Here is a 72,089-nt window from a genome sequence, read left to right as displayed (position 1 = left end):
AGACACATCTTACATGTCTCCTGTGGCCTCTGTTATCACACTTTGGTGATACTTTTTTCAATACTTGTGAGGGAGCTTTATAAGTTCAGTGTTATACAAATTCAATGGGCTCTCATCATTTTTTACCTGGGCAGAGCAGTTGCTGTAACTACCTAGAAAACAAGGGAACAATGACAGCAGAGTGGCTTTCCCAGGGGAGATTTCTCTGCTCTTGAAGTTTGTCTGTATATCAGGAACAGCCTCTTGAACCTGTTACCCCGTTGTCTCAGGACTTTATAGTTTCCAGGATGCTCTGATAGTACCTCCAGTGCGAGATGGTGGATTAGAAGAATGTAGGGAATTGGAGCGAGAGTGCGCTTGACTCTTAACAAGACCTGTCTGAGTTTTTATTATTGTTCTCCTAATGATCAGAAAACAGGAATTAGTCCAGAAGCGTCCTGTCCATGGTTCTGACAATCGCTTCTCCTGCAAAGTGGGGGTGGGAGAGATAATGTCATTTCAGAGCCTCATCTGTGCGTGCCTTCCCTGCCAGCCTGTGGGCCTAAGGCTGTGTCTTCTTGATAAGAGGTCCAGACAGCTGCTTCATACTTTAAATTGGTGGTTCTTTGTCCTGTGTGCTATGACAAAAGGATTGGGAGTAGGCATAAAAGGAGATGCCATCATGTGTGTGCATGTGTGTCTGTGTGTGTATGTGCACATGTGTGTATGTGCACATGCATTGCTGGTCCTGGGGCTTGAACTCAGGGCCTGGGTACTGTCTCAGAACTTTTTTTTTAATAGGACCTGAGGCTTGAACTCTGGGCCTGGGTATTGTCCCTGAGCTCTTCAGCTCAAGGCTACTGCACTACCCCTTGAGCCACAGACCAGCTTTGAACTGCAATCCTCACGCTCAACCTCATAAGTAGCTAGGATTATGCCACACCTGTCTATCTCTGAACTTTTTGCTCAATACTAGTGCCCTATTACTTGAGTCACTTCTGGCTTTTTGGTGTGAAATTGGAGATGAGAGTCTCCGGGAGACAGGTGCCCGTGGCTCACGCCTGTAATTCCTAGCTACTCAGGAGGCTGAGATCTGAGGATCAAGGTTCAAAGCCAGCCCAGGCACAAAAGGATCTGAGGCTCTTCCCTCCAATTAATCTCTTGAAAATGGGAAATGGGGCTGAGCTCAAGGGTAGGGTGGTAGCCTTGAGCTGAAGAGCTCAGGGATAGCACCCAGGCCAAGTTCAAGCCCCATGACCCACAAAAAAAAAAGAGTCCTATGGGCTTGGAACTGATAATCATACCTCATTTTCCTGAGTAGCTAAGATTATATAAGTGAGTCACCAGTGCCTGGTCTTATTATTTAGAATGAAATCCTGTCTTAATTGAGATGTGTAACTCTAGGACAGTTCTCCATAATCCCTGTTTCCCCGTCTGTGTGATCACAGCTCTGAGCACAATGGCTCTTTGCTCTCAGTGTGAGAATTCAATGGAGCAATGGTGAGATCTTAGAACAGCGCAAGACGCACGGACAATGCTGGTCCATCTGCTAATTATAAAACGTATCAATGCTCTACTGTCTCTTCAGGCCTTCTGTCCTCTGAATGGAAAGTCTATTCTCTTCATCCTCAATAGCAACCCTGCTGTTCACCTGTTTAGGTCCAGAATGAACCTTGCCTTTCTCTTTACCTCTCATACGAAGTCAGTGGTGTCACATTCCTCTGCCTCTAGGATATCATCAGGCCCTGGACCGCGGGTATTATTAACATGGAGAACAAGAGCTGTACCCTACATGCTGAGAATTGATTTTAAGTGATGGGGGATCAGCACGAGAGATGATACTTCCAAGCAAGGAATTGCTTTATCTCCATCAGTCTACTCTCCCTGCAGCTTTTATTATAAGATCGGCCTAGACTAGGTTAATATGGCTTTCAAGATAATAAAGAGGAAGAATCAGAATCCGTCTAGTCTCATTACACCGAAACCCTCGCTCGCCTGATATTCAGATACATAGAAATCACCCTGAAGGTGGACAAGTCAAGCAAGGTGAAAGGAGCAGGAATGAGGCTTCCCCTGACTGGTTCCGGAAGCAAATGGGGTGGATGTCAGGAATAATGCAGTTTTGCTAAGGTGTCTACAGATGACCAAATCCCAGGGAAGGGGGCTGGCTGGCTGGGGAGGGGGGAGAAGGAAAGAGTGATGGAGGACAAATAATATCATGATGCCTATGTGTGCAGAGAGCATAAGGAAACTTACCGGAAGAGCTGTTTACTCGATTGGTGGAGGAGAGGGGAATGGGAAGGAGCGAGAGCAAGAGATGAGGTTAATCTGGCTACATTGCCATGTGTGCCCTTAAAAGTCAACCTGGGGAGAGCCCTTTGCCCGATTAAAACATGCTGAAGAAAAACAATCACCATAAAGCAAAGCAGGCCAGGTTTGGGAGCAGATAAGCACTAGCCGTGGAGGGGTAAAAATGGGTGAGTCACTGATTCCATAAGAGGGAGTTATTGCTCGAGCTTCTTATTTATTTGTAAAATCTTTTATGCACCTATCTGATAGATAGAAGCTTCCACTAAGGAAGATTTGTTTGGGTTTTGGGGACAAGTGATATTTTAGTGACTCCTCTTAATGGTTATAGGAGAAAGTCTGCTAAAGGTAAAATGTTAACATACAGAATGCTGAAGAGCTAAATGGCAAAGGATTGTATACACCAAACTCGGTGCCAGGCCTGTGCTATTATGAAACACTCACACGAATACCAAACCACCACCAAATGCTACTACCACAACCCTGAGGGCTCTCCCAGAGATCGGCAAGATACTTGGTAGTTTTTCAACTTCCGTAGGTGATTTCACTGTGAGGTCATTGTAGAGAGCCCCTGAAGGGGGCAGACTTCATCCCCTCAGGAAGGTGAAGAGAAGCCAGGAGCCAGTGACTCATGCCTGTAATCCCAGCTACTCAGGAGGCTGAGATCTGAGGGCCACAGTTCAAAGCCACCCTCGCTAGAAAAGTCTGTGACACTCTCTCCAAGGAATGAGCCCAAAGCCAGAAGTGAAAGAGTGGGTCAGGTGGTAGAGTGTCAGCCTTGAGCAATGAAACTAAAGGAGAACTCAAAGCCCTAAGTTCTACCTAAGTGTGACCCAGGGTGTTCGATAGACCCACAGAGAGAGAGATGGGTGTGGTGCAGGGGGTTTAGAGAGTGTAGAACTCCATCATCCTTCCGAAGATGAAGGACTGGTTTGTAGGGATGTCAAAATCATTTGGAAAAAGTTGGGATCTGCGCAGGTTTTCTTTTTAAACACCAACATGGCCACTGAAGTAGATAATTTGAGGGAGAAGGAAATTAGCATGCTGTGTGCTTTCTCAGAGAAAGGTCTAGAAGATGCTAGAAATTTCGTATGTAGTGACGACTGGATACGAGCACCCTGTGTACAGGAAGGTCAACCTCCCCTGACCTAACCTGCTGTGGTTAACCTAACTGTGCCTGACTGATGAGAACGAGTCCTTATTCTAATCTCTGTTGGCTAGCTATTTGGAGAAGTCTTGGGTTCTTTTCTGCCACTTATGTCCCACTGTTGGGACCCTTCAAAGACTTGACTTGCATTTGTGATGTGTTCTTTGTAAGAAAGATAACATTTTGAGAAACTGCAAAGGGAAACTGAGCCCCCACCCCCACCCGTTTGTTTGGTGCAAAGCGTATTTGCTTTGATAGAAATATATCACCCCGAAAGAATGTGTTTGGAACCTTAATCTCTTAGGCAACAGAGGCAGAAGGAAGGGTCTGGGGTGTGTGTGTGTGGGGGGCTCAGTTCCCAAGAGACAATGGGGGATCTCAGTATCTTCCTGCCACCCACGGTGAGCTCCCTAGGAAAGGATGACATGTCTGGAGTTCATCCATCTTTCCTTACCCATTCCCCCCTCTCCTTCTGCCATCCCACCTTCTGCCATGAGATCCTGCAGGGTGAAGACCCCTGATCCTTACTCTTCCCTGGGGGAGTTTGCAAGCTCCAGAACCGCAAGAAGTAAATTCATGCTCACCATACATCACCCAGTCTGTGGTATTCCCTTAAGGCTGTGCGAAACAGACCCACGGTGGTGTTCTGGGGTGCCGCTCATAGAATGAGGGATGAAAGATGCCACTGTGGAAATGCAAAGGGTGCAGAGTGGGGGCCGTGAAGCAGCTAAGTCCCTGTTTCTGCCATGATAGGTGAGGTGAGCTGGGCAGGAAGATATTAGCAGCTCAGCTGGCCTGGCAGGTGATGGAAGCGGATGAGTCTCAGTCAACTGCTCTGGGCTGAAATGCAGGGAGGGGAAACCAGCTAGACTGATGGAGAGGGAAGAGAGCCAAAAGCAGAATAGGGGATTTTCTTTTCCTACCTCATTTGGGGTCCAGAGGCACACTGTAGGTAGGTCAAGTTACTGTAACACAGAGGGCATCTTGAGCCAGCTTTGTGGCTGGTGAGGGATGGAAAGAGCTGGGGTGTTGTGGAGTCCTGGAGATTTGGGTGTTGTCTAAAACTGAGGAGGATTACTGTTGCAGAGGCAACAGCTGCCTATGGTGGATGGACTGCAGGCAGCGGGAGGGGTTCTAGAATCATCATTGGTCTAGTTACGAAAAGCAGCCATGGTAATAATGCCATTTCTGTAGAGAGAGAAGCAGGACCTGGCTATCTTACTCAGCCTCTCCCAGTTAGGGCAGGAGAAAATGAAAGCAGGCATCAAATCCAGGCTGTCCACTTCCAGAGATCTGGCCTAGATAGCTAGCCTGTGTTGGAACACATGTTTTGCACCTCTTTGTTTTTGTTTGTTTGTTTGGAAGGGATGATGCTGGGATTTGAACCCAGGGACTTGTGCATGCAAAATAACACACTCTACCACTGGGCTATACCTGCAGCTTCCTCTGCCCCCTTTTTATTCTTTCATGGCTGACTGGAGAGGCTAGCTTTGAGCTTTGATGCCAAGGTCGTTGTCATCATCCAGACGATGCTGTCTCATACATGGGTTTCTTGTTCAAGGTCACATCCTCAAGTTCAAGGCAGGTTCTGCAAATATTTGCATGCACTTTGCATGGTATGCTTACCCTGCCACCCTGGTCCGATCTCAAATTCCTGCTCGCTGCAGCTGATTCGGTGCCAGGGAGGGTCAAATGCACGAAATTCTGGAGATCCTAGGAGAAATCCCACGTTTCCTCTCGGCTTTTACATCAATTACGTCCTCCATAATGAATTGCTCATCAGCTTCTGCCGAAGCTGGAAGTGATTGCCTCAGCAGGTAGCAATCATTTTATGCCAATTGCCACAATTATCAATCCCGTCAGGATGATTGGGACACAGCAATAGGGACCAGATGAGTGCAAGAGTTAGTGAGTTTGTTTTGGTTTTGTTTTTTAAGACATGGACTAATCTTAAAAACTTGGCCAATGAGAAATTATGGCTTTCCCAAGATGAAGATTTCTTAGCATCGGGGGAGTGATTAGAAAGTGCATCCATTTCTGAGTCTCTCATATAAGGAATTGAATGTATTCTATACATAGAAAAGGTTGGATGGCTCTGAAACATCCTATGGGTTCAATCTTTCTTCTTCCCATCCACAAACATACTGACACATGCACTTCTCTGACTGGTGTGTTGAATTTGAAATAACTATTCATTAGATGGCATTAGAAATATATATTTCCCCACCCCCAAGAAAATAATTTGACACCAGATGCATAAAAACATTGAAGATTCATGTACTGTTTTTCTGTGTCATTTCTGTTTTGGAAGTTTATCCTAAGGGGGAATAAAAAAGATGTCAAGAAAGATTTGAGTATGCAGTGTTATCTCGCATAGCAAAATATTAGAAAACACTTCAAAGTTCAATAAGAGCAGAATAGTTAAATAAATTATGGCTCATTAAATGATGGCATATTATGCAGTCATTAAAAGTCATGTTTTTGAAGAGTAGTTAATGACACATGAAAAATGTTCATTATAGAATGTCAAGTGGATGAAAAACAAACAGAGTAAGTAATTAAGCATCCATTATGTAACCCTGAAAGGTGAATATTTTTATCTCCATATTATAGAAAAGAAAAAAGAGGCTCAGAGAGTCTAGGTGAGTGTGTGTGTGTTTATGTACGTGTACGTGAACGTGTGTGTGTGTGTGTGTGTGTGTGTGTGTGTGTGTGTGTGTACATACATGGAAGGGGCAGATTTATATTGGATTGAAAAGCACAGAATTACTAAGCATGAATGTAATACTGAGTATGATGGGGCATACCTGTAATCCCAGCACTAGAGAAGCTAGAACAAGAGGATCACAAGTTCAAGGACAGCCAGGGATATAGAACACGTACAAACAAACAGAAAAGACTATTTTTCTATTTATTTGTAATGGTAATTTCCACCATCAGTATGCATTATATTTGCAATTATTAAAAAAGAATAAATATCATTAAAAGAAATACTGCAACAGAATCTTTCCTATATGAAATGAGATAAATCCCTTCAGTCCTAGCCTAATGATATCCTATCTTGAACACAACCTGCTTGGTTACTCCTGCTTCTGTTCAGGGCTGATTTGGGCACGGTCTCAGACCTGCCCTGAACTGGGGCCCAAACTCCCTCCAACTGTCTCTTCCCACTATGACTCCTTGTCGCACAAGGAATCACCTGGAAGACAGCCACACCTACCGGGCACTGGTGGCTCACACCTGTGATCCTAGCTACTCAGGAGGCAGAGATCTGTGGATCGTGGTTCAAAGGCAGCCCAGGTAGAAAAGCCCCTATGAGACTCATATCTCCAACTAACCACTCAAAAACTAGAAGTGGTGCTGTGGCTGGAGGGGTAGAATGCTAGTTTTGAGCACAAAGAGGCTTAGGGACAGCTCCCAGACCCTGAATCAGGATGAGACTGGGGACTCTGTACCTGCAACTTCAACTACAAGAAAGAAAACAAGCAGAACAATGCTTAACCCAGCAAGAGGTTATACAGCACAGATATCTGGAGACAGAAAAATCTCTCTAATCATCTCAGGTCGACAACCTTCTAATGGGATCCTGACTGTGTTCCTTCCCATTTTGGTGACCTTGACCTTGGGGAAATTACTTTCTCTGCTTGCTTCATTGTTCTCGAGTCTCCAATGGAACAACAATAACAGTGGTTTCGATGATAAATACTGTTATTATGGTTGAATCTACTTGATAGACCAACAGTGTGTGTGTGGGGGGGGAGAGCTTGGCTGAAATGTGAATATGAAATGATTGCTCAAGCTTCATGTTTGAAATGGCTATAGGTCCTACATAATCTATTCTATCCCCAGCAGCTCCCTGGCCTTAGTTTATAGGCCCTCCTCTCTTCTTACCTGGCCACCCTCCTCTTCGCTTTTTCCAATACAGGGAGCACAAGGGCCTTGAATTGGTCCCTCTCTAGACCTGGTTATTCATACGTCTATTTCTGTCATGTCCTTTCCTATGAGAGCATCCAATTGAAAATTTCTGCCATTCCTCCCTTCTCATCACACTGGTTAATAAACAACTGTTGGGTAAGTGCATAGATAGATGGGTGGGTGGATGATGGACAGATGCGTGTGTGGATAGATGGGTTGCTGCATGGATGGATCCATGCATGCATGTATTGATGATACATGGATGGATGGTTGAATGGCTAAATGAATGATGGATACATCAATGGATGTGTGAGTGCATGGATGAGTGGTTCTACAGAGCATGAGTTAAATGCCTTTTGCTAAGACACATGGGTCGAGGCTCTCTGGACAGTACAGAGACTAGAGGGTGGTAGATGGGTAACAACAGACTGAACAGACGGTATTTACTACTTTCACCAGAAGTGCCCCTTCATCTCCTGGTCTAGTAAAGTTCCTGAAGAAGTAAAGCCACAGGCTTGCCTCTCTGTCTTTTCTAGGTTTCCTAGTGTTCCTCAGGAAACAGCAGTACTGGTTAGGAAGTATGGTGTTGAGTGCTTTGTAACACTCCTCTATAACCCCAGGTTGCTGTGGATGGGATCAGTAAGAAAGGAGAAAGCACAGAGAAAGGTATGGTTCTCAAAAGAGAGAGGACCAGGCAGCAGACAAAGAAGTGGAGACAACCTGCTTGAGTATCACCTTATGAAAAGCAAAAATCTTACTATATGAATGTGCAAACTTTACAAACCTCAGTCGCTTTCCACCACCAAGGCAGAGTTACAGTCACGGCAGAGTAAACTATCATTGCATGGCGAAATGGCCATTTCTAGTTCCCAGAGAATTGGTGGCCCATAGGTTTTTTTTTTCATAACCCAGTTCAAATCCCTGTTTCTTACTTCTCCTGTTTTACTGGTTATTTTTCCCCCTCATGGGCAAAGATCTCCCTCGGTGGCAATAATTTCCATAATCTTGTCACCTTAATTGCTGCTGTCACTGTAAAGAATTGAAATTAATTTTGATTTCTTTTTGTTTCTGCTTAGCACTTCGAATGTGACTAATAGGATTATTTTTGGCATTGGCTTGGAGCAGGGTTTCCAGAAGTTTGAAGAGCAACGTTGGCCTGCACTTTTCCTCAGGGACCACTTTCTGTTCAGAGTCCCTCCAGTCTCTGGAAAAATCTCAGGGAAGAGGGTCATTTGGTTTGTGATCATGTTGGCCATGGCATATACATGGAGCAAGCTTTGCACCATGATGTCTGTAGTGGATATTGTTTAAATGGCTACTTTTTAATTTCCTACACATCAACTCCATTCCTGTTCTGGTATGAAACTACCAGATTCTCACAGACTGTCCTTGACCTGACCTTGTGTGCTTGTATGATAGGGTTCTAGCCAGTTTCCTTCTTCGTTATTTATCTATATTCTGATTATGTAATTATATTGCTTGTCACCATTTATCATTGCATATGTCTCTGTTGACCCATTTATTCTCTGCCTCTTCCCATTGATTTTAAAGACCATAGCAGTAAAGACTACCTTTGCTGCATCTTTTTAACCAATGGATCTTTTGTATCTGCCACTGTGCCAGGCACATGGTAGGCTGACACCATACATATATTTGATAAATAAACAACTAGTAGGCTACACAGACAAGACACTGCCTTGAAGTCATTCTAGTAGCTTGTCTCTGCCTTCCTGGGACAGAGCACTTCCTGCACAGGCCTATTTGAGCACCCTGTGCAGGTCAGAATGTGACAGCCACATACCATGTGGCTCAGCCAGGACCTGGAAAGTCCAAGAATTATGGGGCTTAGTCAGCTGGAGTCTTCTGCTGTGTGCTCAAATGCTAGCTTGCTTCGCAGTGGTTTGGAGAGAAGAATCTGACAGACCACCTGTAAGAATATAACCTACAACTCTTCCCTTGTGCACGAAGTATTGCTAAGTGTACCCTTAGTTCATTTATTCCTCTCCCATCTTTCTACATTCTCTGTCAACATCAACCTATCATTTACCAATCAATCTACATCCAGGACTCTAACTATATCTAATCTGTCCATTCTGTCAGCAAGTACTTTGAAGATCCTGTATTATGTGCCAGACATCTTTCCAGGTATTTGAATGCAATGATAAAGAAAACAGATGAGTCCTATCCCTAAGGAAGCTGCTGATAAGTAGCAGGCAAGGAATTGGTAAGGAGTCTAAAGCCATATAATTACAAAGGCAGTGCCATGGATACGAACACACTCACACTTGCCCCGCCCATCAGTTCTCTTCCATGACCTTCATCATCCTCAAACACCTGAACCTCCCTCACCATCTCATTTCCCCTCCTCCTTATCATCTCATGGTTTGTTCCGTCCTTCCATCCATTTTTTTTTACCTGATGGACTTCTGTTGTTTCTGTCTCTCTGTCGAGCTCAGGGGGTTTTGTTGTTGTTGTTGTTTTTCCTCCTTCAAATCCAAAATGATTTCTCACCTCCTGCGCTGAATCACGGGTTCTGGGGCTAGCCTGAGCATTGCAGGATATGGAGGAGTGTCCTGGCCTATGCCCAGTAGATGACAGTAGCACCTCTCTTCACTGCTACTTTTTAGAAAGTAAAAGTCATTTGAAAGAATTTCCGAATATTTCCTGGGTGGGAAAAATGCGCGCTTGGTTGAGAACCACAGCTTGGAAGGAAGGGGGTGGGGCTTGACTTGTCATTGGAAGGTGAAGTTGCCCCACTTAGACAGCCTCCACTGTCAGTCAACCTTCACCCCTTCCTCCAGCCAATGGTTGGCTGCCATTAAAATTCCCCCTCCGAGGAACACTGGACTGATTGCAGGAGTTCCACCCTGTTGCAGGTTTCCCATGAGACCAACCTAGCTTTCCACAAGCTTCCTAAAGCTGCATTTCCTGAGCCTAATTCTTTCACTTCTTTGGTTCTTGTAAGAGCTGTCCTACATTCTTCCAGTGAGCTCCCCAATTTTTGTGATTTATCACCAAAGGATCCTAACTTGCACATCCTCCTACTCACTTTCCAATTTTTAGGGTTCCAGTAGTAACATTGCCACCTCATCTTCATTTGTCTCTCCTTCCTTCCTCTCTCCCTGTCTCTGTCTGTCTCTGTCTCTCTCTCTGTTTCTCTGTCTCTCTGTCTCTCTCTTTCTCTGTGTGCTGCACCGTGAATATCTTCTCCACCTCGCCCACCCACCTGGTTCTCTATCCTTCAAGACCCAGGGCTAATAATACTGTATGAATATTCCAGACACCCTTCTTTTTCTTCCACATGGCTGCATGCCTTGACTGTCCTATGTATTCTAATTCACACGGGGCTGTGTTTGTTTGCATGTTTGTCTTGCTGCTGTGGCGTGATCTGCTTTGGGGGTGCTCAGAGCACCTGGCTCCTTCTCTAGTCATTTCTCTTTGCATGGATGAGTAGGTGGATGGACGCACTGACCCCGAGCAAGGACAGAAGGTTTGAGAATTGTCCGTCTTCAGGACTGAGAGCAATTGTGCTGACTTGTCCCAGAATAAACCTTTCGTAGGTCTTGTGCTCATATGTTCAAAGTGCCTAGGGCCAAAATCAAAGAGTTATTTCTCCAGATGCACAGAGGACAAATAGCATAAAGTCACTGTGACCTCTGAGATCCTGCTTTCTTCAAAAATAACATGGCTTTTTCCCCCCTGCTTGATTATAAAAGCAGTACAAATAAATTGTGGAAAAGTTATATAATAAGAGCAGGCCAAGAAGGAGAAAATAAGGATGGTGTATAACCCCAGCTTGTAGAGTTACTTTCATACACTTTTTGTTACAAATTATCTCCCATTTGATCCTAAATAATGCTCCTTTTCAGCCAGGCAGGGTATGATCTTTGCTACTTAGGAGTGAGAAATAGGAGGATTGTGGTTTGAGGCCAGCCCTGGGGAGGAGGAGGGGAGAGTCTGAGCCTTTATCTCAAGTGGCTGAATTCAATGGTACATGCCAATTATCCTGGCCACAGGGGAAGCACAGATAGAAAGATCACAGTCCAGGCTGCTACAAGGCAGAAAGCAGGCCTTTATCTTCAAAGATAACCCATGCAAAAAGGGCTGGTGGCCTGACTCAAGTGCAATGCTTTCACATAGCAAGTGTGAACCCTGTGTGTGTGTTGCCCATTCACTTGTGGATGTTTTTGTTTCAATGTTGTTACTGCTCCCGTGAAAGAATTTTTTTTTTAGGTGTCCTAATCATTCCCTTTCAAATGCATAGACACATGTCGCCCCAGTGGTTTTGTAACTTCTCACTTTTGGAATATACTTAGGATTTCCAATCTTCCTTTGCTCTCTAAGGAGGCAGTTACATCTCAGAGAAGCAAGGGTCATTTTCTTCTTAGTCCCTTATTTAGCAGAACCCTTCAAGTTGAGCAAAATAGCCATACTGTGCATGATAACAGGGGCTAAGACCATCTATTCCTATGCTGATAGCCACTGTTTGGAGATATTATAAAGTTATACTGAGGCAAGTGGGTTTTGTGCTGATTTAATCAGTAATGAGCAGTGGTGTTATTTAATAAATTTTACTGCTGGTTATCGAGGTGGCTGGGTCGAGGTGGTTGTCATGAGCCACTTAGAAATGCAGTGGGTGAGAAGAAAAATAAACCCTCCCTCCTCAAACTTAATGCTGTAGGAGAAAAGTGTGAGCCCAGTGTGGCATTTTAGTCTTTCTAGGTAAGCCATCTTGTTGTGTGCTGTCTTGTTGTAGCTTGCTACACCCAGCTATGTGGAACAAACTTTTGAATTTGCCCTTGAAATTCTAGAACAGTTATGGGATTATTTCTAACGAGTGGCATTCATGGTCTCTATTCAAATGATGAATTTGGGTCATCCAGAAATGTGGAAGGTATTTTTCCATTTTATCTCTCTGATTTTGTCCTATTTTTTTTAAAGGGTTGCTTTTTAGAAACACCAGTTGGCGGCATGCTGAATCTCTAAATTTGGTTCCCCACATCTTCTGTTTTATTGATGATGATTTTGTGTCATTGTTCTTTGACTGTCTTCTGAGCAAGGTTTTTGCATTGGTCCTGCACAGCATTGGTTTTAGACCCCATGGTTTCCCATTGTGTTTAACGGATAATTCCATTTTGCTCTTAAATTTTTGTATTTCCAGTGTTTTTTCTTCTCTGCCTTTTATACATTTTTAGTCAGTCTCTTTTTAAACAAATAATAGTTATATGTTTTTATTGCCTGGCATGTATTTATTTTCCTCCATCAAATATTCCTCAATCCCTCTGGGATTCCCACAGTGATATATATTTACCCTAGAAAATTAGAAAAGAAAATATGGGTAAGAAAGAATATGTAAATGACCATTATTCCATTAACTCTCAAAAAAATCCCCATCACAGTTAATATAATGAAATGTTTCCTTTCAGCTAAAATTTGCATTTCTTTTTCTTTAATCTTTTAAAGCAAAACTGAGGTGTCTTTAGCATGTACTGCTACCCTTAACTTTTAACTTTGAAACAATTATAGGCTTGTAAGAAGTTTGAAAAAAAGAAAAAAAAAGACGTCTCTCGTGCCCTTGGCTCAGTTTTTTCACTGTGCCATTGAATATAACCTTGACACAACCTCAACACCAAGAAATTTACATTGGTTGTGTAAAATAAGGTTTCCCTGGTCACAGATTTGATTGATTGAGCATTGACCATCATTTAGCATGAGCTCCTTGGTGCATGGAAGTGTGTGTGTGTGTGTGTGTGTGTGTGTGTGTGTGTGTGTGTGTGAGAGAGAGAGAGAGAGAGAGAGAGAGAGAGAGAGAGAGAGAGAGAGAGAGAGAGAGAGAGAGAGAGAGAGATTATCTGTAGTTTTATCTGACACATACAGGCATGGGCCAGACAAAACCCAAATACAGAAATCAACACCCTGGTGTTGCCCCAGTCCTCACAACCTCTACTCCATCTGCAGGCTCTGGAACACTCCAATTTGCTTCTCTTTAGTCTTGCCATTGGCCAATCATAAGGCATAAAGCCTTGGTTAGACAGAAGGAGTAAGCATGAATTATTTATTATTCATTTTGGAGATCTGTTACAGAACCTGGTGAAATAGCTAATACTTGAGCATAGGTACATTTCCAGATCACTGAGAGTACATTTGCAAATGCTCTCACAAAAACTCCCTGAACACTTTTGAGACAACTCCTCTATTAATTAGCTTGACTTAGTCATCCAACGCTCATACCATTTTGTACCCCATAAGTGCATATGTAACTATAATTTTCAAAAAGGTATATAAACAGAATCATACAGCATGTACAAAGCTGATAGTCTAGTGTAGGGTCTGCTGCCCACTATCTAGCTACTCAATAGGCATCGGTTGGGAAGATTATATATAGTTCAATGCTGGCCCTGCAGGAAGTTTAAGACATCGTCTTGACAAAGATAGTAATGGTGGTACACATTTGTCAACCTGGGAAGTATAGATAGAAAGATGGCAAAAAAAAGTGAGCCCTTATCTTAAAAACAACAACAAAAAAAGGGCATGGTTCAAGTAGTATGCCATTTGCCTAGCATATTGAAAGGCCCTGAGTTCAAACCCTAGAGAAAATGGGAGGGGCTGAAGGGAGGAGGAGAGAGGGGAGAAGGGAGGTGAAGAGGGATGGTGGAGAAAGGGGAGAAGAGGAAAGGGAAGGAAAGAGAGAAGAAAGGAAGGAATTAAGCTATTGTGAACATTCATGCATAGATTGAGATTCTGCATTATATATTGTTTTTAAAAAGCCCTCATTTTCAAAATTGGTACTTGAAGTGTTTCTCCAGGTCATTGTTGAGTTTTTGGAAACAGTTTTAATGACTGCATAGTATTCTACCATATGAAGGTAGTTCCATTTATTTAACCACTTCTCAACAAGTTCATGTTTCTTTGAGTTTTATTGACAGCCTACCAACTGCTTTTTAGAGTTTTTCCTCCTCTTTCTCATCATAAATCTTTTGAAAATATGTGCACTTTCCATGTAATTTTAGTGCAACGGCACATTTCAAGTACGGTAAGAAATTATTTTCCTATATCCCAGATTGTTGGATTTTAATTCCTCTTTAATTCTCTTGGAAATGGAAACAGGGTCAGGCAAGGCTTGATGTTTGCCAATTGACACTATGGGTGGGTTTTCCTGGCTTTCCCCATTGAGCCTGGGAGTCTTGGTGAATCTTCATCACCACCTAAGGGAGGGCTGATGAACCCGCCTGGCTGCTGTCCAGAGTGCTGAAACCTGCCGGCTATAGCTAAGGGTGGGCAGAGTCCAGCTCTTTGTCTCCCTGACATGAAAGTGAAAATGTATCCATGAATTTGTTACAACCATGGATTCCTTAGCATGGCATTTCCAAACAGCACATTCAACATGAGCCAAAGGACAAAATTTCTACTGCTCCAAACTGCTGCTCTGTGTGTGTGTGTGTGTGTGCGTGCGTGTGTGTGTGTGTGGCACACCCTGTATCCTGAACTACCCTTCCCCCCACTTTCCAGCTCACATCTTCTTTGCAACAAGGTCCCACTGTTCATTCCTTCTTCAGTCACAACTCTGGCTATCCCAGCCACCAAGTGGCTCTAATAAAGCAGCTGCATTGTGGAGAAGAGGTCAGTGGGGAAGTCAGTACTTCATTAGAACCTACTTCCTCCACACCAGAGCCACACAGATCTCAGCTCTCAGGGCTTTCCCTCTCCACCCCCCTGCCCTGCCCTTCTTCACCTTCCTGTTCTGTCTCTGGTGGACAAGAAAGAATTCCTTGCTGGTGATTTCTTCAGAAGTCTGTGTGGGTGGGGCTCTTGCCAGCTTTGCATCTTGATGTGGCTCGGAGTGATTTTCACAGGGATGGGGTGTTCTACGAATCAGATGCTTCTCGCTTTCCCTCCTTGCTACCTAGAAGTCTGCAATAGTTTTGTGATCTCAAAATTTTCTGCAATACTTCACTGCTTGAAAAACACTTCTGTGCATTATCTCAGCTCATTCATCCCATGTTTGAGTACTGGTTATATAGGCCAGGCTCTGAGAATAACATAGCCCCTTCCCTTTGCTTTGCCTTAGAATTTGCCAATGACTTCACACAATATTTAGCATAAAACTTCCATCACATTCCTAGTTCACTCCCCCCTCCACCACAGTTTCCATGTCCTATCCATACCCCCCACCCCCACACTTCTCTTATAGAGCCCACTACCCACTTCCATCCAGAGAGAGTAGTTATTACCCTGGAACCTGCTTATGACTTTGGTCTGAGATGTTCTTTCTACATGGTCCTATAGCTTACTGCTTCTTGTCTTTCTAACCTCAGCTTCCACGTCCTCTCCTACCAAGATCAAATATTGGCAACAAAAGCACTCCCCCCAACAACCCCCGAGCCCCAAACCAAATCATTGCTCATAGCTGCAGTCTGTAACTAGACTAGGAATGAGCAAGGCCTCCACCAGGACTCAGGTTAGACATTGTGAACACAGTGGCACCAAGCTTTCACATCCCTTGGTTTCTTGCTGTGTTCTTTCTCCTATCTGCCAATCTTCAAGTTGACAAGACCTTGCCAAGAGATGGGCAATAAGATGATGTCAGCCTAAAAGGGGATGTGGTAATGCTTACAGATCCCTTGCCAGGAACTGCTGTTGGCTTCTCTTCTCTGATTTTGAATCTGCTCATGTATAAGCCCACATTCTAGAGGAAAGAAAATAAAATAAAACAGGATTAATTTTCAAAGTGACCCCGCCATCTCTGGAAGAGCACCATTAACCTTATCTACTTAGGAACCTGGTCAGCTTCCCAGCCCCTGTTCCAAGAATGATTCACCCTATTGACGTGAGAAAACAGAGGCCCAAACACACTGGTCCTGGTGTTTACCCACAGAATGTTCCACAGGAGGCTCAGTTTGACTTTTGCTTCCCCCCCCCTCCTCCTGAGGAGATGGAGGAGGGCTGGTTGCTATGGCGACACAGGATGCTGACATCTTTGCTTGGTGCTTCCAGGGAAGGTTTCCTTTTGTTCTTTCTGGGTGGAGGAGGGATGGGATGGGTTGAGCTGAGAGTGGTGCGCTGAGATTGGAGCCTCCACTCCCAACCAGGTAGATGGCATCTGATCTAGAGGCCACTGGTTGTGACTTGAACTCCCATCCCTGTGGAGATCAAGTCTCCACCTTGTTAGTCTCGGCTTCTTCCTCAGGATAAAAAAAAAGAACTTTGCTTCACAGAGGCTCTGCTGAGCAAATGAAGTTGTTCTTTTAAGTGATGAGGTGGACACCTACATAGGATAGAGCAAGGTGATAGGTGTTGGCCAGTACAAAGTTATCACAGCCATGGTCATCTGGATGTTTATCACCAAGACATTTCCAGGAGCTTCTATGGAGGTGACAGAGCCAGGGCTCTGGGGCAAAGAGAACAGAGGTGAAACCTTTACCCAGCCATTTATGAGCTGGTGAACTCACTTATGTGCTCAAGTTCAGGTCCACCATGTTGTGAACAAATAAACTCACGCACGTGCCTCAGTTCCCTTATCTAGGAAAACAGACGATAGAATTTCCCCCTTCCTCCCCCTCCCCTGCCACTTCTCTTCCCCCCCCCCCTTTTCAGGGTTGTTTTGAAGATTCAGCAAACTTAGTTCAACCCAAGCATCTGGCACATGAGAGTTAGCCCAGACTGGATTTGAATAGATATCAAACAGCAGGGTAACATTTGATTGTAGGATAATATCTATCACTTAGGAACTTTCAAAGGCACTTCATTGTCAAGGAAGAGTAAAAAGGAAAAGAAAAGAAAATAGTATCTTACAACCTGTTTGAAATAAAATCGATTCCTTAGACAGCTCTAAAATGACCAGTGCCAGGTAGGCCTGGGTGGGCAGTCCTTTGGCCAACCAGTAGACACTTGTTAAGTACCTTCTATGTGGTCAGTTGTTTTTTCCTTTTTTTTGCCAGTCCTGGCGCTTAAACTCAGAGCCTGGGCACTGTCCTTGAGCTTTCTCAAAGCTAGCTCTCTACCACTTGAGCCACAACACCACTTCTGGCTTTTTCTGTGTACTAAGGAATTGAACCCAGGGCATTGTGTATGCTAGACAATGCCATTGGGCCACCCTGTCCTGTGGTGGTCAGTATGTTTTCTGGCATTCCACGTAAGGGAAGAACATCAAGAAGGATCCACAAGGCAATGTGTGAATGAGAATGTGTATTATCACACCAGGAAGATCATTGGAAAAGGAATCCAAATGGCTCCAAAGACCTTCCAGGTGAAAGGCTCCAACGCTGTCTGCTGCTAGGGTCCTGGGTCTTTTCTAGGTCCTGGGCACCCCATTTCTTGCTCTGCTGTGATGAATGCCCAGAGTCTCAGCAGAGTAATGGGAGTTACTTCTGTCATTGTGCCGTTGTGGTCTTCCTGTGGCTTCCACCCAGTTCACGCTGGCATAGGTCTCTTTGTTTCCCTCTTTGACCTGCCCTCTGTGTGTCCACCACATGGCATGGGCACTTGGTAGGTTTGAGGTTGAGTCTCATCAAGTCCATTGGGTTTGCTGCATCTCCTGGCAGTCCATGCAGGACACTGGATGTACAGCCTGCCTTAAAAAAATGGTTCTTGGGCCAGGAGTGCTCTAGTGGTAGAGTGCTTGCCTAGCATGCACAAGGACCTGGGTTCAATTCCTCTGTACCACATACATAGAAAAAAGCCAGAAATGGTGCTGTAGCTCAAGTGGTAGAGCTCTAGCCTTGAGAAAGCCCAAGGACAGTGCTCAGGCCCTGAGTTCAAGGCCCAGGACTGGCAAAAAAATGATTCTTGAAGATCATGCTTCCCATCTTATGCCTGGGGATGTCAATGCTCAAGGCAAAGAGCACAGGTCTCTGGGGTCTACCTTGGTCCAGCTACTGAGTGGCTGTGGACTTGTGTGGTGACCCAGGCGAAACAACTGAACTTTCTGTGCCTCAGTTTCCCTACTTGTAAAGTATCATCTGTCCTCTCATACCATTCTAAGACGGATTACATGAGAATGTATATGCATGGGAGGATGGGGTTACAGGCACGAAACTCAGTCAATAATGGCAATCAGTAGTAACCATTATACAAATGTACTCATCCCTTGGTCTTCTTTTAAATTATGAGATTCTTGGTAGAGTTAATGAATGTTAGCATTATTAGCCTCCATGTCAAGCAGGACACCAGTAATAGGTGATCAACCACTGATTACCTAGAGTTCCAATCTTGCCACATGAGCTGTGTGATGTTGAGCAAGACATCCAACTTTTCTGAACCTGGTTTTAAAAAAAATGTATGCTCTGTTAAGATTATGTGTGTGTGCGTGTGTGTGTACACATGCATAAACACACGCGCACACACACAAAAGTATGCTCACACACATGCCAGAACTGAGTGTTGAACTCAGAACCTGGGTGCTGACCCTTAGATTGACTGACTGAATGATTGGTTGATTGATGCTTAGAACTCTCTGGTTAAGCCACAGTATTAATTAGACATGAGAGTTTCATAAATTTTCCTGCCTGGGCTGACTTTGAACCTCAGATCCTCAGATCTCAGCCTCCTGAGTTGCCAGTGTTACAGGCATGAGCCACTGGTACCCAGTTTACACTAACAAAATTTCTAACTACCTTCGTTCCCTTTAATTCACCCTACAAATATTTTTAGTGCCCATCTGTGGGGGGGGGGAGGAGAGGGGGTGGCTGGGAACATGGATCCTACCAGAAAGTTTTGAAGGCCAAGATGCCCCATTAGATGGTAGTGTGCCCTTTCTATATGGAAGGGCTCTCTTCTAGAAAGACTCAGCACTGAACCTGGGAGTAAACTTAACTTTGGTTTGAAAACTACCCAGATGATGGAAACAGACAAAACATCTGTATTGATCTTGAAAGCCGAGGTCAGACAGGTGGTCCATGTAGTACCATAATTAGATTTGAAACCATTGTCCTCAAATCCTTGCTTCATATTATGCAACATGAAACTAGAAATGATTCCTTTCCTGGGAAGGTGTGACAGCTTTAGGGCCAGGGACACTTAATGGAGAGGGAAGAAGTTTGCGGGGGAGGGTGTTGGAGGTGAGAAAAGTGAAGGATGGCTGTTGGGGTCAGGTTCACTGGCTCATAGGCTGTCTCTCAGGGCCTATTATATTCCAGACAGAAAGGTTTGAGTGGAGACTGTATATGTTCCTTGGATATAGGCCAAGTTCACATACTGACCTTGCTGGCTCTCCTTGTTCTCATTGAGTGAGGTCAGTTGCTTGAAAGGAGATCTTCCGCTCTGGTTCTAAACTATCCCTCACTCTCCCCCACTCCAATTCCAAACTGAACCAGCCCACATGCAGTGACAGGTAGAAGCCATTCCTTCAGGAGAGGCACTAGGAGCCAGCTGTTAGAATGTAGACAGAGTAGCTTCCAGTCCTTAGCTGGGGCACTGGTCTGAGTGAGGTATACTCTGTAGGTAGGTGGGTGGGGGTGAGTGGATGGTTCTAGAAAACCATTCTTCCTGTTTTCTTAGTGGGCAAGAATTCACATGGAAATGATCTGAAATAAAAGAGTAATTTGAAATTATTTTGAACTTAACCAAAACGTTAAAGTTGGCAGACCTTGACTCTTGGTTGTGACAGAAACATGGTGAGTTTCAGGAAATCAGAATACTGGGGTGATTCGTGGAAGGCACGTGAGCAGGTCATGTGTCTGAGTGGAAACTGGGACTTTTCCACATTTCCACGCCCACCTCTTCTATCAATTCGTCTTATCTTTGAATCGCCTTTTCCTACCCAATCTCTTCACTTAGACTGGCATTCTCCACTCCTCTGTGGGAGAATATCATATGATATCTATGTGTCCATGTGAAAGTAGACACAGATATCAGCAGGTCTCAAGCTGATCTGGCAAACCAATACAATCAATACAAGTTCCCAGTATCCCGATCTCAGAGGAGGACTCTGATTGGGTCAGGTGTTTACCTGTGGACCATCGATGGTAGGTTAATGTTTTTTTTTTCTATGATGGCAGTTTCTAGAACAACACCCTGGGGGTGGACTGGAGGGGGGTGACAAAGCTATCCAGGCAAACACAAAGTATGAGGATGGAAGAGGTTATTTATGATAGCCAGGTATAGTACCACAAATCTGTCATTCCAGCTACTTGAGAGAATCACAAGACCAAGGCCAACTCAGATAAAGGTAGTAGAGGGACTCTGTCTCCAAAAACACAAAAATAAAACAATCAGTATCTAGGGATGGGGTGTGACACAAGTAGTCCCATGTTTGGCTAGCATATGTGAAGTTCTGGGTTCAAGTCTTACACCAGAAGAGAGGGAGAGGGAAAAGGAGAGGAGGAGGAGGGAGGGAGGGGGAGGGAAGAAAGGAGGGAAGGAGAGAGAGAAAAAAAGGGAGGAAGAAGGGAGAGCATAGGATATGAAAACAACAGACTTAGTGTTTTCTTACTGTAGCATAGCTTGGCTGAGACCCTGTCAGAAGCAGCTTCCTCCATTACTTTCTATTTGAGCAATATTTATTGACTGGTAATTGCTAACCTTTGAGGCCTGGCTGTCGTATGATGTAGTTAGATTTGGCTGTGGACTAGAGTCATACGAGGAAAGGAAGGAGGCCAGCGTGCTCCTTCTGTCTGCTGTACTAGTGTTTTATATCCACACACTGCGTGGACTTAGTATCCCTTTGTTCTGACGTGGAGACAGAGCCCCCACGAGGGGAAGTAAACTCAAAGTCCAAAGCGAAATAAGCGGAGATAACAAATTCTGAAAGTGGTGAAAGAGCCCAAGTGTTCACCCCTAAGCCTCAAGCTCGCTGGTAACTACATTTCTCTCCGCCTTGGTGTCCTTTCAAACTTAACAAGAAGTTTCAAGAATAAAGTTAGATAGCCAGGAAGGAAGGAAGGAAGGAAGGAAGGAAGGAAGGAAGGAAGGAAGGAAGGAAGGAAGGGAAAGAAAGAAAGAAAGAAAGAAAGAAAGAAAGAAAGAAAGAAAGAAAGAAAGAAAGAAAGAAAAGAAAAGCAACCAAGCCAGCTCTAAATGATTCATGATACCCAACATGCATATTTATAGACTCCATCGAGAGTGGAGCACTCGAGGCTCTCTTATGCACACCCCCATACATCTGGAAGCTTCTATCAAGCACTTGGAAGAAAGAAAGACTATGCCACTTATTCACCCACACGTGTCTGTGAGGGGATTTGAACTCTCCGTGAACTGCCACCACCACACGAGCCAAACTCTTAAGTGCCCAGCTGGGAGAATAGAGCTCCAAAATTTGAATTCTGCTCCTGGCTGCACCAGTCATTCTTTCAGTTAGTTGGATTATTTTTTTTAAGTTACCCCTCAACCTTGGAGCACCAGCCTCACCCCTCCTCTCTCCCTCTCCCCCCCCTCTTCCTCTTCTCCCCTCTCTCCCATTTGAAGTGTTATTTGCTGTGATCATTTGCAAATCTTTATACTAACAAATGATCTCTTTATTCCCTATTAAAGAAACTCCCGTCCTCCTCTTTCCTCCTTTTTCCTTTCTTCCTCTCTTTAACCTTTCCACCCATCATCTATCCTATCCATTCCCTATCCTTCTATCCATCATCCATCTATCTTCCTTCCTTTCATATCCATCCATCCATCCATCCATCCATCCATCCTCCATTGGTTTATTCAACAATAGTTTGCTTCATCCTTTCCCTGTGTAAAGCAGTAGAGTACTCAGATGGCAGGTGATGGCTCTTCACTGGGCCTCACAGTATTTCCAGGCTGGCAGAAGGCAGAGACAATGCAAACTGTCCAGTAGGGAGCAATGTGTGAGGTGTGAGGTTGGGCAGGGGAAGGGCTGGGTTAGTATGATGGGTTAGAACTCTGGCTTCCTGCTGTCACCTGCTGCACATCTGGAAATTTATGCTCAGGAGAAAGCAAAGAAGAAAATCTTCGAAGGAAGGGCAGTTGATCTTTCATTGGGAAGCTTTGAGGATTCACAAAGGCAGTTGTGCAGCCTCAACTTTGGTGTCTTTCCAATGCTTTGGTGTCTTTCCAGCTTTGCTGTGGGATGTATGTTTAAGTGAATAAGATTAGGGTCATTCCTAATTGCTTATAGAAAAAAAAAGACTCTTGTTTATGGGCTGAGAATGTTGTTTTTTCAACTAATTAGCTTGGTGGGGCTGAACAAAGAGTTGTTTCTGACCCTCCCCAGGCAATTAAACTAAATGTTCCTATCCTGTCTTACAACTCCCGCCTCCTTCTGAGTTTCTGCTGCCAGTGAATGGCACGCCAGGCATGGACACACGCTTTTGCTCTTGTTTTTGCTTTTTAGTTTGCAATGCTAGGATTTGAACTCAGGATTCTGAGCTTGCAAAGACAGGTGCTCTATCTCTTGAATCACGCTGCCGACCACTTGCTGGTTTGATTATGTTCCAGATAGGATTTTGCTTTATGCCTGGGCCAGCCTGGACTGCAATCCTTTTCGTTATGCTTCCCCAGGGTGTACCACTGTTGAGATGGAATCTCAGAAACTATTTATTTATTTATTTTTTGAACTAGACTAGCCTTGAATCTTGATCTTCCAATCTCTGGCTCCCAGGTAGCTAGAATTATAGACTTGAGCCACTGCCACTGCCCCACCTTTTTTTTTTTTTTTTTAGAGAAAAGGTACTAGAAAACAGTGCTGTTTTCTTGAGTTCTATTATTGTTTGTATACTGTCATAAGTTGCCATGTTTATGATGACTTTGCACAGTAAGGATAGGAACCTACAGAGTTATTACAGGACCTAGGTGTTTATTGAGTATAGGTTTTACCCATAATCCCTAGAGACGCCTTCCTGCATCCATAATCATAGTGTTGAGATCCAGAGAGACTGAAAGTCCTCCAGCCCACCAGCCCACTGTCCCAAAAGGTCAAAATAGAATTAATTCTGGGAATATCAGCAAAATTAAACTTTTTTTTTAAGTCAGTCATGGGGTGTGAACTCAAAACCTAGATGGTGGGTGTCCCTGAGCTCTCTTTTCTACCATTTTGAGGTACAGCTCCACTACTGGTTTTTGAGTGGTTAATTGGAGAGAAGAGTCTCATGCGGACTTTTCTGCCTGGGCTGGCTTTGAACCATGATCCTCAAGACCTAAGCCTCCTGAGTAGCTACTATTACAGGTGTGAGCTTAAAAACAAAAACATTTTTTGAAAGACGGCTATACTTTAAAACTGATATTTATTCAGGAAATACAGAAGCACCACATAACCACTTTGACACAATAAAATAAGTGAGAATAATGTGTATTCTGTAAGCCTGAGCATTTAGGTCTTAATGACAGCTGTACAGTGAAATACTTATGAGCAGAAAAACCTATCTGTGAAGCAGTCGACAAGCTAAATGTCTCCATGAGTATCACTATATTTGGTAATTGTCTGCAAATGCCAGGGTGAACAGCCTGTCTTTCACAAAATTGATCAAAGCTGGTGATAGGTCACCTAAACTCTTGAAGTCTAGGGTGTGGCTATGTCTGTCAGTATGGAGTCCATCACAGCAGAGGAAATTCTGTTCCAGGTCCCATGAGAAAGGTCAGTTGCTGGTCAATGCTTGACGCTAATTCCATAGTACTCACCACACAAAAGGAAAATTTCTTGACCTGATCCACTCAGATTCCTACACCCATTTCCTCTGTAAACACCAGACACACCCAACACCATTCAAATAATAATGGCAACAGTCTAGTGGCAGAGTGCTTGCCTAGCATGCATGAAGACCAGGGTTCAATTCCTTGGTACCACATACATAGAAAAATGCTGGAAGTGGTGCTGAGGCTCAAGTGGTAGAGTGCTGAGCCTTGAGAAAGTCCAAGGACAGTGCCCAGGCCCTGAGGTCAAGCCCATGACTGGCAAAAAAAGAACTACACAACTACTATATGCACAATGATAATATATGCAGATCAAGTTCCAGGGGTCAGGAAGAATATATAATATCTAGGCAGGCAGCCACAGATGGTGACTGAAAAGAAGAAGGTTTTTGAGGTGATATCAATAGACAAAGAGGGCTCTTGGGAAAGCAGTCCCTCATCTGAAAACAAAGTGAGTACTTAGCAAAAAAGATTAAGCTAGGAGCTAGTGACCCACACCTGTAATCCTAGCCACTCAGAAGACTGAGGTCTGAGTATTGTAGTTCAAAGCCAGCCTGGGCATGAAAGTCTGTAAGACTCTTATCTCCAATTAACCACCAGAAAAGCAGAAGTGGTATAAGTTTTAATGTTAATTTGAAAAGGTATAGCTTTTAAAATAAAGGGTATAACCTTTATTTGGTGAAGAGCTCAGGGACAGCGCCCAGGCCCAGAGTTCAAGACCCAAGACTAACCAAAAAAGAAAAGAAAAGAAAAAATTATTAAGTTCATGAAAAAGTGGTTGTTCAAGCTTATCACAAATATTTCATGACCTTCTAGGTATAGTGGAACTGTAGATTTATTATTATTATTATTACTATTATTATTTTGCTGTATTGTAGCTAGGTTTTTCATACATTAAAAATATTCACTGTGTTCTTAACTAGAAACTTTTCTCTGGTTTGGTATCCTTTCCAACATAAAAATATGAATCTTTACATCTTCAAAAACCTATTAGACCTTTCTCTACCACTTTTCTTCTGAAATACTTTTCCAATTAACTTTCAATCCATTTTGTGTCTGATAAGAGATGAAACAGTGCTTCCTAGTTAAGATAGAAACAGCTGATATGTGCATAAGTTAATGCTGTACCGTTCCATTTCTTCTGCTATCGAATATAAGGAGTTTTGAGAAAGTGGGGTAAAACCAAATAATATTTTTTTTAATTTGTCTAGATTTTCTATGCAAACTTTCTCAAACATTTTAAATAAATTAATATTAGGCTTGAAACTTTTGCACAAAAGTTTTCAGTGATATTGCTTTGCCTATTAGCTCTCTCAAACAGTGTGACTATGTGGAGAATATTCAACCTTCATCATATCTGGAAAAGTCAGGGAAGCAAATATAGTTTGAATTATGATTACATGGTTTGATATTGATTCATTATATTTTAATTAACTTTTTGTGTATGTATGCCAGTATCTGGGCCTTGAACTGATGTCAGGCTGCTATCCACTAGATTTTTCACTTGATGTTAATACTCAGCCACTTGTATAACAGCTCTGCCTTTGATTTCTTGGTGGCAAATTGGAGATAAGAATTTCCTGGGCTTTCCTGCCCGTGCTAGCTTTGAGCTCCTGTCCTCATATGTGAGCGTCTTGGGTAGCTAGGATTATTGGAATGAGCATGTGCCTGGCCATATTTTAGTTAACTGTTGATTATATATAGTACTGTTTTGTGATGGATAATATAGTACATTTTACAAATCAAGTAGTAATATAATTTTGAAAGTCATTTTATTTGTGTCTGTCAAAAACAACCAAAGCAGATTAGAATTTATAGATATGGGTAAATGTTTAGATAGAAAAAAACAATATCCGTAATGGTCCATGCCTTAAAACTAGTACCACACATTGATGTAATAGTACAGAAATATGAACCAAAAATTTGATCAAAATGATTGAGTTTGAGTTGTTGCCCCCAATAAGGCAATAAGTTAACTTCCAGAGTCTCTCATCAAACTTTTGGGAGGCAGTTGTCTTTATTTCAAAGGGTATTGGTGTTAGAAGCTTGTTAGGATGGTGTAGTAGAGGGTTCCAAAGAATAAACAGAACAAGGAGGAGAAATGCAAGATAATGAGAAAACTGTCAAAACTGTGAGACATTATTGACCTTTTGGGAAATCATATCCCAACCTACTGTCGTTCCAGGACATGAGCTGTAAACTTTCTTCTTTATGTAAAGTAAATTTGGGTTGTGTTTCTCTTGTTTAAATTACTGCATCTTAAATAACATAATGTCCAAATAAGGGAAAAAGTGTTTTTAGGCTGGGCCTAAAAAGAGAAATTCAACATTTCTGAGGCTTTTCAGATTAAATTTAGTAAGTATACAATCAATAGTTTTATTCTTAGTGGACAGATTTGAGGGCTTGCCATTGTATTACTTTTAACTTTTTAAAATTTATAACAATATTGTATTTTTTCTTTGTAGGGCCAGTATTCCCATCAGAGCAAAGAATGAATTCCATATTCTGTAATAAAGTTTCATTTGTATCTCCAAATCATGGAGAGTACAGTTTTTAAAACATATTACTGGGACAAATTACCTTAAGCCTTTTGCTGTCCTAGAGTAGATATTTTCTTTTTAGCATTATCATTTCGGTTGTTGTACTTCAAAGTTGTTATGTCCTTGAAGCAATGTGCCAGAATGTCAATTTTAAAAATCTTTCTAAAGCCAACAGAGATTTAACTCTTCAAATCATTTCTGAGAGCCTACATAATCCCCCTTAAGTCTCCTAGTCTTCCATTTCAAATAGTTCCATCAGCATTTTTAACTTTATATTGATCTGGTAAACTAACTGGAAAAGAAATGGTGTAGTAATGTGAAGGCTGAGTGAGGCAGAGCGGGTACTCGGTATTAATAGACACTCAGAGCAACATAGGAACTGCTTGAAAACATCAAGATTTAAATGAGTCAAGTCAATGCTTGTGCATGTTCTTGATCTCTAAGACTGGACACACACATTAGTTTCCCTTTCTTAATTCCAGTCATAGTTTTAACACTTTAAACCCCCATTTGTGCAGCTATTTTAGAAATACAGGAGAGAGGGTAAGGTGAGATGAGAGTTGATTTGGCTTTAAAGTATATAGAAATGAGGTGATGCCCAGGAGCCTTCAAAGCCACCATGCCAAGAAATACCAGTGCTTATTATATAGTGAGATTTTGGAAGAGAAGAATAATAATATCCTCCTCTGGTCTTACAGTGTGAGTGTTCACAGTCCTGTATACTTTATCATATCCTAGTGAATTTTTGTCTTTTACTTTCCAATGTTTTTACTTGGAGAATTATAGGCACATTCTAGATCAAAAAACTCAATAGCTATGTGCATATGATCATACAGAAATACGATTTATAGAAATGAACTACAAGAGATGGAGATAAGACTTTGGTTTTTGCTGTTTGCCTTTTGATTTCTGCCTTTTGTCTTTTTGATGTTTGTCTGTTTTCTCCTTTGCCACCACTTGTGATTTCTGTACCTTTTGTCTGGTATGTATGTTATCTATTTGGGGGAGGGAGAGGGGCACTGAAATGGTGGGACACAGGGTGAACAAATGTATTGGTGATACTCACTAGATGCTATGTTGAAAATTAACTATAAAAATTGTGGGAGTGGACTGGGAGTTTGGCGTAGCGGTAGAGTGCTTGACTAGCATACATGAAGACCCGGGTTCGATTCCTTGGTACCATATACTTAAAAGCCAGGAGTGGTGCTGAGGCTCAAGTGGTAGAGTTCTAGCCTTGAGAAAGTCCAGGGACAGTCCTCAGGCCCTGAGCTTAAGCCCAGGACTGGCAAAAAAATTGTGGGAGAGTTGGTTACCTCATATTGTAACGGTATTTTACCTTTTATCTGATATATTGTATATGTTTATTTGGTTATTTGAAATAGGATAGGGAAGGGGGGAAAACAAGATGAGTGGCGAGGATGGAGGGAGGGAAATGGGGAACAAGACATGAGAAAGGGTATCAATGTATGTGAAGTAATTCACCTTCTATCTGGTGAATATAATGTAACCCTTCTATTAATTACAAAAATATATTTAAAATGTAAAAAAATGTGGGAGAGGAAAGCATTTAAGAAATAGTTACTGAACTGTCGAGTTTAATTAGATCTCTAATTTATTTAAGTCTCTTTTTAACAGGGTCTGCAACAAAAACTCAACAAAAGTTAATTATAATTACAATTGTAATGGTGAAAGGTTAAGATATAATCTGAGGTATATACCCTGCTATTAAGGAACTGGCATTTCTTTTGGGAAAGAAGCTCAGTTCTTCCTTGAACACCTTGAGGTTTTTGAAGAGTAATAGTTCTAGTACAAGAATGGATCACATAGAGAATATTAGGCATTATGGAGGAACATGGATATGATAAAGCTGTCTAGGTATATTCTGGTACCTATACCTATACATCCTAGGCCTCCAGCACTTGTTGAAATTGTGATTTCACTCCCATAGCCTATGGACTAAGGGAGTTAAAATTACTTGGGTACTGAATCAACATTTTAAAGTGAAGACTGTCCAGGAATGTTCATATGTAGATCTGCCTGTAGAAATTGGAGCTAACAAAAGCAGAAATATAATGCTCCACAAATACTGTCGGAAAATGTAAATTTTCTTTTTTAAGGTATTTTTATTGTAATTAATAGAAGGGCTATATTATATTTGCCAGATAGAAGATATATTACTTCACAAACATTACTACCCTTTCTCATGTTTGCAATTGTGATTTTTCTTCTGATATACTTTCTACTCAGGACTTATGTGATCACTGGGAATACGGATTTAAAAATAAATATAGCATTCTCAATTATATTTACATTTCAAATAATTAACTGTGTATGTATGTAGGTCTCACAAATTTCCTGAGAACTTTTTCAGATTTTCTCAGTGGTATGAGCTTCATTTATTCTGGTAGTTTCTCGTTCCTGAGAGCTACCTTGAACTATTATGTAGATTTCTGTATGTACTGCAAACTCCAAGTATGGGGTTCTTCTTTCATGGTAGAGATTATTGCCCTACCCTTATACTCTTCCTTCAAGTCTTAACATGTACATAGTTATCCTCATACTAAGTAGGTATTTTTACTGTTGGTTTCACAGTGAGCTCTACAAAAACAAATTTCACCTGTATAATAAGATTTCTATTTCTCTTTCTAGACTAAATCCTATAGGACAAGAATTACTTTTTGCTTTACCTTTATGTAGTCTGTTGTACTCAACATGAGAAACCTGCTGAATGAACATATGTAGAATATACAAGGAATAATAAGTCTTATCAGTGTGATTATCATTAACAAGCTACCTTTTTATTTTCTTGCCATATTTTCACAATGTATTTCAAAGATATTAATAGCCATTCTCTTTTATATATTAATGTGATGTTTGCGAGCAATAATTTTTCTATTGTGTGGTGGCCAATTCTGGTTCCTAAAATAATAACAAAAATTCATTGAGCAGGAAGTGGTGCTGTGGCTCAATATGTAGGGTGGTAGCTATGGGCTGAAGAGCTCAGGGCCAATGCCGAGACCCAGAGTTCAGGTCCCACGACCAAAAACAATAAAACATTATTGAGCACCCTACAATGTCCCAGTTGCTGTTGGAGCTGCTTATAGATATCTAATGTGCACCATAGCCAACCATGAAAAGATCAATGCTAACTTGGAAAACAGTAATTAAGAATCCGGAATGTCAGTTAATTTAGTATTTCACAGGCTATTGATATTAGGACCAGATTAATTATTAATTCTCTATATGGACTGAATCACTAAAAAAATCAAGATCAAAACAAAATCTATTGCTGCTATGTAAAGGAAGTTAGAGGCAGCGTTAAGAAATAATTCAACAATTTGGTGCTGCAGTTTCCAATACACAAGATGCACTTCTGCTTAGATGATAAATATTATAATAATTAAACAAAAGCCATATAATGAATGATTGTTGTCCTTAATCTACTATGTTATCTTTCATCTCCTTTGCTGTCCCTTGGGTAACTCATATTGTTACAGTATCTCACTTTGTTATCTGATATATCGAATTTATTTGTATTTGGTTATTTGAAATTTGATAGGCAAGGGGTAAAACCAAGACAGGGGGTGGGTGGTGGGTGGGGGAGAGGGTAATGGGTACCAAGACATGTGAAAGGGTATTAATGTATGAGAATGAATGCACCTTCTATCTGGCAAATATCATGTAACCCTTTTATTAATTACAATAAAAAAAGAAAAAAATAAATAATATAAAACAGTTTGATTGATATTAAATTTTTGCTTAAAATCTTACCTTTTGTTTTACTTAGCCATAAAAATCATCTCACCAGAAATAATACAGTTTTATAAACCGTGGCATTCTTTCAATCCAGAGATATTTTAAAATGGTGATCTATGTTCATAATCATGTTTGAAACTTAGTTATAGATTATTTCTTTTTTGGAAATAGCTCCTATAAATTAGTATTCTACCTCTTATGTGTCTTTTATTAAGATTTTACATATGAATTTTTCTACATTTGTTTTAAATGTTTGATAATACAACCTTTTTAAGGTTTACAACTCCCAGCTCACAGACTACAAAGTGTTTTAAATTAGTAAGAAACTGGAGAAAATATCAAAGATGTTCAGCTACAACTGCCATGTTTAGAATAGATTATTTGTTATGGTTTGTAGGCTTTTCTAACTCTCAAAAGTCTCTCAAAAAAAGGTGAATTTCTTTGAGCTTTTTTCTTCTCTCTATCATACTTGGTGTTTGTCCTGCTGTCTTTTTAGACATAGCACGAAGCACCTTCCAGATGCAGTCTCTCAATCTCAGACTTCCCAGTCTCCAGAACTGTGAGACAAAAAAAAACTTCTACTGATTATGATTGACCCAGTCTGTGGTATAGCGACTGCATCACAAAACAGACTAAAAAAGAAAATTGATATTGAAAAGTGAGACTATCACTATAGCAAATAGTTAAACATGTGGAAGCAGATTTGAAGCTGGATAAAAACCAGAAGAATTTGGAAGAGCAGGCCAGAAAACCGGTATTGTCACTAGCAACATATTGAGGTTTGTGCTGGTGAGGATTGGGAGAAAGAAGGGTGCTGTAGAGAAAGTCTGAATCCTCTAAGAAGAGTGCTTAGGTAATTTGACAGAATGCTGATGGAAGTATAGTTAGCCAATCTATGGTGGAAATGGAGAACAATTTCCTGGAAGATGGAGTAAAACCCATCCTCTCTGCAGTCTCTCTCTGCTTTAGAGCTTTGTGGAAGAAAAATATATGATAGATGAACTTACAAAGCCAAAGAAGCAGGGTTGCCAAAGGCTTTGTGGTGTCAACCACCACTGTGTGTCCAATAGAGAACACATGCAGAGAACTGGTATAGAGTTTGGGGTCTAATGTTGCTTTCCTTGTGTGAATTTACGTGGGTCCTGTTGTCCATTTCTTTTTTGATGTATGTCCTTCCACTGTGTTTGAGAAGCACTTAACCTTAACACTTTGATTTAAAACATCCTAGCTAGACAGAATTTGCCTCAGGATGAATCATGTTTTAGGTCTAGTTATGTCTGATTTAGCTGAGAGTTTGGACCTGTGAGTTGCTGTTGAGTTGCTGTTGGAATACGTGAGGATGTGGGGAGCTATGGAGTATAGAATGGATGTATATTGTGTTTGCAGAAGACATGAATTAGACATGAACTGTGGAGGATCCAGGGCAGGATGTTCGCAGGTGGAATGACTCCTCTACACCCTTTTGGAATTTCATTGCTGTGTTGAGGTGAGACCTTTAGAAAGTCATTACATCATGACAGTGCTGCCTCATAAATGGAGTAATGTTACCGATACTAGATACAGCCTAATTTTTATCGTATTTACATACATATGTATTTACATACATATGTTGTATTTACACAAAAATACATATCAAATACTAATAAAAATGTGACTTATTGGACTGTTATCTTAAGGGCACTTCTAAAATTCACTTCTCAAAAAGGAGAGTGTTGCTAGTATGGTATATGTATTCTCAAGTTTCTCCATCTCTGCATGCCACTTGCCAACGATCAAATGTTGCTTTCTTTCAACATTTTTATGCAAAGTAGAGCCTTAACATCAGTAAAATCATGCAGAAAATACCCGTGTCCTCTTTTATGACTGTCAAAGTTTGTTTTATAAACTTGGTGACAAAGCTTAAAAGTGGATCTACCTACTCCATCTCTTAGCAACTACCCCATGATTTTATTTTCAGCTCGGATGTTAGAACTTGTACATTCCATGTGGTGATTTGGTATTTAGGTCTCTTGCTTTTATCCTTTCTCTCTCTCCTTGATCTTGGTTCTCAAATTCTTAACACCTTGGAATCTCCCCAGTGCTTTCCAGACGTAAGTCATTTTATATTTTAGTCAAGTTTGCTTGTTGTTTGCAGTGGAAATATTGATCCTCAATGAGCAAGTACTTCACCAATATAAACAGAAATCAAGCCAAGCAAGTTTCATGTTTTTGAACTGTTCTTTCTGTTTTGCTGGCTAATTTTATGATACAGAAATTTAGTTTTCTTGGGTTGACTCATAATTCTACAGAAGATCCTTCTCCAGCACCTACCTACTCACTCTCCTATCTCTTCAACAGGGCAAACCCTACTTCCTTGAATAAAATATTTCTTCCTGGTGTCTATCTTGCATGAAGAGTGTACAAGGATCATTTTATGTTCTATCCAGATGCTTATGATTGTTTCTACTTTGTTTAGAACCAAGGAACAAACTAGGAGATTGGTCTTAACTCTAAGGAGAAGGATGAGTAAACCTCTTCTGTTCTTTTTCAAGCACCCTATTTTCTGTTCTATTTCAAAACCCTATGGTTAAAATCTGCAGGTTTGCTGCATCTTTCACTACTTTGAGTAGTAAGTGACACGTCTCGGTCTCGTGATGTTGTTTCCTGTATTTTCTGCTTTTGCTAGGATGCTGGTTCTTATTTTCAAGACTAGTGGTTCTTTGCGAAGTATTGAGAAGTTGTGGATTTTTTCCTTCTCTACCCAGGACTTGGCAGAAGGAAGCCATACATTTGTTACTTTTTAATCTATTTTCTGCTTTAGAAATGTAACTCCAATTACATTGTTCTGATTTAGTTTCTTTCCAAATATAACTGGAGTATGGCCATGGCATGTGTACCAGTTCCTCCTAGGATGTCTATTTCAGCTTAATTCTTCTATCCCCCTCATTCCCTTATCAGTGAAACATAGAATTCTTACCATTGCTCCTGTGGATTTGGAGCATCTGGACTCGTGGGAACAGCTAATTCCCTTCATAACCTCTTGCTTAAAACAGTTCCTTATTTAAACATTTCCTTCTATTATGCTCTTCTGTTCTGGGGTATCCAGAGTCCTTTTATTGTACTCATCATTCCTCCCATCTAAATAACTTCCTCAAAAACCTGGCTGGTATCTCTCAGCTATTAGAATTGGTCAGCATTTCCCATTTTTTAAGAAAATAAAATTATTTATGTGGTAATCTTATGTATGGATCATTATAAAATCTCATTATCTGTACCTTAAATAAGTAAAATGTATGCAGTTGTGGCAAGTGTTTCTTTCTTTGTCAATCTCCTTTCTCTTGAATTATCTTTAATTCATTTTGCGAAATTGCGTTTCTTTTACCTGGGCACTTTCCTCCCCTATTCTGAACAATGATAAATACATCCCAAATGCATGATCTTGAAAGTCAAGTTAAGCTGTGAAGACTTTTGAGTGCTGCTTTTAAAGATGAAGAGGAGGTTAAATGAGAACTTGTTAACTCTAGTTCCAGTACCCTGTTAGAATATGCAGTAGTTTGGATACCACAAAATACTTGAGTTTCTGTTTGTATTGCTATCCTATTTCTTTCCTGATTATGAGACATCTATCACTAGCTAAGAAAGCTAATTTACCACTGATACTTTCCATTTTGCTTTTGTGGTTCTGTTACTCCCAGGTAGGGAAGATTGATAGAGGAGGACAAAGGGAAACTGATATAAACAATACCAACAAGGAAAAAGACAGCTTTTCCTTTGATTTTTCTCACCTTTTGTACTCATATCATCTCTTTTTTTCTATATTCATTTAATTGTATTCTCTTTCTCCAAACGAGTTTTTAATACATTTGGTTCCAAAAATTCTCCCTTAACCCTTGCTAACCAATACTATTCAATCAAATGGGTCGTAAAGACTGTCTTGATTTCCATCATAATCTCGGCTACGTTAAAATCATAACTATCCCTAAAAATTCCCCTTTACATGTTTTCTGTGCCATACAAACATCCTTGTCTTTCTTATACAAATTTATCTGAAAATAACTACTTGTAAGTAAAGTCTCATACAAGTTTGTATCTCTTTTATGATATGAATTATGTCTTGGTTGCATTAAAATTCAACAAGAGTACTATTTTGAAACATGTAAGCAGAGGAACGTCTGTTTTGTGATTCTCAAATAAATGTTCAAATTTGTCATTGGAAAATTAAGGTTAGTATAATTATATTGTAACTGGGATTGAAAGTCTATAGCAAAGAACTAGTGTTAGTGGCCTCCAATCCTAAAACTTCACTCATCTCATTATCTATTGATTCATACACAGTAGGCTTCTCATTGACACTGCTGACTTACAGGGACAGCAGTAAAAACATAACAGTAATTCAGAAGGAACCCGAGTTTTGTCAACTTAGCTACACATTTGTGTATCTTCTCCATGCTTTCTGATATGTTAAATTCTGAAGTATGGGGAACATGGTTTCAGTTACCTGACATAATAAAAATCTTAACATTACATGAGATTTAGTAGAACAGTCTAAATTCATTGGTATACTTTTATGTAAAATTGAATGGAAGCATGATTTTCTAGCAGCACGAGTATCAGCATGGAAATTAGTTAATTCATTTCTCATGCAATAGTATAACGATGACATATATACACAATTCTAATAGCTTGCTACAGTCAGAGGGTGAAAGGTCAAATTGTGACTGCTCCACTAATTCTCTCTGGTTGAAGTTCTCTTTATTTGCAACGCAACCATCATCTTCCTTCAGAAAGAGGAAACATGTGACCTTCCAATGTCATTTAACCTCTCTCTGTTTGCTTACCTTGAAAATGATGTCAAAATACCCCAACTCCAGTGTGAGTCAGTGGACATTTTCCTCCTCACAGCTGCAGATGTTTTGTGTAAAGCAGTATGAGTTCTTTCAAGAATACTATAGTATAGTATAGAAATGTTTATTAGAAGTCATAGTGTGAGGTTAGTTATCTGACTCTAATCACAAGTAATAAGACCTGCATCGATGCATTGTTCCCATGTGACTTGATACTTCCGCACAGTTCTAAGTATCTCTGACCTCAGAAGGCCTTTTCAGGAAGGATTGTCATTGGGCAGAAGTTTAAAATGTTTCAGAGGGAATACAATTGGAAAAGGTTTTGCTTGTTTTCTATTTGGCAGCTCTAGGATTTGCTTGCTAGGCAAACATTATTGCTGAACTTCTAGCCCTGGGAAGATTGTGAATCCTGCTCGGCCTGGTCTCTTTAGCCCTTTTGCTTTGTTATATTTAGGAGGCATTCTTATAGAAAGTAACATTTTCTTTCTTACATTTAAATAACACAAATGTAAAAATGCCAGAAAACACTAATAGTTCTATTTTTTTCTGGGAGTTTGAAGTCCTTTATAATAGTTTTAGGAAGAAGATAGCTCTATTCCCAGATAACAGTTGTGAAGAAAACAGACGTGCTCTCATGTATGGAATGACTTGCGTGTGAGTTGTGGAGAGCGTATCAGAAGGAGCCTCTTCCTCACCTGGACGAGGTCTAGCCCAGTGGCCGTGGCCAGCAGTGCAGTGCAGTGCACACATCCCACTGGCCTTATGATCACCGGGTCTGAGTTGATTTGGGGTTTTCTCACTTGGCATATTACCATTGTTTTTGTGTATATTTAGTTGTAAGTTAGGGGAGTAGTGAGCCTTCTTTAGTTTCTTTCAGGAATTTTTTTCCCTTAAACTCAATGTATGTTTTAGTTGATGCTGAACCTACCTTTGGAATTCAGAGTTGGGCTCAGGGCCTTGTAACAGTCAGAGTGCATCAGCATGCAATTGTCTCTATGCGTTTATATGCAATTACTGGAAAAACATACTAGGCTGGGAAATCTGGAGTACTGGTTAAAGGCTTTTTAAAGAATTGGCTTCCAAATAAAGTTATCATCATGAAAATATTTAAATATCCTTGGCAAACAGAAGCTCTGCATGTTTACTTGAAATATCACCTCTGCCTAGTAATATGAGGGAGAGAATGAGCATGTGGGGTGTGGACACCTGAAAAACCAAAACACTCCCCTACAATTTCAGTTGTATAAATGATAAATATACACAAATACTAAAGTAAAACACATAATAACAATGCGAAAATACTCTCTATAATACTTTAGTTTGTAAAAAAAATACTGAACGACACAGCGTAAGGTAAGAGTACACACTGACTTATGGAAATTTTGTGAGTATAAACATTTGCTGTGGTGTATGGCACTGAAGTGTTGAGGAAAATTGACTTGTATGAAATTTGTCTGAGTCAGTCTAAATCAGTAGCTGGACTTCGCTGTTACTATCTAGTGTTTGAGGGTAGCAATTGTGACAGTAGGTAACAACCTTCTACTAAATATTTTCTTTCAAAATGTTGCCACTCATTCAGTGAAAATTTACCGAGATGAATGTGTGGAGTGTACTCCTATCTGTTTATCTGACTAAGTATGTTTCTGTATATTCTTCTTTGTGATATCACAGAGGTTCCTACCTAATGCTAGACTTCCCCTTTATAATATCAGTATCAAGAATCTGTGTAGGAACACCTTGTAATTTGTAAGTAACATATATAAATAATAAATAAAACATGTGAATAACACCAAAGCTAAATATTTTGGATCACATATGATTAAATGTTTCTGCCAATATCTTTGAGAATAGGAACTGCAAAATACAGACTAATTTCTTTGAGTTCAGCCTTTGGTAATTTTTCTTCACCCTTGTCATTGCCAGAAAATTCTGGATGTGAAATACCCTTAGTTTAATTTTAAGTAGCTCTGGACCAAAAGGAACTCGATCATACTTACTGTATTATTTTAGTTAATATTCTGCTCAAAATGGCTACCCCCGGGTAAACAGAACAGCTTGAAAACTGCTACCCTAAACTGCTGGGTTATCTCACCCTTCACACCTTTGCAGACACCTGAGTGGAGAGGTCATACAGCTTCTCACCTATGTCAGTCCTGATGACCCCTGGCATGCAGAATCCAGCTCCACAAATGGCCTTAAAATTACATTTTTGAGCATCTTATAATAGAACTTTCTTCTGGAAAGTGTCCCTTTTTGCAGACATCATTAACATTGACATGTCCACATAAGCATACTCGTCCTTTTTGTTATTCTCCCTCCTTGCCATCCCAAACCCTTCCCTGCCATCCCAAACCAATCACAGAAAGCCACATTTTTCATGTACATACATGTGCATAGAGTATTCTGACACTTTTAATTTTATCTTAATGATCTTAATGAGGTATTTTAACCTCATTCAGGTTGACCCATTTATTTGTTTCTTAAGTTATAAAATAGTAATTGAATGTCTGCCAGGTGCCAAACAACTATTTCAGAGATTCAGAAGTGAACAGACACAGATAAAAGGAGATTCCTGCCCTCATGAAAACAAAAATTAAAAGATGAATGTGGTATACATATTTATAGATAGACATAGGTATGTTCATAATCAAATAAGTTACCTAGGTTATAGAGCAACAGGTGAAAAAGAGAGCATAGGGAATTTTTAAAAGGATGAATCAGGGGAGGTTTCAGCAAACAATGTCACATTTGATGAAAGGCCAAGCTGTTGTCAGGAATGGAATTGTTACAAGGATATCAAATACTTTGAGTGTGAATGTTCCCAGCAGAGGAAATGGTAGACTCAAAATGCTTTAGGTCTATTTCAAGACAGTGAAGTTGTCAATACTGCTAGAGTACAGTGACTCAGAGAAGAAACAAAAAGAGATAAGGTGTCAGTCAGTTGGTCACTGCTGTGATAAGTACCTGAGACAAACAATTTGAATGGAAGAAGGCTGGACTTTTCACTTACAGTTTGGGAGGTAACAAAAAAGATTTTACAGTTCTTTTCCTAACATGATCTTTTTCTTTACTGCATCATTGTAGAGGATAATGTATTTGAGTTGAGTGTTTTTTCAGATGTAGAATTGGCCTATTTTTTGATTTTCATTTTCACTCCTTTCTTCAGTCTTTTTGGCCTCCAGTCATTGCCTATGATCTCCCCTTTCCTGAGAACTTGGCCTAAGTTCTCCTCAGTGATTTCCTCCATTTTGAAATCCTCCCAGTGAGTTCTGGTTCACTCTTTCAAAGTCTACACTTTGTTCTCTTCTGAGGTTCTCACAAGCAGGTTTGATTCTTTCTCCCTCAGGTCTGGCATAACCTTTCTATTGATCTTCTGTTACCTAAAATTTAATGTCTTCATGTACTCCTATTGAAGTTACATTCATGTTCATGTCTTTCGCATTATAAATAGAAATTCCCAGGGGAAGGGGCAGTTCCTGATAATTTGCCTTCCATCTTTCGTGTACATTAAAACCATCTTTTACAGATAGTAAACATTAAAAATTCAGCTATAGAAAGGAAATTATTTTTAAACAGTTGGAAAACATAATGACTGCTCTCCTGAGGTTCCCTGCAGTTATAAAGAAGAGTCATACTGTTATCAGCAATTCCCTTGGTAACTTTCTCAAGTTGAGGGAACTGAGGGAAAATCTCGGAACCTGATGCTATAATGAGGGACATAGTATTTTGGAATTTTCTGTCTTTTACCTTCCCAGGACCACATCCATCTACTTTGATGTTGCACTAAGCAGTCAGAGATTTTGGCAGCTTCATGTGTATCATGCAAATATCTTTTTATCCAATCATATGAGAATCTGATGATTACAGGGTATGAAACCTGGAACATTTATCAAGTGTTGCCATAACCCTAATTAGAAATGTTCATAGGGGTATAGAGAGAGGCATTCTGGAAACTAAGATATTCATCCACTTCCTCTGCCAAATGCTAGTCATATTCTTGGTATGTATTCAAAAAACAAGTACTTCAGAATTTGATAGAGTACTTATATGCTAGCATGAAAACAAAGCATTGATAATGGTTTTAACAATATTTGTTTTTATTAAGTAATTGTAGGAAGAAGTTTCAATCCCCAAAGTTAGGTTATGAATTCAGTGTGTTAGTCAGTGTTTTCCTGATAAATGTTTTAAGAAAGGGGGTTGTGTTGAGATGAGAGAGAGACAGAGAGAGACATCAGAAGCAAGGTTTACTTGGGTTTGTCTTATGTATGTATGTGTGTATGTAAATGAGAACTTGTAAAACTAATATGTTCTAAAATGGTTAAAAATAACCCTAAAATTCCAGAATAATGTTACTAATAGAAGGTAGATTGACAGTATTCATAATTACTGGGGTCCAGTATAACAGTAATACATGAGGCTTGCACAATTGATTTTTATTAATAAAATAATGTAAATTTACAGTTACTATAAAAATTATCATTGTATGTCATTCTATTTTCATTTGAAAAAATTTAAGACACATTAGAGACATGCTATGATGATGGACAGAGGTGGCACTAAGGCTCATGGAATCAGCAGAAGTAGGCGAGAATGACAGAGCTCAGCGATTCCTGAGCTCTGGGGCCCTAGAGGCCTGAGTGGGTAGTGGCAATTTCCCCACAAAAGTACTCTGAGCACAAAATCAGAAGTGCTTTGCAACTCAGTCCTATCAGATTTCAAGACGAATACATATTTTTGACCAAATGGCATTTACTTTAAAATGGGAACTGGTGGCATTTGAAAAAAAGAGCAGCCATTGCTCTTTATGCCAGACATAATAGTTATTTAATGCTGACCTCATGGAGACAGACAAGTGTAGGGAGAGCAGTTTTTATTTTGAGTGATCCAGAGTGCATGTGTGCGTGTCAGATGGGACTTGAACTGTGGAGGCTCTGTGGGGCCGCCAATCTGAAAACACAGTGACCTGAACTGGCCACATCAGTAATGGTTTCCCCGTGATTCACACATTGCTGCTGGAATTCTTCTTTTTTTTTCTGTCAACACCAAGACGACTTGGTGTAGCGATTATTATTTGCATCCCTCACACACATATTCTTTCTGCACTATATTATGGTTTGGGTGGGAAAAAAAGAAGAAAATAAAGATTGCACATCAAATAGTTGACTTCTCTGATTGAAGTTTTAAAAACTGATGGGATGATTCATGAACTCTGTCCCTGAAAACAGAAGCAAACAACACTCTCCAGCTGGAGTTGATAGACTATCTATGCTGTTCTGCTCTTAGATTTCTACGCCATGGCTCATCCACCCCTTCATCACAGTCTCTTAGGTGTGTTACCTTTTCCTGCAGAATCTTGTTGTACTTTAGTCATCAGGGATTTCATAAGTTTGTGAAGGGTGCCTTGATATTGAAATGAAATTCTGACTGATTAAAAATAAGTATAAGCACTTTACTAAAATGTTTCTTAATGTTTTTCAAGCTGTTTGATAGGTAAATCCTCATATTTTATTGTCTGCATCGCCATTAGTTGATTTTTCCTAGCATAAGTCCAACAAATGAACTCTGAAACAAATGTCTTTCACATGTCTTGGTACCCGTTTCCCTCCCCCCCCACACCCCCCACCCGTCTTGGTTTTCCCCCCTTCCCTATCAAATTTCAAATATCCAAATACAAATAAATTCAATATATCAGATAACAAAGTGAGATACTATACCAATATGAGATAACCAAGGGACAGCAAAGGAGATGAGAGACAACATAGTACATTAAGGACAACAATCATTCATTATATGGCTTTTGTTTCACCATCCTGGAGGTCCTTTCAATAAGCTTCACATTATATGTCCTTATGTATCAAGATTTTGCTCTATTGCAAATCTTTTAGACTGCGCGTATATTTTCATTATGGTCTTTTTTGTTATTTCATCAGAATTAGCAGTGCAAACTTCAATTGTTCTTAAGGGCTGAATGGACAATATTGTTAAAAATGTTTTCTATATTTTTAATTTATTTTGGACGTTGATCAAGTCTGACCCAGATACAAGAACTGGAGTGCTTTAGCACTCCAGGACTTGGGCATGATGGGTAGGTAACATTAATCACTTTTTGGGTCCCATCCAGTAGATAACTGTTTAGTGTTACCAGTTTCTCCAGGCTCTTAAAATATCATTTAATTATCAAATTTGCTATAATATAGGCACTTTTAGTTAGATTTTATGGAAAGTTGATCAAAAATAGGGTTAATTCACTAAGCCAGAGCGCAACCCATCACTTCCATTTCCAACTGGAACCAACTATAGATAGAAGAAAATTACAAATTAGTGAGTTATGTTATTACTAATCACGTGGGTAATATTGAAAGTAGAAAACAAAAGAAAGCTATCATGGTTAGATTCATTTTGGCTTATATTTTTCCTTGGTTACTCCAAAAGGGTGCTAAGCTTTCCTTGGTGCTTTCCAGTGTTAATCCTGTACTTGTGACTGAAACCTTATTGGAAACAGTCATAGCAGATGCAGTTAGCATGAGATGATTACCAATGACTGTGAGCCATCAATCTAAGGACTGGATATCTTTTTAGAGAAGGGAGAAGGACAGTTGGACATAGGAATCCTGAGGGAAGAGAACCATATAAAGATGGACACAGAAATGAGTGAGGAAGCTCCAAGGAGAATTGCCAGATAGATATACCAAGAAAAATGTGTTTCCAGGCCTCTTAGACACACACACACACACACACACACAGACACACACAGACACACACAGACTTATATTTAGGTAGTGGAGTATTGATACACACTGTGAAAGAAAGAATGGACGCTAAGGATGAATATTCACCATGTGCTAGTAGGCAGGAAGTTTTGACTTTTCTTGGGTGCAAAATTTAAGCTGCAGTGTGAATGATGAAAAGTAGTGACACCAAAGAATGGCAGAATTGTGATTCTGCTTTCTGGGCTGAGAGATAATATTCATAGCATTAAGTATAAAGTTTGAACTTTTTCACACTCTGAACTTTGGAGTTGAACTGTGCTCAACATGTGCATAATAGGGCATGGCAGGAGAAGGAACGTGAGTGAAGGAGGTGAGTTTATACTTAGTTGTTCAGAAAATGCCAAATACTGTCTGGACTTACATGCTACATTCTGCTTCATGACAGTAGAGAAAAGTGAATCTTATAAAGCCAGGCTTCTATTCCAGAACTATAGTTCTACAGAATCAACAAGTAGGGGAGGTAGGAAAGGAAACCCAAGGTATACAATACCAGATATTGTGCTCTGTTCATTATACTGTATTATTTCTTATCAATAAATCACTGTTAAATAAAGGAATATGTAAGTTGGTGAAACTTGGTGAATATGAACATTTAAAACATCTTACTTTAAAATAAATTGGATATTTTATCTTGAAAACTCTTGTTTGGACAGTTATATAGATTCTCAATGGATATAGTTTTATCTTGAATTTGAAATGCCCCTTCTGTTTCCCTAAGACCTGTTCATCACAAACCAGTATTTTCAGGCCTCGGATGATCAGAAGCTCAGAGTTTAAATCTGGGTAGTTATGAGATTTTTAATCTTACCCAGTATAGGATTTCAAATGAAGAAACTAAAATGTGTTTTAATTTGAGACAAGTTTGGTGGCATTTTATACTTCAGTGGGTTCTAAATTGCAAGACCCTTTTCACCTTCTACCACTGGTTCCTTCTGTTCACCTGCCTGGAGAAACAAGTGTCATATAAAGTGATGGCAGAACCATCTGTTTCTGTCATTTTGACTGCACATCAGTTTCATTGCATATATGTAAATGCTTGAAGTTCTTTACAAAAGAACTCTGTGATATTATTGATTTTATGAGTTGTGATGTTTTTTGAGGTCTTGCTTTAAGTAGCAAGTAAGCTTTGAGTGCAGTTCATGAAGAACACCTATTTACTCATTTTAGGGTTAAACCAAAGCCAGTTTCTAGAAAGATGGTGAATATCTTTTTGATGTCTGAGCTCTCGAACAGGGTCAGAAAATCGTATCAAAATTAGGTCAAACATAAGGTTACTGGTGTGAGAAAACCATCCTAAGTAGAAAGAAGAGAAACTTAGAAGAAATGGGATCCATAACGAATTGTTAATGATATCACAGTGGGAATCATAACCAAGGAGTAGAAGAGTATATGATGATGGGAATAATTCATTAGGTGAATAGAAAAGATTATAAAGAAACTTTTACCATTTGAATATTACTATATAAATGTCCACACATATGCATAGATGGTGATTTTGAAATTTAGAAGTTTAATTAGCTAGCTCAGAGACTTAAGTTTCTGTTTCCTGGTTCAGGAGAAATTTTGGCCTATTATTGGATGAAATAGAGAGCTACTGAAGATTACTGAGTAGAAGAGTTGAATGACAATGGAAAATTTTATTTGTGTAAAGAAATAAAAGAATCATTAAGATCTGAAAGTTGAGTCAGAGTGTGCCTCTGAGATAATATCAATGAAGTATTGCAAACAGTGGTAAAGAAAATATCTAGATAGCACTATTTACTATAGCAAAGATATGGAAGCAACCCAGATGCCCCTCAGTTGATGAGTGGATCCACAAGATGTGGAATTTATACACAATGGAATTCTAGGCTGCTGTCAGAAAGACTGACATTGCCCCATCTGTAAGGATATGGAAAGACTTAGAAAAATCATATTAAGTGAAGTAAGCCAGACTCAAAGGAACATAGGCTCAATGGTTTCCCTCATTTGTCATAATCAGTAGATACCTTGGGCTCTCCTAGCAGAGATTTCCAATAGAGCAAAACCTAGATACACAAGGTCACATAGTATGACACTACATGAAAGGACCTCCAGGATATAGAAACACAAGCCATATAATGAGTGATTGTTGTCTTTAATGTACTATGTTATCTCTCATCTCTTTTGCTGTCCCTCTGCTATCTTATATTGTTACAGTATTTCACCTTGTTATCGGATATAGTGTATATATGCTTATTTAGTTATTTGAAATCGGATAGATAAGGAAGCAGGGAAAACAAGATGAGGGGCAGGGGTGGGGAGAGGGAAATGGGGACCAAGACATGAGAAAGGGTATCAATGTTTGTGAAGTATTGCATCTTCTATCTGGTGAATATAATGTAACCCTTCTATTAATCACAATAAAAATATATGAAAAAATAGCTAGTAAATGAATGTGCTAGCCTTCTAGCTCCATGGCAAAATACCTAAGAAAATCAGCTTAACGGTGGCAACATTTGTTTTGGGATATAGTTTCAGTCTGCTTTGGGGAGAAGCAGAACATCATGGTAGCAGGAATATGTGGAGGAGGAAGCCATTTATTCACGTTAAGTAGGCAGGAGAGAGAGAGAGAAGAGAAAAAGGAGAGAAGTGGAAGAAGGAGAAAGAGAATTGAAGACTGGAGAGCAGAGATAGAAGAGAAATAGGAGAGAGAAGAGAGCAGAACAAACATCATTTACAAGGACACATTTCAGGGATGCATTTAACAACCTTAAGTCCCAGCTCAAATTGGAAAGTTTTTATCCCTTCCCAATAGCTCATCAAATTATGGACACATGAGTAGGTTGATCCTTTGGTGAGAACAAAGTTTTCATGATCCCACCACTTTGTAAAAAGCATATCAGCAGGCAATCGAATCTTTAGCATATAGCTTTGGGGCAACATTTTAGATACCAGCCATAACAAAGAGGAATATATCTTAGGGGACATTAATTTCATTTTTAATCATGAGCTTGATACGCAACCAGAAATGAACAAGAGGAGCAGAGATTAAAAAAAGAATAAATATGGTCAAAATATATGCGTGTTTAGAACTGTTATAATAAAACCTCTTTGTTGTTAAGTCTGGGAGCTTAAGCTAGCATGTAAGATATGTGAAAGAAATCACCAAGTGTCCAAGTGGTAAGAGAGGAAGCAAAGGTTATTAACTTTCCAAGAGGTAAGGGACCAGATGGCATAAGAATATTGTTCATGAATAGAGTGAGTGAAGGCTGGAGTTGATGAGCATTTCAAATGCTGAAGGAATGTATTACTTACGTTTCATAGTTTTTTGCAGCTAGTTGTTCAGGAAGCTGAAGTTTCTCAGGGTTTTTGCTAGGTGGTGCAGTACAATCCTTTCCAGAAGTGATTAATACAGGTAGGGTTCTGTTTGAATACAGAACAGTTTCTGCAAAACAAAGGAAAAGAGCCTTCCTGACAGGTGGTTCCTCAAAAGACTTAACCTAGAGCTCCCCTATGACCCAGCAATTCCACTAGTTGGCATTTACCCTGTTGTCCAGAAACAAGGACATACCACATCCACTATCACAATGACGTTCATTGCAGCACTATTTACCATAGCAAAGATATGGAACCAACCCAGATGCCCCGCAGTTAATGAGTGGATCAACAAGATGTGGTATTTATACACAATGGAATTCTATGCTGCTGTCAGAAAGAACGACATCGCCCCATTTGTAAGGAGATGGAAAGACTTAGAATAAAATCATTTTAAGTGAAGTAAGCCAGACTCAAAGGAACATAGGCTCAATGGTTTCCCTCATTTGTCATAATCAGTAGAAACCTTAGGCTCTCCTAGCAGAGATTTCCAATAGAACAAAACCTAGATACATAAGGCCATATAGTATGATGCTAAATGAAAGGTCCTCCAGGATATAGAAACAACAGCCATATAATGAGTGATTGTTGTCCTTAATGTACTATGTTATCTCTCATCTCTTTTGCTGTCCCTTGGTTACCTCGAATTGTTACAGTATTTTACCTTGTTATCTGATATATTGTATATATGTTTATTTGGTTATTTGAAATTGGATAGGGAAGGGGGGAAAACAAGATGAGGGTCGGGGGAGGGAAATGGGGACCAAGACATGAGAAAGGGTATCAATGTTTATGAAGTAAAGCATCTTCTATCTGGTGAATATAATGTAACCCTTCTATTAAGTACAATAAAAATATATGAAAAATGATTCTGAGCTGGAGAATGGGCTGCTGAAGAATTTCGAGGAAGTCCTCCCAGGAGAAGATAGTCAGTGCGCCATGCCTTGGGAGTAAGACTGAGTTATAAGAACAGAGCATATGCATGACACTCTGGAGACCATGAAAATCACAGGTGGTGTTGTTGAGTTTGAATAAATAGCATGAATTAAAGGTAGAATGATTTCCTGATATGAATGGTTTTCTCATGTGGAGTGGAATGTTACTGTTGTTGAATGAAGGAACAGGAATCAAGACACTTATTTTGTAGTAGTCACATTCTGATTTCCTGGAACTTCAGTTTCTCCTGCTTGGACCTGTGGCAAGTACTCCCTGCATTATACACTGAACACACCACTCACCATGGTTTTTAGGCTTCATGAAGTGAAGGATCTGAACAGTTCTTGAAAAAAATGCGGTATTATTTCAGATGTAGTGTAAAATTTCATGGAAACATTAAAATGTGGTCAAATTGTGAAAAAATGAGTCAGCAGTTAAAATTATGTATCAGAGTAGCTTTTGTGAACTGGCTTTTGTGTACTGTGCACAGAGGCAGTTTCAGACTTTTAATTCCAAACTTGAAAATGGAAAATAACTGTTAAAGAAAATTTTTTTTCTTTCTGCTTCAAACTGAGAGAGAGCAAGTTGTATAACTGTTGCTTTACAGAAGCAGCTGGTAGCATCTGTCAGGACAATTTGCAGCTATTACCCCCTCTTACAGATCTGACAAAATTGAATTGCTGACTAACTAATGTAGTTGCGGGTGAAAGTCACCTTTCAGTCACCCAATGACTGTGAAACAACCCTATTTTAAAAATTCATATTGCTGAGTTGCATTTGGAAAAGTGTTGTCCTCTTATAAATTATATTTTAAGATACATTAAATTTGCTTATGCAATATGTATATTTGTATACATATGTCTACGAAGTATGTATTTATAGAGTAGAAGAAAAATCCATCCTCCTCTCTCCATGATGTGCTCCTTTTAACAATTGAAAGCGGTCATGAGGAAATGGGGGGATGGAGGGGAATTTGGATGAAGGTAAATGGAAAAAACAGAGATATTTTGAAGGTTTTTTTCCCAGTCATTTTGTGTCTTTTGAGTTGGTAATGTGAGGCAAATATTTGTGTTGCTGATACTGTGCTATAGTCTACTCTTGTGATACAGAAGGATAAGACCTAATTTAATGTGGAAAAGAGCATGTACAGAGATAATGAAACAGATCTACATTAAAATGTAATATGTTATGTGTACTATGAACCAAGGAAGGTTTGCAGATCAATTTGCATTAGAGCAGATACTGGTTTTCATTTGAAGTGTATTTGGACATATGAGTATCATGAGTGGTTGCAGGAGTAAGGTGTACTTTTCACCTACATTTGCTGATAGTCACCCTTCAAAATGTATATGATGCCTGATATACTACAGGGGCAGTAAATATATGTATAGAGAGCAGACCAATGGAGGCAGTAAATATTGTATGTTCAGAGAGCAGACTAATGGAGGAAACAAATATATGCAAAGTCTTCAGGATCATCTTGATTTGAATTGCCAAACCCTTCTCCCACTGTGCAGTGTTTTGTTGAAGCCCCATGTGGCCTTTTACTAGAATGAGTAATCAAATCAGAACGCATCCTGGAATATTTAATTGTGGATCACTGTCAGTCCTGTATAGGGAAAAGCAGTGGATCCTGTGTGGAGATGGGAACATAATTTCCAGATAAGGAGAGGAATTTGCAATGACAAGGGTTTTTGAAGGACTGACTCCAAGGACAGAAAGAGGGACAGTGTACAAAGAACCAAACCAGAGATTATGATATAGCATCCAAGAGAAACTTTGAATTTTATTTAAAATCCTTTCCCTAAGAGTGAAAAGAGAATGACTTCATGGGCTCCGTTCCAATGGGACTTCCCATGCTCAAGGCACTGGTATATTTTGAATAGAGGAGGAGGAGGAGGAAAAGTGGTCATTGGGAGGGAACAGATGATGCAGGGACTTTTGACTACAGTAAGAGTTGGTTCTAGGAGCAGAGGTAAACCATAGTAAATGTTTCCTCAGAATTGTGATGTGGCAAGTTGCTGTTCTTCAAAAGAAAAGGAAATGCCTGTGTCTGGCAGTGTGGGGAATGAATGCTAGGGAACAAACGTGCCTGTGGAAGACCTTTGGGAGTGACAGGGAAGAGTTGTTTTGACTAGAATGTTGTTGGGGAAAACAGAAGTAAGTAGGTGGTGCTGCCATTGATTCTGACTGGCTGGGATGGCTGACGTGGGGCACATGTTCAAGGGTCCTGTATTAGCAGTGGTGCATTAGATGGCCCACATGTCCATATCAAAAGAGCACAGGCAGTACTCAAGATGAACACTGGGGATCACATCAGTACATAGGCACTACTTGAAATGGATTCAATTCCTAAGGCCACAGGTCAGAGAAGGGGAAAGTAAAGAACTCCAAACGCTGATCACCGTACCCTAGCGAGAAGAAGATCCTTCTAGAGTAGTAAGTTGGAGACAGTTGAAATGGCTGGTCAGAACTCTTACCTAAGTGGTTGTGGTAGCCTTTCTTGTCTCTACTGTACACTTCAACTTCCTTCTTTCCCTCCTTACTGCAAACTTACCACCTTGTTTTTTTTTATTTTATTTTTTATTGTAATTGGTAAAAGGGTTACATGATATTTGCCAGATAGAAGTTGCATTAATTCACATACATTGATACCCTTTCACATGTCTTGGCACCCATTTCCCTCCCCCCCACACCCCCCACCCGTCTTGGTTTTCCCCCCTTCCCTATTAAATTTCAAATATCCAAATACAAATAAATTCAATATATCAGATAACAAAGTGAGATACTATACCAATGTGAGATAACCAAGGGACAGCAAAGGAGATGAGAGACAACATAGTACATTAAGGACAACAATCATTCATTATATGGCTTTTGTTTCACTATCCTGGAGGTCCTTTCAATTGGCTTCACATTATATGTCCTTATGTATGAAGATTAACGATGGCTTTTTGAACTTGAAAGTCAGTTTATATTCAATCTCACTTGAAGACAAAGCTAAATTATCATTTGCTTATGAATGGCAATGTCACAGCTGTGTGTGTATATATATATATATATATATATATATGTATAACTACATCTATATATTCACTTTCCAATAGCATTCCATTATATTAACTCAGGTTGTCAAAGGATTTCTCCTAGACATCTTTTTTTGCATATAATTTTTAATGTAATTAATAGAAGGGTTACATTACATTTGCCAGATGGGAGGTGCATTACTTCACATACATTGATACCCTTTCTCATGTCTTGGTCCCCATTTCCCTCCTCCACCCCCACTCTCATCTTGTTTTCCCCCCTTTCCTATCCAATTTCAAATAAACAAATATGCAGTTTTTTCTCCTCAAAAATGTTCTGAGAGGATGCTTTAGACAAAAAAATTTAGAAAGGAACACCTTCCTCGGTTAGATATGATGACAATGCAATTAAAATTTTTGCATTTGCAGTATTCTGTCTGGATAAAAGATTCCCCCCCCCAGGAAAATGTGGATGATGTTTTAATTTCCCCATGGCCTTTCAGAATTCTGTTAGCAGTGAAAAAAAGTTTCAAAGTATTATTTCTTACCATAAGTTTGAAAATACCTTTTTATTTCCTCCTGCATATAATGTTTAAGTTCACTTTTCTCCTATTAGCTTCTTTCTCCAGAAAGAATAGTTTCATTTAGTTATCATGAGCTTACCCTTTTGGCATTTTCTTATTGATACACATTAATGTACAAAGCAATGGGTTCTGCTGTGACATTCTGAATGTTCATATCATGTCAACTCCCTTTTAAAAGTAATTGTAATTTTAAAAATTATAGTGAAGGGGATGTACAGACGGGCTACAGTTCGGTAAAAAGTACACTTCTTTTTTGGGTAATGTCACCTCTTCCCTTGCTCTCTCTCAGGCTTTCCCTCCCATTCCCCCACTCACAAGTTGTACACAACTTGTATTCAACAATTTTCAGCATAGTGTCCAGTGAGCCCCACTGCTGCATTTGTTTATCCTTTGTCTCTCCATTTCTGTGCCTCCCTTTAAACTCCCACAGACAGATAAACAGACAGAACAAAATGGAAAGACAAGAGAAACTAAAAAGAAAAAAACCCCTCACTTTCATTTCCTGGAGTTCATGTGGATATATAGTATTTTGGATGATCAGATGCACATAGGCAGTGTGCCTTTCTGTTCTTCTCCTGTCTCCTCCTTTGGTTTCACTATATGTGAATACCTAGAGACCTGTATAATTTCTTATGCCCAAGTATTTTAGATCTAGTTAATTTTTGTGTTTTTTTTTAAAAACTATCTTTAAGTAGGTGTACAAAAAAGGAGTTGCCACTTTATGTATCAACCTCTTTCTTAACTCCCCTTTCCCTTTCTATGTCTTCTCTAATCTCAGATCTTATATGAGAACACAAAATACTACCCTTACAAAATCAAGCCCGTTGTTTATATGCCACACACAAATCTCCATTTCCTCACTACCACTCAGAAGAGAGAAGACCATGGTTACAATAACAATACTTCAAAGACAAACTATACATTTAAGTATGGTAAATAAAAATCAGAAACAATAATAAGAATAGAAAAGTAAGAGATTGGGCATGTGTAGGATACACTAGGAATTAAAATCATCAATGCTTATATTAAAAATGAGGTGGCAGGAAAAGCAAAAAGGGGCGGAAGAAATAGTGTTCTGGATCTGGAATAGAAATGTGAGGAGAGAGGTAAAGTCCCCCTGTGTGCTGGAAGTGGAGGATTGAAGACAGAAGAAAGAGAAGGTAGCGAATAGGCTCTTAACACTGCTGAATAAAGGTGGGTAAATTTCTTCTTCTTCTTTTTCTTCATTTCCTCTTCCTCCTCCTCCTCCTTCTCCTCCACGCTGAAGCCTCTCCTTTTCCTTTTCTTCTTCCTCCCTCCCTTCCTCCTTCTCCTCTTCTTTCTCCTATTTCTTTCTCCTTCATTGCCTTTGTCAGAGACCCAGAAACTTCAGGGGAAATAGGTCATTTACAGAAGGATCTTGGGAGGTCTTCCCAGGGTTATGCCCTGGCCTGAGACCCACAGTTTGATTTACAACTATGTTTGCCTAGCAAGTACACTGATTCTCATTAGGTTCCGTATGTAAGTTGATTTGGGGAAAAAAAGTTAGAGGATGGAGAACATTGGGGGAAATTAGAATTTCCTAAAGGCATCCATTAGTGCTGTGTTGCTGCTAGCACTGAGTGTTTTACAAGCTGACAGTCACCTCAAAAACTTAAAGGAAAGCAGTTTCTATAGCAACAGTGGAACCATTTGAAGTGTGACTAGATAATCTTTTCTTATAACTAAGAAAGCAGAGATATGGAAATTCATTAAAGATATATTTCATATCTTCTACCTAATGCACATTCAGGGCAAGTATACTCTTTGACATGTCAAATATCTTGCTGCCATCTCAGTGCATTAAATACTGATGCACCTTAATGGTTTGATTAGCTTCCCAAGATGAATTTTGGCTGCTAGTAATCATGATTAAGGATATGTATTCTGGACTTGATTGCCTTGGGTTCAAACACTAATACTCCCCATTTTAGTTCATTGCTATATCTGTTCCTGAGTCTTTTATCTTTAGAATGAAAACAAATAAATCTACTCTGAATGTAAGCCTTAAAGAAGTGGAAATATATAAGCAGTGTCTTGTTGGTGAAAATAGCTTACCAAACACTGCCTACTGTAAATAACAAGTCTTTCAGAAATGGACTGGCTTCCTGTTTTCACAGATAAAACTGGAATTCATAGTCCATTTAAATAAATGCAACTACAGTTGGCTCAACTTTCTAACATTTCTATTTGATCCAGGCATCCTCACTGGCATAGTCAGTAATACAAGATGAGCACTGTGTCATTACTTCCTTTTAAGTTACATATTTGCCCAGTAGGCCAGGGGAATGATGTGCTGTCAACCCCTTTTCAGGGTCCACTGGTAGAAGGAACATGGGAAGGCAAAAGGCCCCTTTGGTGGAAGCTTATAATCAGTCTCTCTTGTATTCTCTGCATGACTCCTCATACTCTAGCCTTGGCTTGGTTTCTAGAATAAGAAAGGGTCCTGCTTCAGGATTTCATGAGTACTATTCCTTCACGGGCTCATTTTCTTTTCTTGGTTCTCCCGATAACTGAATGTTTGTAATCACAACAGTTTCAGCCCAGATGTTGTCCCTCTTTCAAAAATTGTTTTGCCAGATCATTTTGTATCAAATCAATCCATTAAAAATTCTTAGTGTATTTACAATTTGTAATGATTGACTTAAATTAACTTGTGGAGCTGCCTGCCTCATGGATTCATGTTTCATGCAAGAAGTGACTGGTTTCTTTCTAGTGAGGGATGTAGGCACTTAGTAAGTGAATGATTGAAAAGAGTGGACAGGCACACAGAAGAGTAAGTCCTCATTTGGACCAAGATTCTACTGAGTTCTTAAAAGAAAAATGGGCAGTGCGAGATAGGTGATGTAGAACTCAAGAGAAGCATAAGGGAACATATAAAGGATTTCTTTTGAACCTGAACACATAACTACCAGGTCAGGCTTCCTATTTCCTGCACACCCTTGAAAACTGCTTCTCCTTGTCTCACTTCTGTTATTGGGTAACTTTTCCTTTCACAGTCCTCCCATTCCAATCTTGTTATCCTCCTACTTATAGAAATGAGGTGCCACCCTGTAGCTCTAAAGCAGAATATTTTGTTAAAACATTCACATCCACAGCCACAGGGGATTGCTTAGATAGCACAATCATGTTTATGTAGCCAGGAGCAAGAAACGATGACTTTCCACTGGAGGAGATCACTTAGCTAAGAGCTATGGGCTTCCATTAACCGTGATAACCACAGTCTAATTTCACTGCGGAATGAGAGCTGTGAGATAATTAGGAAAAGTGCATGCCAGAATGCCAGTGCATATTTCTCCTAAATTAATACAGCCTCATCAAATAGGTTATATTAAAAACAGACACTGTATGAAACAAGATCATTGATTGTCTTAATTAATATGAATCAGCAGGCAGAGTCAGGGCCTACATTAACCTTGGCAGTGGTTGAGAGTCTGGGGAAACTTCACTGAGCAAAACTGACTTGGAAGAAATAAATCTGTGCTCCGAGTCTGGATATTGTGCACTGGAGCATCTGTTCTGATCTCCATGTCCAGTCCAAAGGGTCTCCTTTGTAGGCCAAGGGAGGAGAGCAGACCATACAAAACAAAAGTCTCCATTATGGGTCAAAGTTCACAGGTGAAAATAAACCAATAAAATGACAATGTCTAACATCTTTTGAATAAATAGGATTCCAAAAATTAAATCTTGAGGAGAATGGGCAAAAGATTAGAAGTATTATTGATCAAAATTTCTAAGCAATATATGGGTCATTTCCAAATGCTTCTGATAATTACAGTGGCTATGTATCCCAAGGGAAATTAGTTTCAAAGTCCTTCCTTTCTTTTCCTTATGGGTTTTTTTTGTTATTGACATCTTAAGATATTTTAATTTCTAGGAGGAAGAAATTTTTGTTCTGTTTTGAATGATATTCCAAGAAATTCTTAGTTATTTCAAGCACAGCCATTTTTAGGTTGCCATATTTAGCAAACATATATGAACTGCCCAGTAAAATTTTAATTTTAGATAAACATGCAATATTCAAGACATCCTTGAACTGAAAATTTGGTTCTGAAATTCCAATTTAGTTGAGAGTCCTTTATTTTATCTGAAAAACTATATGTGGCTTTTATATTTCTGAAACCATATTTTCTTTTTCTTTCCTTTGTGGTTCTTAGAGAGGATTTCAAAATGTATTCCAGGGTGACCCTTGAATTCATGATCCTCCCGTCTCACCTTTCAAAACCTTGTTTTACAGGCAAGAACCACTACTGTGTTCACATTGTTTTTAAGAGGAGTATCTACTTCATTTGCAGCGAAGAAGACTAGAATGTGTTAAACAAAGTAAAAAGTTCTATAAAATTGCAGAGCAGTACCTAATATTTAATTTAGTTAATTGGTGGGGATGTAAAATAAGTAAGGTTCACTTTAGACCTATGTCATACATTGGATGTGATGGGCCTGGATTCTGAGGACCAATGTGTCTCATTTCCAGAGCTTGTTCTCTTTCAACTTGTCTTGTTGCTTGCTCTTCAGGCCCAATGTTTAGTACTTGAGTTCTAGTATGGACATTTGCGAAAGTGTTCTGAGATTTCAGGCAAGTCCTCTAATATTTCTATGCTTCATTCTCATAAAGTACAATGTCTTGCTAAATATAAATTGCTCTGAAACATTTGTTGAATTGAATTGGGTACTCATTTGCATATGGATTATAGGGAGGGTTGTGGTATACAGCAGAGGGATTGAGAGTTCAGGTTTTCTGGTCCACTGACTCAACTCTGGGCTTATTTAATTTCTTTACACTCTGTTTTCTCAATGATAAACACGCCATAATAGAATAACTAAGCCACCACATCATTATAGAGGATAGAATACATTTTAAGAACACCTACCATGGAACTAAGCTTTTAACAACTGCTCTTTAAATTTCAAATATAGGAGATTATAAATGAGCAAGACACATTGAAAAGTTTGGGTGCTGAATAAAAAAATACAACGAAAATAGGACTTGCTTTTAATCCTTGCTCCGATGGGGGTAATCAACCCTTTCCAACATTTTTGGGACTCACCAAACTTACATTTCTGAGTTCAGGTTTGTAATCAGAATAAAGGAAAGGTAAGAGCTCTGGATATAATTTTTTCTAGCTTTCCTTAGCTAGATAGTCCCTTTCCTTTGAGTATCTGTGACTACTTTTTATCAAGACTTAGACATCTGAGAATGTGGTAGAGCCAGAAAGAAAAAACAGGGTGCACATACCAACATCTATAAGTAGATGATAGAAGAAAGATGGCCTTCCATTCTGTGATGTCACGATATCACCTTCTTTAGGAGTTAACCTATATTTGGGAGTTTTACTCTGTGAATTAAGAGAATATTTTATGTGGTTTTTAATATAAACTATATCACTCACCAATGTGATTGGTAAAAACTAATCTTCAAAGTCTAAGTAATGGCTCTGAATAGCACTGAATTTTATTTTCTTTTGTCATGATTGAAGTTTCTCTTCCCCAAACTGCCAAGTATTTATTGGAATATAAAGAATAATTTATGAATAGATCTACTGAGCAAAGATTAACCTTTTTCTTTGTTGCAAAACCCTAAGTCCACTGGAGTGAAGCTCTAGGAGAATTAGAATGGAAGAGCTCATCAGCTTCTGTTGCAACTATAAAGAAAATGACACAGCAGCATGAATGATGAAGAACTTAAAAGGAAATGCAATAGTTTTTTTAAAACCCTATTTTAAAATTTTACCTGTGTGATTTCACCAGTGGAGAATAAAATTCTTGGGATGAAAGCTTGCAAAGTGAAATGTTATATGGTTCACGTTTTGTAAGAAGAGACTGCATTTCTGATCTGCTTTTTAAAGATTCAGATAGCATTTTTGAAAAGTTCCTCTTCATTCTGAGGTTGAAGGTGGAGCCCTTGTGCTGTGCCCAAGGGGTGTTCTCTGAGAATTGCATGAACAAGCAATTCTCACAAGGACATAGGACAGTCCAGAAAAGAAATGTTGCTTATATTTTTTAACTTCTAGTTTACCACCTACCACATCTTGTATAAACTGGGTAAAAGGGAACTTTGTGGCCATGGAACAATCAGCCCTTTGAGCCCTGGAAGTTGAAGGTTTTTTTTTTCCCAATGGCCTCTAGTTTTAGTCATTTCTGGAGGATAAGAGGAAATGGTCCCTGCGCATGCATGTTTCTATAGCATGATCCTGATGTGGTCTGTTTCACAATCTGTATAATCAGGGGATTTGAGCCTGTTGCTGTTTACAGTTCCTTTTCCCTAGAACATTCTTTGAATTTAAGGTGAGTTTCTTTGTTTTGGTGCTGGCACTAGGATTTAAACTTAGGGACCTAGCTCTGTTCCTTGTAGTTCTACCCCTTGAGCCACAGCTCCACGTCTGAATTTTGGTGGTTAAAGAGTCTCACAGACTTTCCTGTCCCATGCTAGCTTCCAACCTCCATCTTCAGATCTCAATCTCCTGAGTAGCTAGGATTACAGGTGTAAGCCTCTGGTAAGGTGAATTCCTCTTTGTCTTCTTCTCTCCCTCCCTCCATTCCTTCCCTCTATTCCTCCTTCCCTTCTCCCCCCCTTTATTTCTTCCTTCTTTCTGTTTTCCCTCCAGATCAACTTGCCTTGTGAAGATCTAGGTATGAAAGCAAGGACAGAAAGGTAAAAATGGGAAGGAGATAAAAAAAATTCACAGCAATCAAATCCCTACTGTGTTGCCAGAACTTCACAAATAACATCTCATTGTTTTTCTTACCGGACCCTATGAGGGATCTGATTATTGGCACTGTTTATTTTTAATGTATAGAGACACGGTAGGTCAGTAGTATGATATAATTTGTGCAAAGACAGGCACTGAAGTAGTAGAGTTGGGTTTTGGACATTCGTCAATCCAATTCTAAATTTGTGTTTTTGTTCCATTGCAAATAAGGCTTTGTGTATATTTGCAACAGAAGATGTAGCCAATCATCTCCACCCCCTCTTGGGGTAAACGGAGGATCTAAATTAATAAAACATAGCATGGATTTAAATTATGTGAAGATGTTATTTATCCAACAGTATCCTATTTTGCCAAGAGCATGATAAAGATAATTAACAGACTGTTTTGACAAGTGGCACTGTCATGCTAGGCATTGATTTTCTCAGTATTTCACATACTTGAGAAACATTCAGGAATTACTTTTAATATTACTGGCAAATATCTTTGCTTACTTAGTTTATACAGCATTCCTTTTGATATCATGTCATAATTAGACATATCTTCTCTAATTCGAATCAAAGAAGTATCTGAAATACCTTCTAACATTTTTATGTTTCTGAAAACCTTTATACTTTGTGATATTGTTAACTGTTATTATTTAGTAATAGTCTGTATGCTAGATATAATGTAAACCATTTGGATTCCTTGAAGATGAAAATAAGCAAATTTTATTTTATTTAATGATTACAATTTTGAAAGAAATCACAATTCTTATCTTCTTTCTCCATTTTGTGTTTGTCCAGCTCTTTCTTTTTTGTTGTTTTTCTTGCTACTGTAGGTCAAATTTTTCATCTGTATTGGGGAATAAACTTTTTCTTAGCAGTTTTTTTGGCCGATATAAATCTCATGGTATTTTTGAAGGTTTGTTGCCATGTTAGTTGTATTTTTTTTCCAGGTCACAATGAGGTACTGGTCAGTAAAATAAAGGGTAATTTGTTAGACTGTGTTCTAATAAAGTAAGACTTCTGAGCAAGACACCAGTGGCTGACATATGAAATGCTACCTGCTCACTATGCTGAGACCTGGAGGATCAGTTTGAAGCGAGTCCAAACAGAAAATTCTTCATTTCCAATTAACCAGCAAAATGTTGGACTGGTGGTGTGGCTCAGGTGATGGAGTTCCATCACCAGTACCAGAACAAAAACCCAAACGATGATGATGATGATGATGATGATGATGATGATGATAAAGATAAAGATAAATTATATGGCAGACAGCATCATAATGATTTCTACTCATAAGACATTCTGAGATGAGATACTTAGTATTTATGAAGTTTCAAGCATTTATTCAGTTCAGTGTCGTGATTGTATTGTTCTTGCTGTGTGGGCGGGAGTGAGTAACTTCACTTTTGAATCATAGTGAAACAATGAAGGCTTTAAAGATAGGGCATGTGAATAGTAGGTGCTATTTTGGCTCTGAAAAAAATATACCAGTGAACTCTGCTGCCATTGCAAAGGCACCTGGTGAGAAACACCTGGTGCTTTTCTTTTCTATTATTAAAGAACTTGATGTCAGAAAATAAAATGAAATAAAATGCTGCCAGTGACACATTCTGAAAAGATGGGTATCAAATCTTTGGCTTACGGAATTCATAAGGACTTTGAGATAATAGATTATATTACTTCTGAGTGTTTCCTTCTTACAGTGGTATGTGTGGCTATTTATAATGATTCTGTCATAAAATATTTTATATGGACTCTCTACTATACTTCAGCAACAAATAGTAATTAATACTTTGGCTGATGTCTTTCAAAGTATTTCCCATGTGCATACATAAACATATAAATACTTTTCTAACACAACAACCCTGCTAACCAGATTACTTTTAGGACTTGTGAATATGAATGTTTTGGCGAATATTGCTTTTGCACATGTAAATAGGAAGTGTGAATTTTTTTCATATGGTTATTCTTTTGAAAAAACGTCATGCTAGTAGCCACAGAGCTCTGATAAATAGATACACTGTAATTTATTGAGTCTTGGACTACTCAGCTATTACAAATTGCACTGTGATGAACATATCTGGTTCGTCATTCATCTCTGATACCTCTTGATTCTCCCTCCACAGCACTGTGGGTATGTTCTTGGACTGTCCTGTCCACGTCAGAATATTAGCATCCCTCGCTTCTACCAAAAGATGAGAGGAACCCTGACATCTCCCTGTGCCTCCAGACAACCCAAATTTCCCCCTCCTTCCCATGTTGCTAAGGATCCCCTTGGGAATCCAAAGCTTCTCTCTGGCGGGCCATGGACCCAGAATAAATTCAGTCAAGAAAGGATTCTTACACAGTTTGCTACTGTTTTCTAACTAGCCAATTCTAAGGTACATTAGTCCTCAGTTTCTTTAGCTGTTAACTGGGAAGATGATCTACCACATGGAGTTTTGGGGAAAATTAAACACAAGACATTACAATGCCTCACACCTGGAAAGCACTCAGTTAGTATCGTACCTACCCAAATTGAGAGCATCATTTATGGTCTCAACTTATTTCTGTCCTTTTAGGCTCTCTAAAAGAGGCATGCCAGCAACAAGAGTTGTCTTCAAGTTTTTTGTTTTGAGCTGTGTGGAAGGGATATTTAGGGAGGTAGATATTTATAGTTATGCACGAGACATCATCATAGTCAGTATTTGAGTTATGTGGAACAGTATGTCAGGCAATGTGGGGAAAAATACTGCATTTTATATCTCATACAGTTTATATTTCAATTTTTATATTTGGCAGCATGTTAGTAAAGTGATGTGATGTATATAATTTGTAAATGAAAACACACTGTGCTTTCTTGCCCCAAGTTATTACTTTGCTCATGGGTGTGAGAACAGCATTTATTTTGGAGACCACTTGCTGGGAAGATAGAAATTCTTTTTTTATTTTGGAACAGAGGAAAGGAGTTGTAAATTTCACTGCCGTTCAGAGTGCCTACAATTCATTGTGTGTTATTTCAACATCATATGCATGAAGTTCATCATTCTTGGGGTTTTCAATAACCGCAGAGTTATGATTTAAGTGTTCCCATCCCAGTCTTTCTTTGAAGATTGATTAAAATAGGAAGGAAAATGAAATGTTTCCTATGTTGTGGATTGCCTTTCCTTCTGCTTTGAAAATGGGAAATCAAATATAATATGTTGTCCCTTTTGCAATGTCAACAACAAATATCTCGAGAAATACTGCCCTAGTTAATTAAGTCTTTTCCTGGTCCCTCTGTTCAATCCTCGTTGAAATAAGGTGCCTAAGAGATGTGGAGTTGCTAAACTTCAAACCTGCAACCTAATAACAGGTTTTAGGAGCTGCTGGAGGGAGTGAGCTGTGTATTTGGCAGTGTATACCATGTACATTTTCAGTATGTGTGCATTCATATTTGATTAAGAGAAGCACCACTGGGACATGAACTCAGGACCCTGAGCTCTCACTTGGCTATTTCAACTATTTCATGCTCTACCACTTGAGGCACATCTCCACTTCTGAATTTTTTCTTTTTGCTGAATAATTAGAAATTAACATTTCATGAACTTTTCTGCCTTGTCCCCAGCTTATGCTATTTATTATTTTTATTGATGATGATGATGATTTTAGAAAATACTTGGTTTGAACTTATGGCTTCATATTTGCTGAGCTTGCTTGCACATCTGGTGCTCTAGTATTTGAGCCAAACCTCCAGACCAATATCTATTTTTATTCTGATATAATCAAAGAGAGAAGAGAATCTCTCATCTCTCAGACAAACCCAAAATTTGAAGAAATAAATGAACAATAAGGTAGAAAGTTAATGAAACAGGACTGTTTCATCCATATTAATTGTCCCCGCTCTTTCATGTCCAGTGTAGCTACCCTACCTACTATGTAGAAAATATTTGTGAATAATGTAATTTCTATGCCTGCAAGCAAAACAGTGCACATGCTTTTTCTTTTATTTATTTATTTATTTTTTATTGTAATTAGTAAAAGGGTTACATGATATTTGCCAGATAGAAGGTGCATTAATTCACATACATTGATACCCTTTCACATGTCTTGGTACCCATTACCCTCCCCCCCACACCCCCACGCGTCTTGGTTTTCCCCCCTTCCCTATCAAATTTCAAATAACCAAATACAAAAAAATTCAATATATCAGATAATAAATTGAGATACTATAACAATATGAGATAACCAAGGGACAGCAAAGGAGATGAGAGACAACATAGTACATTAAGGACAACAATCATTCGTTATATGGCTTTTGTTTCAATGTCCTGGAGGTCCTTTCAATTAGCTTCATACTATATGGCCTTATGTATCAAGATTTTGCTCTATTGCAGATCTCTGCTAGTAGAGCCCAAGGTTTCTACTGATTATGACGAATGAGGGAAACCATTGAGCCTAAGTTCCCTTGAGTCTGGCTTACTTCACTTAATAGGATTTTTTCTAAGTCTTTCCATTTCCTAACAAATGAGGCGATGTCATTCTTTCTGACAGCAGCATAGAATTCCATTGTGTACAAATACCACAACTTGTTGATCCACTCATCGACTGAGGGACATCTAGGTTGGTTCCATATCTTTACTATGGTGAATAGTGCTGTAATGAACATTGTTATGCTAGTGGATTTTGTATGATGTATTAATTTGTCCTCCCACAAAAGGGAAATGTCCTATTCCTTTACATAATTTTCAAAATTCCCATTGAGGCAGAGTATCTTTCAAATGTGTCTTCCTTGGCCTGTTTTCCAGATGTATGACTGGGAGTGGTGTTTTTAGATGTGAACTTGAAAGAGCTCTTCCTGTCCTGCTGGTTGCTTCCCTGTTTTGATGCTGTTCTGTTGCCAAAGAAACCAGAATGGTGTCTCTAAGATGTGCCCTTGACTACTGAGTGAGGAAGAGACTGATGGTACCATCCACGTTTCTCAAGACTGAGAAACAACACTGGAAACTTCACTTGAACCACTCATCCACAAAACTCAACAGACTAAATAACAGAACACGGATCAAGCCTGTTGGCTGTTTGGCAGGCAATGTGTGATCAACAATGCCTATTCTTTCGGCTGGATTTTGTTGGATTTATCAGTTACACCTTAACTTACAATGCCATCAGGGACTGAGACTTGATTCCCCAGTACTCAGAACACACAGAGCAAAATTACTTAACACCTTGGCCTGAAGTAACAATATCTATTTCACCGAGGTCGACCAGACATCCAGTTCTGTGGGAAGGTACTGCTGTCCATCACAACTATCCTATATGCTATTTTATTATTTTTTCCTGCAGCTTTCCTCGGTGTGGGGTAGTAAAAAGCTTACAGAGAAAGATGAACCCGAGCGGCACTTTGTAGAGGTATGTAAAGAACAATGCCAATTGTTATGCATATGGATTATTAGATGTACAACACTCAGTAAGCTTTATGCATGTTGTGTTACCTAGAGAGAACATATGTGTTATTAATATGATTTTAAAACACAGTACCTTTTCCCATGAAACTCTGATGCTCTGAGTAGTTTATATTCTCTAAGCATCTTTCCTTTTCCTCTTTCATCAGATTGCACTCTTAAAATTCACTGCATGGTCTCTGTAGGTAAGAGGAAAAGACTTAGCACTGCGATGGCCTTTCTGTTAAGCTCAGACAGTCCACATTTTCTCTGATTCTGGGATACTATTATGTTTTGCAGCCTCCTACATATTTTTCTTCTTTCATAGACAATTTCAAGTTTAATATTATATGTTTAAAAAGTGAGATAATTTTAAGGTCATAAAAATTTTGGAATCCTGCAGGCTTTAAAATACATGAAAAATGATTTAAAAAACCCTCACAGAGCCATTATTTCCATCTTTTCTAAAACTCGCCTACTAGTTAGCTGCATTGTTGTGGAATTACTGTAAGTTGTGCTTTAAAGGGATTAAGATTAACTTGATTAGAAGAAATGCTAGTTACTAAACAATTAAGACAGGAAAAAGGCCTGTATGTTTGTATGTTAGTAGGATATTAATGAAATCCATTTGGTAGAAAACAAGCCATTTTAAATATTAATTTTAATATGAACTATTCTCTGGGCAAATATTTCATAACTCCACACTATATTAATATTAGAATTTTCCTGATGATTTGTGGCATTGAGAAAAATAGGGGTTGTCAAAATGTACTGAAGGTGTCTCAGAAATTTTTCTTGAGGATTCACTGAAATTAAAACAAATTACATGCCTCAGGATAATCTTTGCTGTACCTCTAGTCTGGTCCTGAAATGACTGATTTGCAGTTCTGAAAGAAAGCTCAAAAAGAATCAACTAGATAGAACTGTGATAAGGATAAGCTTTACTGATCAATTAGAAAATAACCTCAGGCACAATCGTTCCCCAAGCTAATGCACTGAAAAGCAGGCTACTAGTATTGTTTTGTGTAAGGTGTGTGTGCATTCATTTTGGAGGTGTTGAATTCACCTCTGGGCCACATGCTTGGTGGCTGGTGCTTTACCACTGAGATATTATTCCAAGCCCTTTCAATGTTGGTTATTTTTGAGGCTGGGACTAGCCTGGGGTGGACAGGTTTGGGCTACATTCCTGTTAGCTGTGCTCCCATGTGTCACTGAGGATGAAGGCAAAAGCCATGTGCGCCCAGCCAGAGATGACGGGTGCTTGCCATCAGGGCCCCTGGCTGATATGGAGTTGGGAGTACTTCTGACTGGAATGGCCTTGAATTGCTCAACCCCCTGATCTCCACTTTCCAAGAAGCTAAAATTATAAAGATGAGCTCTCAAACCTGGCTCAAAAATGAATATTTTTTCATATATTTTATTGTAATTAATAGAAGGGTTACATGATATTTTCCAGATAGATGGTGCATTAATTCCCATTCATTAATACCCTTTCACATGTCTTGGTCCCCATTTCCCTCCCCCCGCCCCCACCCCTCTAAAAGCAAATAGTTTTACTACTGACATTTCATGTTTTTAAAAACATGAGCAACAAGCAGTTGTTATAATCTTGCTTTCATGTTTCAAGTAATTCCTGTTTTATTTTATATATATATATGTATTCTTTACTCATGCATTCTTTTAACAATCATTAATTATCTACTTTGTACTTCGTTTTATATGGAGAGCTGTGGGAAATGCAAAATATATGATATAATCATTGCCTTCTGAGAGTTTCTTTGGAATATTATAATAAAATATGAGAAGAAAATGAAAAAGGTCCAAACGTAGAAATCTCATTCTGAGCACCAAAATGAGCCGAATCGGTTTTGTTCTTTTCTGTTCTGATTTTTGACTTTTTTTTCCTTTTTCCTTTTTGAGACAAGATCTGGCTATGTAGCTTAGGCTGGCTTGGAAATAACTACATATGTACTCCAGGCTGGCCTCAAACTTAAGATCTTTCAGTTTCCATTTCCTAAGGATGGGATTATAGGCAAGTGCTACCATGCCCAACTTGAGTTTAGTCTTTAATTACTGTGCAGACACAGACACAGAGTAATTGAAGAACCACCTTAGGAAGAGCCAAGATTTCAACAGGATTAAGGCAGGAAAACAGGCTAGAGTGGGGACTAGTGGGAGTAACAGGGGCTGTGATCAGCTGAGTAGTTTATCTGGAGGGGAAGCCTCTACTCTGCTACAGCTTATCATCATGAGGCAGGACTGTAAGCCTAGAATGGTCAGTTGTTTCATTGTTTTAAGGAAATTTAAATTTTAAACTTAAGTCTTCTGACACAAACACACACACATGTGCATGTATACAGCATACATAATAGATGTATATATATATATATATACAATAATATATATGTGTGCACATATACACAGACCCACATGTATGTTAATTAATTTAAGGGTTGGTGTTAAGGTTGGTGCTGTACCACTCAAGCCATACCCGTACTTCTGAATTCCTATTGGTTAATTAGGTTTAAGAATCTTACAGACTTTCCTGCTCAAGTTGACCTCAAACCGTGATCCTCAGATCTCAGCTTCCTGAGTAGCTAGGATTGTAAGTGTGAGATACTGGTGCCTGATATAGGTCTTCTGTTTTGTTAAATGATGGCTCAAATGTGTAGAAATACTATGCTGCTTAAACAACATGGAATGGGACTAATTTGATCTACTGGGCCATTAATTCTCAACTTCTGGCCTGTAAGTTGGAGTCTACAAAAATCTGGTAGTGGAGGCACAGCCAACTTTAGGATTCGTCCTTGTATTCTTTTTGCCTTTAGGCCTGTGTGGGCGGGGTGGAGGGGTCTGAGTTAAGTTCTATTGCTTGGCACCGCTCTGCTTTCCCTTTGTGTTTGGGGACGCGCTGTATTACTCAAGCCTCTGCATCCCTCTGCGGGTGCTGCACGGTGGTGGGGAGTCTCTCACTCCCCTCGGGTCTCCGCTGTCGCCTGTGTTCCGAGTCTGGGTTCCGCTGCTTGCTGTTCTGGTTCCGCGTCTGGGTTCTGCTGCTTCCGCCGTTCGCTGGCCCGGTTGTATGTTGGTTTCTGCAGCAATCGGGCTCCCAGGCTGGCCCCCTCCGCCCGCAGCCTCTTTTCCGGCCTGCTGCCGCTTTTCCCCCCCGGCCCGCCGGAGCTTTCTGTGGCTTGGAACTGGCGGATGGAGGTGGGGGAGGGGTCCTCGCGTTCCGAATTCTTTGAGAAAGTTGGATGTGAGCTTTATCTGGATTTCTTTTCCACTTTGAGTCCTTCTCCGTTGCCTTTTGAGTTTGTTGTTGTGGATTTCTTAAGATAATTGGCTCGTGGGACTCCTTAGTTCTCTCTTTTTGTGAGAGAGAGCTACGCAGCGTCCCTATTGTCTCGGGGCCATCTTCCTTCCCTCTCCGCATGCGTGCTCTTCACTGGGCCTTGGCCCTCGTGCTCACTGAGCATGCGTGCTCTTCGCTGGGCCACGGCCCTCGGTGCTCAGTGAGCATGCGTGTTTGCCAAGGCCACGCCCCCAGCTCATGGCCCACGATGGCAGCCGCGAGCAGGTGGCCCTGATGCCCTTCTCCCCACAAACACGCGAAGCTCAACACCCGCCATTGCCTCAAACGTGTCTCCCAGAGCTGAGGAGCCCGGTAAGTGACCAGGGGCCGCGTTTAGCCGCTCAAAGTAGAAAGAACCCCAGGAAGGACAAGGGCGTCCTCTTCCCCACCCCTAAAACCCCTGACCCTGAGGAAGAAAGAGACCAGGTCTTTCAGGTATCTGTGCCGGGGCTTGCAGGTGAATGAACCAGGGAGTAGAGACCCCAGTTGGGGCGACACGGGGGCTGCACGGGGCCTGCATGGGGCTGGGGCCTCATGGTCTGAGAGGAATGAGGGGCCTTGACTGGGCTGGTAGGTTTTGGGAGGATCTGTGCATGCACGAAGTTGTGCCTTGTGCAGCTCAGGCTGGAGGATCTGCACCTGCGCGAAGTTGCGCCTTGCGCGTGTCTCTCAGGCGGGAGGATCTGCGCATGCGCGAAGTTGCCCCTGGGCGCATTTCCCAGGCCTGAAGCGTGCGATGCGTGAAGCCTTCCAGTGGGATTTTTCATTTTTTGGTTTTTGCCGTGAAGATTGTTGAGTCTGTGTCTTGCGGGAGTCACGGTGAGACGGCTTTTGTTTACATTTCATTAGCTGTCAGATAAGGAAGAGTTATAACCACAGCTCAGCCGCTCGGTGCCTTCCTGGCCCTTGCACTTGGGCCGGCAGCCTGAGTGTCCGTGCTCAAGACTGGTGCACAAATGTGGAGCTTCCGTTGGCTATTACTGTTTTATTTTTATGTTTCCCCACACATAAAGCTGCTGTGAACATGTGTGCACAAGTCTTTGTAGCAGTATATGCTGTTTTTTTTTCTTTCTTTCTGGAATGCATTGCGAGGCATGAATACCTTAATCATACAGTAGGTGGGTGTTTAAGGTTTGGAGAAACAGCAAACACGTTTTCTGACGTGGTTATACCGTTTTAAATTTTCATTAGCTGTTTCAGAGGGCGAGGGTTCCTTCACAACAACACTTGGTACAAAGGCTGCTTAAAAACATTGGATCTGCTGTAAAGGTGATTTTTTTCCCTCCTTGCTCTTTGGCTCATGTGCTTCTGACCAGTTTGTTAGGGCATTTGCTTTTGAAGATGCCAAGAGAGTCATGATGTAGGTAGAACAAGAATTCATTCTTTATTTTTTTAAATTTTTTATTATAATTAGTAAAAGGGTTATATGATATTTGCCAGATAGAAGGTGCATTAATTCACATACATTGATACCCTTTCACATGTCTTGGTACTCATTATCCTCCCCCCCGTCCCCCCACCCGTCTTGGTTTTCCCCCCTTCCCTATCAAATTTCAAATAACCAAGTAGAAATAAATTCAATATATCAGATAACAAAGTGAGATACTATAACAATATGAGATAACCAAGGGACAGCAAAGGAGATGAGAGACAACATAGTACATTAAGGACAACAATCATTCGTTACATGGCTTTTGTTTCAATATCCTGGAGTTCATTTCATTTAGCTTCATACTATATGGCCTTATGTATCAAGATTTTGCTCTATTGCAGGTCTTTGCTGGTAGAGCCCAAGGTTTCCACTGATTATGACGAATGAGGGAAACCATTGAGCCTAAGTTCCTTTGAGTCTGGCTTACTTAACTTACTATGATGTTTTCTAAGTCTTTCCATTTCCTAACAAATGGGGCGATGTCGTTTTTCTGACAGCAGCATAGAATTCCATTGTGTACAAATACCAAAACTTGTTGATCCACTCATCCACTGAGGGACATCTAGGTTGGTTCCATATCTATGCTATGGTGAATAGTTCTGCAATGAACATTGTTGTGCTAGTGGGTTTAGTATGTCCTTCTTTCTGGTTGGTTAGATAAATGCCAAGTAGTGGAATGGCTGGGTCATAGGGGAGTTCTATGTTTAGCCTTTTGAGGCACTGCCACACTGCTTTCCATAGTGGTTGAACGAATTTGCACTCCCACCAACAGTGTAGTAGTGATCCCTCCTGGCCACATCCCCTCCAGCATCTGTTGTTATTCGTTTTCCTGATCCTGGCCATTCTAACTGGAGTGAGGTGGAATCTTAGAGTTGTTTTGATTTGCATTTCTTTTATGACCAGAGATGTTGAGCATTTCTTCATGTGTCTATAGGCCATTTTTTTAAACTTTTTTTAAAATTTTTTGTATTGTAATTAGTAAAAGGATTACATGATATTTGCCAGATAGCAGGTGCACACAATGGAATTCTATGCTGCTGTCAGAAAGAATGACATTGCCCCATTTGTTAGGAAATGGAAAGACTTAGAAAAGATCATATTAAGTGAAGTAAGCCAGACTCAAAGGAACTTAGGCTCAATGGTTTCCCTTATTTATCATAAGCAGTAGAAACCTTGGGCTCTACTAGCAGAGATTTGGAATAGAGCAAAACCTTGATACAAAAGGCCATATAGTAGGACGCTAAATGAAAGGATCTCTAGGATATAGAAACATAAGCCATATAATGAATGATTGCTGTTCTTATGGTACTATGTTATCTCTCATCTCCTTTGCTGTCCCTTGGTTATCTCATATTGTTACAGTATCTCACTTTGTTACCTGATATATCGGATATATTTGTATTTGGTTATTTGAAATTGATTAGGGAACGGGGGAAAACAAGATGAGAGGTGGGGGTGAGGGGGAGGGTAATGGATACCAAGACATATGAAAGGGTATCAATGTATGGGAATTAATGCACCATCTATCTGGCAAATATCATGTAACCCTTCTATTAATTACAATAAAAATATATGAAAAAAAAGAAATGAAGGATACCTATAGAATGATCTTTGAGTTCTAACACAATAAATAATTAGTTTGACTGATTCTCATTTTCCACCTAGCTATTACTGAAAATATGTAAAGAGAAATTTAGTAGCCAAAGACTGCCTGAGTAAGCTGTTTCATATGCTGGAGTAGGATTTGCCTTTTAAATTGTTTACCCATCACTTAAGGATAGTTTACTTTCCAAATGAAACATTAATTTTTTAGGATGCTGTTTCTTTTCTGGTCTAAAGACTACTTTTAAGTAACAGTTTAAAATGTTGACATGGAAGTTGAATAAGGGCCGTAAGTAAGTTTGATTAATATGTATATCATACCTAAATGCAAGCAGTCATAATTATAGGGAAATTATCAAAGCTATAAAGCATTTCCTTTACAAGTACTGAGGGGAGAAAAGAACGGGTAAGATTATTGTGTTCAGTTACTCAGCCTATTCAGTCAAAAAAAGTGTTTTTCGTAAGAATCTAACAAAGTTTTCAGAATGTAACCAAATGCAATCCTATTACTTGTTGCTGTTAAAATACTGTGTAACAAATAATCATGAAATGAAGAGATTTAGAATATTCACATTATTATCATGAGTCTATGTGTTATCTCAGTGGTTATATAACAGTGTAGGATGAAGGTAATCCAAGTTGGGCTAGCTTACATATCTGTTGTCAGTTGACAGTTTAACAAAGGAGCCTAGACTAGAATGATATTAGCTTGGACAACTCAGCTTCACTCCATCTCTTTCATATCCCTCACTCATACAAGATTAGCTCACTTTATTTTGGTCATAGTAAGGATCTAGGAATGAGTCAGCTCATTAACAAAAGAAAGAAAGCAAAAATATGCATACTTTAAAAAACCTGTACTTGGGATACATAGACTAGTATCTTATTTGCTAGAGCAAGTCACATGGTCAAGCCTACAGTCCGAATGGGAGAGGACTACACAGTTCTGGGGAAACACCATGGATGTGATATAACCGCTATTTGGAATTTAGAATCTTTAATGCAGTTAATCTACTAAAACAGACTTTTGTGTTTATTTAGGGACCATGAGAATAGGCTCTGTCTTTGAAGACTTCAGGCCACATTGGTTGCAGTGTTATTGATTGCCCATAGAACTATCAAACTAGTTTGTATATAGTCTAGTTTGCTTCTTCAATCGGTAATTAGTTTTGGACCTGTCACCAATGTTTTGAGAAGTTTTATGAATATTGTAATTACTTTGGCACTTCTCCCCAATACAAGCCTTTATATTTCTTCTCATAGGCCAAACCTTATTCTTCCTTTCATATAGAAGTTATTGTCTTTGATTAAAAGGAAGCCTCTGAATGAGAGGAAAAACTTCTTTCCAGTATTTCTAGAAGTGGATTTTGGTAGACAAAGGAAAAGAAAATATCTACTAATTGGCATAAATTCCATATGGGTATGATGTGCCATATAGAACTATGGCATTCTTCAAGGACTCCTAGATTTAGGATTGTGTGCATATTGCAGGGAATATTAGAAAACTTTATCCTACAGTACCTCCAGAAAAATAATAAAAAGTCATGTTGCTATTGGAAGACGACCCGTCATTGCATCAAATTTTTCTAACTTAAATTTTTCATGCATAAGCAAGCACTTACCTTGGCAAAGTCTCACATTTTTCAGCCCAAGAAATAAGTGTAGTGTTTTCCTCAGTCAATTTGAATTTCCAAAGAATATGTTGAAAATTATATATGCCTCTACTTTAGAGTTAATTAGTAACTTATTCTTCTCTTACCACTATAAAACAGAAAAGGTCCAGACTAAAATTTCATATGGGAAACTTCAGTGCTTAAGAGGATAAGAATGAAAAACCCACAGCAGTTATTTTTTAAGACATAAAGAAAATGCAAATGTTTGTGAGCTTAGGAGATATATGAAACCACATAAAGCAGCTATCTGTTAAAATAGTTCAAAAGCAAAAGTGTGGTTAGTTATTGACTGGTTTTAATAAGCCTGAATGTTGTTAATTCACTTGCAAAGAATTTCAGTCAAAAGTCAAGTCTTCATTATTTTTCAGTAAGCATTTCATGGTCAGTGTTGGATTGCTTGTAGTTGTGCTCAGCAGCAGGTGGACCAGATGCTGAACGTTAAATTAGCAAAATAACTAGCTAAAATTCTCCTTGCAAGCTTTGATTCCTCCTTGCCTTCCTCCCACATATAAAAATCAGAGATAAGAAAATATATTGGAACAGACAGTTATGTAGCCATGGGTTCTTTTTATAAAGTGTATCACCTTGCTTGCTCCATCTATTGACTTCTGTAACGTCCTTGTATATGGCTGGTGGTGGGATCTGTTTCTGTTCCTCCTTCAGAGAATATTTATGTAGATAGATAGCCAGGCAAATACAGTTTATACTCAAATGCTGCAGCTTCTACTTAAATAGAATTTTCTACTTTTTTTTGTTTCCATTATGCCCTCTACTACAGTTCAAAATGGCTGTTGCCCTAGTTACAGAAATGGGGAGGAAAACATTCTTGGTCATTATGAATGGAAATTAGCTTATATATGCTAATAGTGAGAAATTCAGTATCAGTATTCTTTCATTCCAATTCAGCTTTCCTCTGAGAAATTGATCCTGAAGCTAAATGGTTGGAGCTCAACTACTTTACCATTTTCAATGAGTGTGCTGTCAGAATACCATGAAAAGAGAAAAAAATAAGCATCTGATAATTTGCAAAAAATTGTCCTACAGAAAATAAAATTTCTACATGTCCATTGTCACTCAGCTGCACAGGACTGCTGAGTTAGCTAAGTTTGCACTCTAAACAGATTCCACTATATTTCTAGAATAAAAAAATCCATCATCTCAAGGACAGCTATGCATTTATGGACATATTACTTATGATTTATGAAAAATTAAAAATTCATAGTTGCATCTGTGATTGCAGTTCAGTTTCATTGTCATGGCTCTACAAAATAAATTGAAAACAATTCAACACCTAGAATAATAGTGACGCAATTAAATATGTTTTTAGTGTTACATTAAGTGTAAAACAGATTGTTTATGGTGCTTGTTATCAACAATGTGTTTATCATGTTGATTACAATAATAAATTCTAACCGATGCCTGGCCGATTCTGTTTTTATCTTATAATGTAGCACATATTCCTGCGGCAAGTAGCCATCAAAACAGAGAAGACTTAAGCCTGTAGGACATTTGAGAAAAGTACCAGGGTTGTTTCTTACATCATTGTTGGCATAATGGATAGCTTTCTGTTTTGGAAATAAGAATATGAATGTAAGGTACTATGAGACCACTTTCTCAAACAAAATTCTGAAGTCCATATTTGATGAATTTTCTTGAAATCATTGACATCCACAGTGATACTTATAGGAACTCCAATAGATAGTTTTCTGTTGCTTTCCCTCTCCATAGCCCACAGGCTAAATGGGGATTGGTGGCCCAGGACATGAGGATGTACAAGTAGAATCACAGCTCAGATCTAACTGGGCACAACGCAACTCTACCTGGAAAACTGTGAACATAAAAAGCAGCTGGAGACTTGGCTGAAGTGGTAGAGTGCTTCTCTAACAAGTACGAGGCTCAGAGTTCAATTCCTAATACTACGAAAAGAGAAGTCCAGTTGGAATATTAATAGCATTTGAATTTTGGTCACTTCTTTGACCTAACTGGCACTAATTAATATTTTTTTCTCTTGTATTTTTTAAATAACTCATTAGTGTTTGCCTTTTCCTTACTGTAGATGCTAGTTTATCTGATTTTTTGAAATTTTAATGAAAAGCCAGGATATATCTTTAAATTATTAAGTTATTAATACTTACTAATTTTGCTTCTTTTTTTGTCAGTCGTGAGACTTGAATTCTGGGCCTGAGCTCTTCAGCTCAAGGCAAGCACTCTACCACTTGAGC

At 39.5% G+C, this 72,089-nt stretch overlaps 1 long non-coding RNA gene across 1 annotated transcript; it reads right to left on the bottom strand.

The window, feature by feature from the left end:
- Window positions 1–12,319: 12,319 nt before the first annotated feature.
- LOC150040003 (uncharacterized) lies at window positions 12,320–62,198 on the bottom strand. Its single transcript, XR_016534123.1, has 5 exons — window positions 61,906–62,198; window positions 45,092–45,221; window positions 15,963–16,034; window positions 15,081–15,259; window positions 12,320–12,660 (listed from the first exon to the last, which is right to left on the bottom strand). It is a non-coding gene; the product is annotated as an uncharacterized LOC150040003 (long non-coding RNA).
- Window positions 62,199–72,089: the final 9,891 nt, after the last annotated feature.

Source organism: Megascapheus bottae, unplaced genomic scaffold (genome assembly GCF_031878675.1).
Source record: "Megascapheus bottae isolate mThoBot1 unplaced genomic scaffold, mThoBot2.hap1 HAP1_SCAFFOLD_196, whole genome shotgun sequence".
Taxonomy (NCBI): Eukaryota; Metazoa; Chordata; class Mammalia; order Rodentia; family Geomyidae; genus Megascapheus; species Megascapheus bottae.
The sequence above is the reverse complement of the archived record's forward strand: the minus strand, read 5'-3'. Positions and strand labels throughout refer to the sequence as shown.